At 35.3% G+C, this 72,089-nt stretch overlaps 6 protein-coding genes and 1 non-coding gene across 14 annotated transcripts in view; 3 read left to right on the forward strand and 4 right to left on the reverse strand.

The window, feature by feature from the left end:
- The window catches only part of LOC145007145 (uncharacterized), a 1,283-nt gene extending 20 nt beyond the window's left edge, over positions 1–1,263 (reverse strand). The window contains exons 1-4 of the mRNA XM_078966132.1: positions 1,010–1,263; positions 783–900; positions 337–685; positions 1–81 (exon numbers count right to left, since the gene is read on the reverse strand). The exon at positions 1–81 is cut by the window's left edge and continues 20 nt beyond it. Coding sequence (XP_078822258.1) covers positions 1–81; positions 337–685; positions 783–900; positions 1,010–1,263 — 802 coding nt within the window. The remainder of the gene's footprint in view (positions 82–336; positions 686–782; positions 901–1,009) is intronic.
- A 25,295-nt stretch (positions 1,264–26,558) lies between these two features.
- LOC145037653 (uncharacterized) lies at positions 26,559–28,267 on the reverse strand. Of its 6 annotated transcripts, none has more exons than XM_078986384.1 (7): positions 28,106–28,267; positions 27,894–27,981; positions 27,590–27,674; positions 27,398–27,523; positions 27,242–27,312; positions 27,106–27,165; positions 26,559–27,014 (listed from the first exon to the last, which is right to left on the reverse strand). In XM_078986384.1, exons 3-7 carry the CDS (start codon positions 27,654–27,656, stop codon positions 26,679–26,681), a joined length of 660 nt encoding a protein of 219 aa, XP_078842510.1. In that variant the 5' UTR covers positions 27,657–27,674; positions 27,894–27,981; positions 28,106–28,267; the 3' UTR covers positions 26,559–26,678. The 6 variants fall into 6 exon arrangements, with proteins under 6 accessions (XP_078842510.1, XP_078842489.1, XP_078842501.1 ...); XM_078986363.1 differs by having other exon boundaries at positions 27,590–27,713; XM_078986375.1 differs by having other exon boundaries at positions 27,894–27,999.
- A 3,285-nt stretch (positions 28,268–31,552) lies between these two features.
- On the reverse strand, positions 31,553–35,275 carry LOC145037687 (Tetratricopeptide repeat (TPR)-like superfamily protein). The gene is made up of 2 exons (XM_078986395.1): positions 32,137–35,275; positions 31,553–32,026 (listed from the first exon to the last, which is right to left on the reverse strand). The coding sequence occupies exons 1-2, from the start codon at positions 35,188–35,190 to the stop codon at positions 31,982–31,984; spliced, it is 3,099 nt and encodes a 1,032-aa protein (XP_078842521.1). The 5' UTR covers positions 35,191–35,275; the 3' UTR covers positions 31,553–31,981.
- A 5,021-nt stretch (positions 35,276–40,296) lies between these two features.
- LOC145037695 (CMP-sialic acid transporter 3-like) lies at positions 40,297–43,467 on the forward strand. 3 transcript variants are annotated; one of them, XM_078986413.1, is made up of 13 exons: positions 40,297–41,107; positions 41,205–41,321; positions 41,404–41,538; positions 41,615–41,659; positions 41,754–41,813; positions 41,890–42,012; positions 42,094–42,171; positions 42,250–42,319; positions 42,418–42,525; positions 42,610–42,743; positions 42,831–42,904; positions 42,992–43,040; positions 43,143–43,467. In XM_078986413.1, exons 1-13 carry the CDS (start codon positions 40,940–40,942, stop codon positions 43,191–43,193), a joined length of 1,212 nt encoding a protein of 403 aa, XP_078842539.1. In that variant the 5' UTR covers positions 40,297–40,939; the 3' UTR covers positions 43,194–43,467. The 3 variants fall into 3 exon arrangements, with proteins under 3 accessions (XP_078842539.1, XP_078842543.1, XP_078842531.1); XM_078986417.1 differs by having other exon boundaries at positions 42,457–42,525; XM_078986405.1 differs by having other exon boundaries at positions 42,094–42,319.
- Positions 43,468–44,816: 1,349 nt separating this feature from the next.
- On the forward strand, positions 44,817–47,005 carry LOC144998709 (RNA-binding (RRM/RBD/RNP motifs) family protein). Its single transcript, XM_078958452.1, has 8 exons — positions 44,817–44,996; positions 45,073–45,173; positions 45,667–45,718; positions 45,801–45,871; positions 45,998–46,088; positions 46,158–46,233; positions 46,312–46,390; positions 46,455–47,005. Exons 1-8 carry the CDS (start codon positions 44,828–44,830, stop codon positions 46,803–46,805), a joined length of 990 nt encoding a protein of 329 aa, XP_078814578.1. The 5' UTR covers positions 44,817–44,827; the 3' UTR covers positions 46,806–47,005.
- Positions 47,006–58,398: 11,393 nt separating this feature from the next.
- LOC145027981 (small nucleolar RNA R71) lies at positions 58,399–58,505 on the forward strand. The gene has a single exon (XR_013675741.1). It is a non-coding gene; the product is annotated as a small nucleolar RNA R71 (small nucleolar RNA).
- A 12,752-nt stretch (positions 58,506–71,257) lies between these two features.
- LOC145037718 (uncharacterized) overlaps positions 71,258–72,089 on the reverse strand; it is a 974-nt gene continuing 142 nt past the window's right edge. The window contains exons 1-2 of the mRNA XM_078986427.1: positions 71,731–72,089; positions 71,258–71,593 (exon numbers count right to left, since the gene is read on the reverse strand). The exon at positions 71,731–72,089 is cut by the window's right edge and continues 142 nt beyond it. Of these exons, the coding sequence (XP_078842553.1) occupies positions 71,514–71,593; positions 71,731–72,089 (439 nt within the window). The 3' untranslated portion in view covers positions 71,258–71,513. The remainder of the gene's footprint in view (positions 71,594–71,730) is intronic.

A 72,089-nucleotide genomic window follows, 5' to 3' on the forward strand; every position in this document is an offset into this window, starting at 1 on the left:
GGTTGTCACTCATTTTCTGTATGATTGCATAATCATGATAAAGACCAACCATTGTAGTTTTATCTTTAGTCAACGAAGTAACTGATATAAGGTTTAGTTCAAACCGTGGAACAAATAGAAGATCATGAAGTACCAAACTATGAGTTAGTTGAATACTGCCCATCATATGTACTTGAATAAGCATCTAATTTGGCAATTTCACTATGGTATTATAAATATTTTGTTTGTTAACAAAAAGATTATGATCATTGCATATGTGTGTTGTTGCTCCTGAGTCTATAATCCATATATTGGATGTATAATTGCCAAAACTAGAGTTTAAGATGTAATGAGTACCTGCTTTAAAATCATAGGATGTAGTGACAACATTTAAAGAAGCGAGTTTTCCAGATAACATAGCAATGAGTTGCTGACATTGTGCATCAGTTAGACCTGTAACAACATCATTGAAGCCATATACATTTCCATGTGAATCAGAATTGGTAACAGGGACAGAAACAGAATTCGTCCTATTCTCATTGTTGTTTGTGAACTTGAAACCTGGTGGAAAATCATGCAACCAGTAACATTTCTCATGTGTATGTCCAGTCTTCTTACAATGTGTACAAATTATCTGATTCTTCCCGTAGCCTCTTTTTTTGATTGTTGATATAGGTTCTTGTTTTGTTGTTATCAGAGTATGAATCTATGACATTGAAAGCCATAGTTGATTGAAAACTTTGATTAGAACTTATGCTCCTCGGCCTTTCATTTTGGATGATTAACAAAAAGATTCGATTAACTTTTGGAATTGGATCCATTAAAAGAATTTGACCACGAATTTGAGTGAAATCATCATTCAACCCCATCAGAAAAGCCATAGTCTGCTCAACTTCTTTTGCTCCACCACAGGTACATAAACTACATGTGCAATGAACATCATAATTTGCTAATTCTTCCCATAAGACTTTAAGTTTGGTAAAGTATACACTTACAAAATCATTTACTTGTGTGACATTCATTATCTCACATTTGATATGAAAAATCCTTAGACCATTGCTCTGTTGAAACCTTTCCTTCAACTCTTTCCAGAATGTCTTTAGTGGTTTTGAGGTAAATCACTGAAGCAGTGATTTCCTTGGAAATAGAGTTCAATATCCATGAATTCACGATATTATTACTTCGATTCCATGACTTAAAACGATCAACGTCAGTTGAAAGTAGTTGAGGAATGGTTCCTTCAATGAAATCAATCTTATTCTTCACAGAAAGAGCAATAGTCATCGCTCTACTCCATGCTCCATAATTCTTTCCGGTAAGAATTTGTGAGACTAAGACAGTTCCGCAACTGTTCGAGTGATGAAGGAAATATGGATCATTGCTAGAACTGATTGAATCTGAGTTTTAACTGCTAGATTGAGTTGATGTTGACATATCAATGAAACAAGCAAAAAAAAAAAAACAGAGCAAAAAAATTGAGAATCAAGAACAAATGGAACAACAATCTGATCAAATAGATGAAAATGAATAACTATCAGAATGAAGATTGATTTGAACGAAGGACTGATACAAGAAATCAGAAGAAATTGATTGATGTGGAATGAAGAACATGTTTTCAAGAGTCGAGATTTAAAAACGCAAAAAAAAAAAAAAAATGCTCTGATACCATAATAAAGTTTTAGAAATGATAATTGTGATTCATGAAGAAAGAAATCTTCGATTAAAATGATCAAAACAAGCTTACATGGTTTATATACACTATTACAATGCACCGACTGTGCTAACATCCATCTAACAAGTTTCTAACAGAATAACCAGTTAATCACTTAATGTAACTAACGGAACGAGTCTGAAACAAACGTGTTTAACTCATAGCCATGTTACATTTATTTAACTCTCTTTCTCTCTCTACCTTTTTCTACCTCTTAACAAGTTATGACATTGGAACACCACCCCCTCTTCTTGTTGCTTCTTGTCATAACACCACTTTATGTTGCACACACCGTAAGCTCTTAGTGAGAGTTAAGGGATGAGACAAGCTCATGCATGTGTTAGGTGGGTCGATGACGGTAGACATCATTCTTTTTGTTTCCAAGTATTCGTTTTATGTTTATCAGTTCTTTTATTGTTGTTGGAACGAATGATAATTGTATTAAATCTTGGGCTTAAAACTATTAGAGTGCCTAAAAACTTTTAAGGACATACCAATCAAGATCTTCAATATTCAAGTTAGTTTTAATTTTCTATCTTGTCTTTTAATTTTTCCGATAACGGAACATTTTCTTATACATTTCTTATAATAGAGGTCACGAATGTTCAATTTGATTTCAGAATGAAACCTTGTAATAAAGAAATGATAATTGAATTTATTATTTGTGACAACGTTTAATCCTCAAAATTAAATTGTCCGCTTGTTCGCACTGGTACTAAAGATTGGATCTTTAATCATCATTATTAATTATTCAACTGTTTGTTCGATATCTTGATGCTTCGATAATTAGTTTACAATATTAATTATCGGATTGTGCTATTATCGTGTGTGAAATCGATCATTGACAAGTTAAAACCCATCTTTTAACAAAAGAAAATGTCACTGTCCTAGCAACATGTGCCTTTCCTTAGACCTAAACGGCAATTGAAACCGTCATAAACCTAGAGCAACAACTTTAACAAGAGGGGAATTTTAAAAAAATTATTGACTTGGAAGTATATATTTATATTTAGTTGGTGTAAAGAAATAACTTTAATATCCACACGTTGTAAAGTTTGAAAGAAAACGTTCTTCTTAATGGTTAAAGATGTTATTATGTCTTAAGCATAATCAGCTTGGCTGGCAAAATGTTGAACATGGGAGACCTTCATCAACACCACTGAACTTCTTCTTCTCAACATACCTAAGGTTGGGTTATTAGGTTATTACAGTTTATAAATGCATAATCTTATAAATAGTCTTTAATATTATGTATCTATTAAAAAGTATTGATTTCGGTAGAATTTCAATTTTATATATTTCTAATTATAGACTTCAAATAAGATCATTTTAATAATTATATTGTCTTTATTCAACTACACATTTAAATATTTACTTCATTTGCGTGGTGGTTGACATATTCTTTTATGTCCAATAAAAGTCTGAATTTTATTAAGAAACGAAAAATTACAAACAGTCAACACCAAGAACCCATCCATGTACCATCAACAAACCGATAATCATCCGTACAACTTTTGTAAGTTTCAAATGCAAACAATCTTGAGAATCGATAATTTAAAGAACTTCAACCAACCTAAAAGCTAGTAATCAAACCATCACAAAGTTTTTTACAAAATAATAATGCCAACAGATGGATTGCTTTTGATCGAAAGAGAATAAAAGAACAAATCACATTAGTCCAAATTCCTTGATTTTTTTTATTCTTTACACAATACATCCAAATTCCTTGATTTTTTCAGCAGACCCATAGTCATCATAGATAGAGAGTTAGGTGCTGTTTGTTTTTTGGAAAAAACCTCTTCAAACCTCTTACTGCTGCGCGGCGCAGCACACGCGCAACACTTTTCATTTCGCAGCTGTTTGTTTTTTAGAAGTCTTTTGAGTCAAAAACCTTTGCGCAGACTCTGTTTGGCGCAGCACTTGTAGTGCCTCTTCTAACCTCTTCCAACATCTTCTTCTTCTTTTTTTATTGTTGAAATTTTGATTATATGTTATTAAAATTTTATTTTACATTTTTTTTTCCGTTTTTTTTCGTTTATTCTTATTGAATTTTTTTTTTTATATTCAATAATGATAATTTCTTGATGAAATATCATTATTTTTTACTAAAATATCTTTATTTTTTGTTGAAATATCATTCTTTTTTACTGAAATATCATTAATTTTTACTAAAATGTTATACATTATTAAATTTTACGTATTAAAAAGTTATTTTCGATTTATAAAATTAGTTTAATTTAAATTTTTAATATCTGCAGCAGTATACAGATGTTAAAATAACAAACACGCTTCTTATTATAGTCTGCAGCCGTTTGGTCCACCTCTTCTACTGCAGAGGGTTGCAGAGGTGGTCCGCAGACTTCATGAATTTTTGTTTCAGAAAATCAAACAAAGAGTGCATCAAAAAAAAAAAAAAAAAAGGTACGGAATCTTGAGTAACTAAATTTATATGACAATCTAACCTTAAACGTCACTTTTTCAACATTATTAAGAAACAAGCTTGGATTGATGAAAAATCAAAATGGAAGTCCCCTGCGAGTTCCCATAATATCAATTCCAACAAAATTAATGAATAATTCGTGTTTTCATATAAATAACCTCCTACTTTTATTAAATAATGAAATTTGTCATTTTAGTATACTTAAATATCATTAAATGAACATTAAATGTGACACATATCTTCATTTAATTGAGTAGGAAGATTTGTAGGAACAAATAGTAGAAAAATATTTAATTTCTCTTGATTTATTTATGGCTTCCATTTAGAATCCTTTCAATTTCAGTATGTGTGCTTAAGTTTTATAAATCAAGAACTATAGGAAAAGTAACTGAGATCATCTAACTATCTAACTATAGAAAATATGTGTGGGTTACTTTCCTATATAAATATCTCTTATCTCTCTTCTAATAAATAACTTATAAACCTGCCACTTGTACATTTTCTAAACCTATTGAATGCCACGTGTCCATTGTTCCAGACCATCTACTTTCATTTTCCCGCTCAAAGTTTTCCCATCAATCAAATCCTTTTCCAAGACATAAAAAATTGGACTTGATAAGAGTTTCCGACTGTCGCACGAGAAATCAACTATGTAATCACCGAAATTTTGTGATTTGATTAAGATCTCATGATTTTAGGAGGCGAAATTTATTGCTTAATGTCAATATTTATACTATTTGAACTCCATCGCAACGTTTTTTACTTCTGTTTTCTATCTCTTCATCATTTGCTTCTTCTCCCACATTAAATCATGTTTGCTATCGGAACCAGGGTAACCCTAACGTTGATCCAGATAAGGTTTTTGAACTTTGTTTAGATCTGCAAATTACTTTAATAATCTGAAAGTTAGGGTTTTATTGGTTATCCGTTCCAATTTTAATGATTTTTTTGTATTTTTTAATTTTGCATTGATCTTGAGCTGAAAAACATGAGATTAAGATCATGGTTTATTAAACTGTATATCTAGATGGTGTTGCACTCGCTTATCAATAGATGGTGTTTCACTCGCTTATCAATAGATGGTGTTTCACTCGCTTATCAACAAGAGTCAATTCTATCTTACAGAAAGAAGGCATTCTTAAATCCACTTTCCTTGCCAACAAATAATAAATTTATTTGATTCTGATTTTGTGTTGTTCTAAGTTCAGATTTATTTTTTGGTTTTGCTTGAATTTGATTAACATAGTAGATGAGTTGTTAAGTTGAGCCAAATCTAATGGGAGATATGTAGTCGAGGGCAACTAGTCTTTACAAGTTAGGCTCATTTATGTATTTAATTATTTTGCAATTAAGTTCAAAAAGAAAATTTTAGGAATTTGTTTTATGTATGGATATGAGCATAGGCTATTATGATTAGGATGTGGTCTTTGATATGCTCTTAGTTGGATATAAAGCATGTTATATTAAATCTTTTATCTTTGTTCATAATATATTATTATTACCTCAAGAATATTAGGATTAAAACCCTTTTATCGTATTGCAAGCCCTTTATACCTTTCAGTCCAAAGGTGAGTGAGGCTGCAAATGGTAAGTTGGATCTGAATCACGCTTAGGCTGAAAGGAGTGGGATTCGCTACCTCATTTGTTACACTCGCTAGAAGGCATTGAACACCGCCCCTAGCGCTTGCTAGGGGGTCGCTAATGTAACAACCTGTTCTGAAAGTATTCATTTATGGATTTCAGAGGCCAAGGCTAGGGGTGTTTTGGTCTTTCATGGGTTTGGAGTTTTATTCGAGAAGTTTTGGGCCGGGGTGTGTCGCTAGAAGCGTAGGGCTTCTCGCCACCTTTTCGTGGATATAAAGTTCGTCGGAAACGGACTTAGGACGAGGGAGTTATAGCATTTTGAAGTTGTTAACATTTATGGTCCCTTAATGGAAAAGTTGGCAAGGTAGTCCCTTGCATGCATGAAGTGCATGCGTGTGTTTAGCTGGGTACACCCATCCTGAGGTTGGGTTACGCCCAGCGTACAAAGGGAAATGGTTGCGAGTGCCTTAGGCGTACGCCTAGCGTACAGGAAGTACGCCCAGAAACCCTAATTTTAAGGTGAGCCACTATATAAAGAACATAATGGTTCAAACCCTAGCCTCCTTATCAGCCTCCCCAACCTTAGAGAAACCAACGCCTCAACCCTTCATTTTGTGAAATCTTGACCTTGGGAAGCTCATCTTGGTGGTTTTAAGCTTGGAAGAGGAAAGAATAAGTTATCAAAGAAGGACTTGGGAAGTTGGAGCTTATAGATATGGAATAGCATCTGTGACATCCCCATTTTCACAGCCAGAAAAGACCGATTTTGTTTATGCTTTATAAAAATTAGAGTACCTCTTTTAATAAAAATGTTGTGGAATTTGTTCCCAGTAAAACATGATAAATACGTTATCAAAGCATTTCCGAAGAAAAGTATTTTTAATTCGTTTTAAAACATTTGGGATGTCATCGTCAATACGAAAACATAAGCATAAACAGAACTTACATTTATTTACACTAGTGATCTACATCTCTTTAATCTCTCAGTGTAATATGACTTCATCTCAACACCTATAATATAAATAAATTGAGTGGGTCAGGTTGGGAAACCTGGTGAGTACATATGGTTTACAACCAACAATAATATAATTATTATGTTTAAACAATCAAACAATCGACCCAATTATCCATCCCCATTATCTTCTTTACTCTTAAGGATCTATCCTAAGAGTTATCTATCCCGCATTCGTTCATTTTGATGTCCTTTGCTTCCAGAGTTATAGGACTGGCACTAAATCCATAGCTGCCAATGCTCGTTCGTAAAGCACTAATTCCATAGCTGTTGGGTACTAAATCCATAGCTAACAGTGTTTATCTAATAGGTACTAAGTCCATAGCTACCAATTCCTAACAGGTACTAAGTCCATAACTACCAGTTTTTGCCCAATAGGCACTAAGTCCATAGCTGTCGATGTTATTTGTTAGGCACTAAGTCTATAGCTGCCAATGTTTACTCACATCATCTTTTATCTCTCATCATTCATCTATCCATCTCATATCCAACATACTTGTATATTTAAAATACGTATACAGTTCAAAGCATTCAAAACATGTATAAAAAAACATTCATCCAGCATAGACAGCAAGTATTCAGATAATATGCACACATAGCACGTAGTTTATATAAAATACTTCATATCTATGTGTAAGATGAAAGTACCTATGTACTTGCAACATGTAATTTATATTAAATACTTCATATCTATGTGTAAGATGAAAGTAACTATGCACTCACAACACGTAATTTATATTAAATACTTCATATCTATGTGTAAGATGAAAGTAACTATGTACTCACAACACGTAATTTATATTAAATACTTCATATCTATGTGTAAGATGAAAGTAACTATGCACTCACAACACGTAATTTATATTAAATACTTCATATCTATGTGTAAGATGAAAATAACTATGCACTCACCTGAGAAGGTGGTGACTCGATATTCGGACAACGTTTCGTTTACTTTAAAATAATTTCCTTCGATGAAACCTAGTATTATTACCACTAGATTTTAGTCTAATATTTACCGTAACTAATTATTATTATTATTATTATTATTATTATTATTATTATTATTATTATTATTATTATTATTACATAAGCGTTTAAACAATACTTTCGAACCACTATGTACAGACAGGGGCCATACATAAAACACCGGAGGGCATGACCATTTTGGCGTATAGCACTTCTGAAATCCAACAACCCTATGTGGCCCTTTAAACTAGATTCTCCGTACTGCGAGTAGTTAAAAAGATATTATAACGACGCTTATATAAGTCATAATAATAGCTCAAATATTTATTATAAATTTATAATAACAATACTAATTTTAAATATAAACTATATTTAAAATAGGGTAATCATAACTTACTTACAAGAGGATTTTAGCTAGGAGTCGGGCGCTGCAGGGGAAGAACTTCGTCGTTGAATCTTTCTAAGAAATATTCGTGTAGCGCTTCAACGCTCACCTTACTATACTAAAACTACAGAAAGAGAAGTCGAATCACGAGGGACCGAAATGCTCGGTGGATAAGGAGAGAAAGACTCTTAAATCAAGAGAATGGTGCAAGAAATATGAGAGCCCAAGGCTCTTATTTATACTAATTAAATTTTCAAAAACTACCATCCATAATTACTTAATGACCTTTTAGTTATATAAACAACTAAACACCCCTTTATAATACTATTTTAAATAGATTTAACGATATTTGTACTAAACTAATGTCGAAAGAACTCAACATTAGTCTTATAATGACCGCATCATCGATACCTTTCTAATGATATATACATATGTATATATATGTGTATGTATATATGATTTATACTTTATTTTAATACATAAATATGCTATTATAATTTGTAACTCGTTCATACGAATTCCGTTTTTGACATTATTTATATCCACGCGTTGGTGGAGACGTACTTTACAACTTTCGTTTAGACTCCGTTGGCTAATTTTGACTTTATTTTTAAAGTTATATTTTTAACAGGCCGGGACAGGATTGGTCCGTTAAAATCTCATAACTTCTTCATCCGATGTCCATTTTCGTCTGTATTTTTATCTTTACGCTACTAATAACGAGATCTTTGATTCTCATTTAGGTTGTGTCGGCTAAAAACCTCTCGATCTAATATTCAAATTTCGGGTTGTACACTGCTAATCCGAAACTTCGAAAAATCACAACTTCCTCATACGAAGTCAGATTTCGGCGTTCTTTTTATGGATGCATTCGGTTTAACGTATTCTACTATTTTTGTTTATATCGCTAAGGCTAAATCTCGCTCTATCGTAAATTCACTATTTACGTTTTCACTATTTACGTTTATATGTATGAAAACCTTGTAACATATACTACAACTTGGTTAAGATTATTTATTCTTAATAATAATTTGCCAAAAAGTCATTTTCGATCCTTATTGCCTGTAAATGGACTAGCCCGGATCTATGGGTGTTATAATTATCTCCCCCTTAGAATGATTACGTCTCGGTATCATCAATGAAACAGGGCTCGTACAATGACTCCATACGTCATCTCTTCATCCTTGGTAATAATTACAACTTCTATGTTTCTTCGAGTCTATCTCGTAGACTTATTGACTGCAAGCAGTACTCGATCGTGCATCTGCTTTCTATCTCAGGTTAGACTCCAAATTATGACCTACCATCATGTGATGCACGTTTAGACTCAGGTCTCTTATAGTTATATTCCAAAACAGACTATACCTTCCTTCATGTTCTAATGTGATATAATCACATTTTAAAAGTTAGCATTTCTAGCTACAAGCAACTTTTCGTGATACCTCTACTGATCGCTTTTTATTCCAATCTTTTGTCTTAAGTCGGATGCTACATCGAACTTGATTTTCTAAACCACATAGCATACTCAGTGTAGTTGGACTCAATTCTATATGACCATTAGGGTCAGAATATCAACAATCTTTTTAGTCATTACCGAAACGATGGTAACGACATACTTGAATAAAACGGTATCAATTTCTAGCTTCTTGGTAACCTTGTGACTTTCCGTGATCCAAGTGTGAGTTATGTGCTTCCTGTAGTATATGCATCTACTACCTTTCACACCTACTCATACTCATCCCAAGTATTGTCTCGCAGTCCCCAAGTCCTAAAATCACGAAACAATTTAACACATACGAGTGTGTCCAAATAATCATAAAAATTTCCCTATACTAGAACTACTTCCATGCATATCTTCAATCATCAATTCTGCTTCAGCTCGGTTGGTGATGGACATTCCAGAAGATAGGAAAACTTTAGGAATTACATCATGATGGGTTTTGTACATAAGAACATTCCTAAGGGCGCATACAAACCCTAATGCTTGGATCTAGGTTTCTCTATTAAACATGCTTTGAACCTAAGACTTCTAATGACCTATTAGGTGTAAGAACAACACAAAAATCAGATCTAGAAACATACCTTTGATTATCTTGTTTGATCTTGTTGTCTTAGAGCTCTAGAGTCACAATTGTCACTCCTCTAATGGCTTACAAACACCAACTAGCAAAGAGGATGATTTGAGAGAGAGGAGAGAGGTGGAATTCGGCCAGGGGTTCTCTACCTTAGATCATGTGTCGAATTCTCTATCCCATAGGGTCTATTTATACTTGTAGACTCCTTAAGGGTTACAACTTAAACCCTAGTTGGATAACTTAGACTTTAAGTTAATCCATATCCTTACCTTAGATATCCTTTGGACGATTTTAAGGCTTATCCTAGCCCTAGAAATCGTCCACCCTATCTCCCATAAGGATTTACAATCTAAAGTGTAACTATCAAACAATTGACAGTTTATACCCTCTTATTTAATTAATCTCTTTAAGTCACCAAATTAATACTAATTAATCTATGACTTATATTAATCAAATAACTATATTATTATTCCTTATATTATTCTCATAATACATTAATAATATATATTCTCTCATAATAAATCATCCTACCAAGTTGCTATGGTGAAGGCAACCCAAAAGGACCATGCACAATCGGGTCAAATACTTGCCTAATATAGTTGCAGCCTTAGACACTATTCCAACACATCAATCGTTCTATCATCCCGCCAATCAAATGTGTACATTCAAGTGTACCCTACTTCTATAGACGTACTGCTATTTTATCAGACGTATTCTAAAGGCAAGATACCTCTCTTATGATATCTTTCGATAGGTATCATTTATTATCGTAAGCCATCTTATTTCCTCTGTTTTCTCAGTCTATCATGGTTTGCATCACTTCCTGAACTTCTGCCATTGTGATAGGTTCGAATGCAGGTGCAACGACCGATGTATGACCCATCACATTCTTAGGCTCAGGTTGTTATCTTCTTCTTGTTTTGTACACCCAAGCAAACTTTTGGTGTACTGAGATGAGATTTAAGATAGGAAATATTTTATTTACGATATACGTATAAATCTCCTTGTCATACCGAAACGTTACATGCTAGTTCTAATATCGTAATCATACGCTTAGAATCCTGAACACATAAGTTTTCCAAATCCGGTCGGCAATAGACCATAGATCCGAACAAATAGCAGCATATAAGGCATCTTGATAGCTATAACATAAATCATTTAGCATATAAAACATTTTAGGCATCTTTCCTAAAAGAAACTAGTGCTCGTGTCTAAATTATAGCAGACACTCATCTCACAATCATCACTTAGCATTCTAAGTTTAAGTCTAGAAATTTCCTACAAATTCCTAGTTCGCTTAAACTAATGCTCTGATACCAACTGTGACATCCCCATTTTCACAGCCAGAAAAGACCGATTTTATTTATGCTTTATAAAAATCAGAGTACCTCTTTTAATAAAAATGTTGCGGAATTTATTCCCAGTAAAACATGATAAATACGTTATCAAATCATTTCCGAAGAAAAGTATCTTTAATTCATTTTGAAACATTTGGGATGTCATCGTCAATACAGAAACATAAGCATAAACAGAACTTACATTTATTTACACTAGTGATCTACATCTCTTTAATCTCTCAGTGTGATATGACTTCATCTCAACACCTGTAATATAAATAAACTGAGTGGGTCAGGTTGGGAAACCTGGTGAGTACATAGGGTTTTCAACCCATAATAATATAATTATTATGTTTAAACAATCAAACAATCGACCCAATTACCCATCCCCATTATCTTCTTTACTATTAAGGATCTATCCTAAGAGTCATCTATCCTGCATTCGTTCATTTCGAAGTCCTTTGCTTCCAGAGTTATAGGACTGGCACTAAATCCATAGCTGTCAATGCTCGTTCGTAAAGCACTAATTCCATAGCTATTGGGTACTAAATCCATAGCTACCAATGTTTATCTAATAGGTACTAAGTCCATAGCTACCAATTCCTAACAGGTACTAAGTCCATAGCTACCAGTGTTTGTCCAATAGGTACTAAGTCCATAGTTGCCGATGTTATTTGTTAGGCACTAAGTCTATAGCTGCCAATGTTTACTCACATCATCTTTTATCTCTCATCATTCATCTATCCATCTCATATCCAACATACTTGTATATTTAAAATACGTATACAGTTCAAATCATTCAAAACATGTATAAAAAAACGTTCATCCAGCATAGACAACAAGTATTCAGATAGTATGCACACATAGCATGTAGTTTATATAAAATACTCCATATCTATGTGTAAGATGAAAGTAACTATGCACTCACAACACGTAATTTATATTAAATACTTCATATCTATGTGTAAGATGAAAGTAACTATGCACTCACAACACGTAATTTATATTAAATACTTCATATCTATGTGTAAGATGAAAGTAACTATGCACTCACAACACGTAATTTATATTAAATACTTCATATCTATGTGTAAGATGAAAGTAACTATGCACTCACCTGAGAAGGTGGTGACTCGGTACTCGGACAACGCTTCGTTTACTTTAAAATAATTTTCTTCGATGAAACCTAGTATTATTACCACTAGATTTTAGTCTAATATTTACCGTGACTAATTATTAGTCTTATTATTATTATTATATAAGCGTTTAAAAAATACTTTCCAACCACTATCTACAGACAGTGGCCAGACATAATACACCGAAGGGCATGACCATTTTGGCGTATAGCACTTCTGAAATCCAACAACCCTATGCGGCCCTTTAAACCAGATTCCCGTACCGCGAGTAGTTAAAAAGGTATTATAACGACGCTTATATAAGTCATAGTAATAGCTCAAATATTTATTATAAATTTATAATAACAATACTAATTTTAAATATAAACTATATTTAAAATATGATAAGCATAACTTACTTACAAGGGAATTTTAGCTAGGAGTCGGGCGCTGCAAGGGCAGAACTTAGTCGTTGAATCTTTCTAAGAAAGATTCGTGCAGCTAGCGCTTCAGCGCTCACCTTACTATACTAAAACTACAGAAAGAAAAGTCAAATCACGAGGGACCGAAATGCTCGGGGGATAAGGAGAGAAAGACTCTTGAATCAAGAGAATGGTATAAGAGATATGAGAGCCCAAAGCTCTTATTTATACTAATTAAATTTTCAAAAACTACCCTCCATAATTACTTATTGACATTTTAGTTATATAAACAACTAAACACCCCTTTATAATACTATTTTAAATAGATTTAACGATATTTGTACTAAACTAATATCAAAAGAACTCAACATTAGTCTTATAATGACCGCATCGTCGATACCTTTCTAATGATATATACATATGTATATATATGTGTGTACGTATATATGATTTATACTTTATTTTAATACGTAAATATACTATTATAATTTGTAACGCGTTCATACGAACTCCGTTTTTGACGTTATTTATATCCTCGCGTAGGTGGAGACGTACTTTACAACTTTCGTTTAGACTCCGTCGGCTAATTTTGACTTTATTTTTAAAGTTATATTTTTAACAGGCCGGGACAGGATTGGTCCGTTAAAATCTCATAACTTCTTCATCCGATGTCCATTTTCGTCTTTGTTTTTATAGTTACACTACTAATAACGAGATCTTTGATTCTCATTTAGGTTGTGTCGACTAAAAACCTCTCGATCTAACATTTGAATTTCGGACTGTACACTGCTAATCTGAAACTTCGAAAAATCATGACTTCCTCATACGAAGTTAGATTTGGGCGTTCTTTTTATGGACGCTTTCGGTTTAACGTATTCTACGATTTTCGTTTAGATCGCTAAGGCTAAATCTCGCTCTATTGTAAATTCACTATTTACGTTTGCCGGTATCGTGCCGGTTCCGTCGCGAAACTTCGACATTCTTTATATGTACGGAAACCTTGTAACATATACTACAACTTGATTAAGATTATTTATTCTAAATAATATTTTGCCAAAAAGTCATTTTCGACACTTGTTGCCTCTAAATTGACTAGCCTGGATCTACGGGCATTACAACATCATCATTTGGAACTCTTTGGAGGTATAAAATTCATAAATGTACTTAAGAATGCTTAGATCTAGCGTAGTGTGGTTTTGGGGTTATTTTGGTCCCAAGAATGGACCTTTTGGTGCAACTTCGTTTTTGAGCTTGGGGTTGCCACCCTCAGAGCTAAAAGTATCCCATAAGTAGTAAAGTTTCAATCTTGATGGTCCTAATGAGTTCATGCATGATATTTAGCCCTTGTTATGGAAGTATGTTGTCACCTTTTGAGTTTGGGGTTATTTGGTGGGTTACAAGTCACCAAGTTAGTGACTTTATGGATTAAGACATAGAAAAGGACCTGGACCTGAGTTGGTAGCCTCTGGAGTGGAGTATTAAGCACTTAATGGGAAAGTGTCTTAACAGGGGCAGTACGCCAAACGTACATTCAGCTACGCCCAACGTACGCACCATTTTCCTAGTACGTTTAGCGTACGTGAGTGTATGCCCCGCGTACTCTAGCAGTTTGGGCTTCGAGTTATTGGGCCTCGATTTGGGCCATGCTTTGGACCTTAGGCCTTAGTGGGCCAGTAGAAGTCAGATGATATGGGCCAGGGAATATATTTTAGGCTTAGGGTAAGGCGCATTAAGGGATTGGGCCCAATGTAGCAAATTGGGCCATTAGTGGGCTACTAGTGGGCTTGGGAAGCTTACTTAGTATTGGGCCTTGGTTTTGGGCATTAGAGATGGACCAAGTTGGACTAGGGGTAGAATGGTCATTTTACTCTAAGATGGATTAATGTATTGGACTAAGTGATATTTGGTGTTGGTAGCTCGGGGAGCCGAAGGAGCAGCAGTTCGGGAATTGGTAGATAGCAGCTAGAGGGATATCAACAAGGTTTCAGCAGTGCAAGGTGAGTCTCCTTATTGTGTGAATGGGTCTACAGCCACAATGCTGATCCATTGTGGGTTGCCAACGATCCCACAGTACGAGTCTCCCTCAGCTCGTATCTTGAATACTCCTGAGCCCACAGTACGAGTCTCCTTCAGCTCGTACCTGGAATGCTCCTGAGCCCACAGTACGAGTTTGACATGCCCCACCTGGCCCTCAGATCGTATATGGAATGCTCCCGGGTTTGTTGGTTACCGCACAGAGCAGTATCACCTCAACTAGAGTTGGAAAGTCTCGACCCAACCCGTAACCTGACACTGAGCCAACCCAAAAATAGATGGGTTTGGGGTTGAGATTTTTGACCCGCCAACCCACCAACCCGTATATATATATATATATATTACATTTAAAAAATGGTATATTTAATTATTAATGAAATTTGATTTCCATACGTATTAGTATGTGACTAATCTGCATTTACGACTCGTTAATCAGAAAAAGAAAAAAAATACATGTCGTTATTTTCTCGAGTCATGAACGAAGAACACATCCACTTTCTATGAATGTTTTCATTTATTCATTTTTATTTGGATGTTATTGACTTAATGAATTTATGTTGAAAACCCTTTAATCATTTTATGAATTTATGTTGATTATTTATTAAGCAGGTTTATATGGGTTTATATGGGTTGGGTTTGACCCATTAACTTGTGAACCTGCGATCCCATATACTTAAACGAGTCATATGGATTGGTTTGGGTTGAGGTTTCCAACCCACCAACCCGTGACCCACCAACCCATCAACCCATATATTATATGGGTTGGGTTAAGTTTATATTTTCTAACCCGCCAACCCGTGACCCACCAACCCGAACCAAACCCAATTTCCAAGTCTAACCTCAACCCATCCCACATAATATGTCGACATATAACACAACTAATGCGCATACAAATAATCACATAATCAACACAGGTAGTCCAACAGATCTACCTAACTAGCATAGAAACTAGCATGCAACACTAACTCATACTCAACGTACTACCAACTGCTAGGATGTCATATCCAATGGGCCGGCCTTGGTGCCTTAGACTGTAACACCCCAATTCTCAGGTATTGTTTAAATAAGGTTTTTGGTTTAGGCCCTACTCGATGAGTTGGTTGGCCTACTCGTCGAGTAGCAGCGGAGTGGTATTGCGAGTTAAGTGGCCTACTCGACGAGTCCATAGTGGGACTCGTCGAGTAGGAGCTGGCAGATGAAAACCTAAATACCGGGGTCTGCACCTGTATTTAAAGGAGCCTCAACCTCCTTTGGCCTCTTTACAGTCTTTGAGAGCTCCTTAAACCCTAATATGCGTGTGTGTGTGCCCATTGTGTGTTTGAAGCTTGAAAAGAGGATCTTTGGAGGGAGAAGGCTTATAGGATAAGGTGATTGGAGCAAGTAGAGTGTGCGAAACAACACTTATCTTAGTTATCATCTTCTGGAGGTAACCAAATCGCCTTTTCCTTGTGAATCTCTTACATTGATTGAGTTTTAGGGTTTTTGTGAGATATTAAGTTGGAAAGATGAGCTATGGGCTAGATCTGAGGTTGTAACTTCAGATCTGGACCCTCCTTGGATTCTAGAAGCATAAAGTTATAGTTTTGGTCATGATTGAGGTCCCTCTTGAGCATGAAGCTCCATTAAGAACTTAATATGGGCATTTCGAGCCTTTATAGCCATGCATACACGTAAAGTTTGCAACTTTACGTGATAAGCATGCCCTAGAAGCTTGGATCTGTGATTTGGAGTCGCTGCATGGCTCAAATGAAGTCTGTATAGGAAAAGGACTAAATGGACTAGGCGAGTCGCAAGGTTGACTCGGCGAGTCACATGAAGATGGTCGTGAACTTGACGAGTGGGATGAACGACTCGGCGAGTCCGATGAAGATTACCGTAAGACTTGACGAGTTGAAGAACAACTCGATGAGTCGGATGAGTTTTCCCTAGGATATGTATGCATTTGTATCTGTAGAGTTGCAAGGAGGGAACTCGACGGGTGACCTTAAAGGTTGGGCAAGAATCGAAGGAACTCGATGAGTCACCTCGATGACTCGGCGAGTTGGAATGTGCTTCAAGGAACTCGGCGAGTTGGGGGTCAAATTAGAGCCCATTTAAGAGTTCTAAGCCCAAGATAGTCAAATTGGAAGCTTATTGGCCTATTGGGCCCAATAAGGAAATCCTAGTCCATAATGGACTTAAACCGGGATTTCTAGGGTTTCCAATTCTTTGTTGACTATTTGCAGTGCTTGTATGAAGTGTTTGATTGAAATTCTATTGTTATTGAATAAGCATCCTACATGCTTTCACATTGTTGGTTCACATTTGTTATCATTGTTCAATGTTTACAAGGCATCAAAATTCCTAATTATGACATCATCCCCCCGTTAGAGGGAATTTAGTCCCGAAATTCTTTTGAAAGCTAGATTTGAGAATGCTAGAATAGATGAGGGTACTTCTGCTTCATTTGATCTTCGCGTTCCCATGTGAATTCTGGCCCGCATTTCGCGTTCCACTGTACCTTCACAATCGGAATGCGACTTTGCTTGGTACACTTCACCTCCCTGTCCATGATTTCGACTGATTCCTCCACGAATAGGAGATTCTCGTTGATTTCAATTTCGTCAAGGGGAATGACGAGAGTTTCATCGAATAAAAACTTCTTTAGGTTGGAAACATGGAACACGGGGTGTACGCTACTGAGCTCAACAGGTAGCTTGTAACGCACGTAGATCTGGGCTAGTCAATTTAGAGACGATAAGCATAAAAAATGATGTAACGACGTAAATTTTAAAACCAAATTTTCATTTTCGCAAACATCAAAACATCGAGCAATATTTTAAATTCCAATGTAAACAATATTGTCACGACTGAATACATCACAAAGATCATAAAAATAGTTTTCCCCGAGTATGTGTACGATTACGCCGGCGCCTTCCCACGGTCCTCGCTAGTACCTGAAACACATAACACAACAATTGTAAGCATAAATGCTTAGTGAGTTCCCCAAAATACAACCTACGCACATACGCCTTTACAGGCCCTGACCTTCCGGTCCGTGTGTCTCAGGGGACTTCCGTCCCGACTGGGTAAACCTTCCGGTCCTACCCACGTCAACCTTACGGTCCATATTACAACGCCTTCCGACCCATAACATAATGTCTTCCGGCCCATATCAAGTATATCATACATGGAACATATAACGATTAACTTACCACACATAATGCATAAATCTCATATCATATTCGACCTTCCGGTCACACAGTCAAACCCTTCCGGGTACAGTATAGTGAGAAGACTCACCTCGTATATCTCGATAACTCGCGAATCCTGGAAAATCACTCGTGCTCGATCCCCCGAGCTATAATCCTCCTATAACATCATATATCTCTAATTAATACCTTTACCACTAAGGTTGATTACCCCTATCAAGTCAACACTGGTCAAATCTGGTCAACTTTGGTCAACGGTCAATTTGACCGGACTCGGTGAGTGCACTATAGCGACTTGGCGAGTCTAAGCGTTTTCACCAACTGTCTAGGATTCTCTTTTGACACGTCGAGTACTCCCCTGACTTGACGAGTTCCACTTGGTCATGAATCGTGGGGCCACCACGACTCAACTCGCCGAGTCACAAGAACAACTCGGCGAGTTCCAGCTCGACTCAGTCCACCTGTCAACCCTCTCTAACTCTCCATGACTCACTGAGTCAACCATAACTCGACAGGACCACTCACTGAGTGGTTAAGGACAAACTTCATGCTACTCGCCGAGTCTGTTCTTCAGACTCGGCGAGTCCATGCCATGCATCAACTCAATCTTGCTTCTGAGGTCAGATCCGCTCCATACACTCATAGATCTGGCCCTCCTAAGCTCATTCATCACGTAAAGTCACAGTCTTGGCTACCATGCAACACCCACAAGGATCTTTTTGGAGAAATGGCCTCTCAGATGGCAACCCTAGTCTCCAACCCAAAAGGAAGGACATAAAGCATAGCATTTGGGACTTTCTGGACCTGCTAAGGTCCAGATCTAGGTACCATATCTCCATGGGACCTCTCACACTTCAATTACAAAGCAAACAAGGCAAGAAGAAACCCTAGATTTGACCATATCAACAAAAACACGGAAATAAGCTCTGAAAGATACCTCAAGTAGCTTCCCTTAGCGAAATGGAAGTGATTCCTAGCTCCCAACTCTTCTAGCTTGACTTTCCCCCTTCCTTTCTTGCAAATACACACAAATTTGGTGAACAATGGCCTCTCATCTCACTCACAGGAACCCTTAGCTGCTTTGGTGCTCTCAAGGATCAAGGTAGCCGCAATGAAGGGCCATAAGGTCCTTTAAATAGAGCTTAGGACTGGGAAATTAGGGTTTCATTAAACAGCGTAGACACGCCGAGTCCATTCCTTGGACTCGCTGAGTCCAGGCGCGAACCTACATCCAACACCGCGATCCTACTCGGCGAGTTTGAGCTCCAACTCGCCGAGTCCCCTCACAAAACACCAAAAATTATATGAATAAAAGATACCTGGAAATCCGGGTTGTTACAAATGACTTTTTGATGGAACTCCAAAATCCGAGTTATAATGAAGAAGTTATGACCTGTCGAAGTTTCGCGACAGAACCGACACGACCTAGCGCGAACCAGCACGACGTAAATAGTGAATTTAAGGTAGATAGATATCTATCCTTAGTGATCTAAACGAGAGTCGAAGATGTCTTCAATAGTAGTCCAACGATAAAAAGACAAACGAAAACGAAGTTCAGATGAAGGACTTATGAATTTCGAACAGAGTTTTCCTGTCCCGGTCTACTAAAGATAATATATAAGTTATATACTTATAATATATTAAAAATAAATTCAAAATTAGCCAATGGAGTCTAAATGTGAGTTGTAGAGCATAATCTCACCTACACGTCGATATAAAGAACGTCGAAAACGGAGTTCGTATGCGAAAGTTATGAATTTCTGAAGTTCGGGGCGCGAACCCCAAAGCTGTGTCAGAGACCACGACGTGGCAAGTCTTCTGACACCTCCGGGAGTCCCCCAGATGCAACTTGAGATGACGCATGCAGTGACGACCAAGCCCACGACATGGCAAAAGGTGTCACGATGTGGCAAGGGCAGATTTTGCCCTATAAATAGATTTGAAGGGCCAGCCGAGTTTGCTTGCTCATTCTCTCATCTCTCACCCATATTACCTCGATTTACGTGCAAAGAAGTACCCCCAAAGCCCCGGTATCAACCTCGAGACCTGAAGTAAGTCCCGAAGCCCGAAGATCCCGAGAAGAAAAGAGTTTCCGAGTCGAAGCTCTGCCCGCGAGAAACCCGGTGTGTGAAGTGATCACGGTTTCACCGAAGAATACTACTTCTACAAGACGTAGTGTTGTCCAATCATCTTCTAATCAAGTAAGTGTGTGGTCACTTTCTTCTAACACATAAATATTAAGTATTTGCTATGAAATACGTGTTATGTGTATAATATATTGTTGTTTATTTGAGATGATTGTGGAATGGATGAATTATATAAGTTTTAATGAGTTAAACTATATATGTATTTTGTATCTAAAAATATGTTGGGTAGAACATGAGTAGATGAGGTTGTTGGTAGGTGATAAAATATGGGTTGGACCATGAAATAAAAGGATAAAGAGATAAACTTGTTTTAGATCTGGATGTATGGATCAGATCAGGAGGTTAGTTTTAGATCAGAGAGTATGGACCAGATCAGGAGGTTAGTTTTAGATCCGAGAGTATGGATCAGATCAAAAAGTTAGTTTTAGATCCGAGAGTAGGGATCAGATCAAGAGGTTAATTTTAGATACGGGAGTACGGATTATGTATTTTTGAATTACGTGTTCATTCGATAAGGTATCATGTGTATAGTCCCTTTTAGGAACGTGATTTACGAGAATTGATTAAAGTATGAAATATACATATGTATGTGAAGTATTTGTTATTGTCCGAAATACGTGTTAGATATATTTGATGATATACAACGTACGATCATATATGGTTCAATATGTGCTAAGATGTATATATATATATATATATATATATATATATATATATATATATATATATATATGATATTATTACTTAAAACTTTGTGTTAAGTATACACTAGTTAGCTTTTTCCTAAATGGAGATAGTATCGGAAATTGATTATAAGTATTGTAGGTTTACCTAGTGATGGGTTAAGACTTAAATGGGATTTTTAGTTCAATTAAGTTTGGACATTGGGTAGCCTCTTATTAAGAGTACGTGTGTTGTAAGATTGATGATCGGTGGAGTACGTCCTACGTATAGAAGTACATTTTATGTACGAAGTCCTTTTCAAAGCTTTGTGTCTTGGGTGCTGCTTGTGCCAGGGTACTATTATATTCTCGGGTACGAGTCTTTCGCATACTAGAGTACTATAATGTGCCAGAAGTACTATCATGTACAAAGTCTTTTTGATAATTTTGTGTGTCGGTTACGGGAGCGTACGGGAGTACTCTAGTAGTATTTCCCCATACTTTTATTTTGAGAGAGCTTTGGAGTCAGTGTTTCTTTTATGAAGTGATCGACCGAGCTTCATATGTCAGCGTTTTCTTTCACGAAGCAATTAAGGGAACTTCGTAGACTACCTAATAAAGTGTGTCGGTAACAGACCACTGCTAGGTATGTTTTGTGTTATATTGCTGGATAGGGTGCGTCTGGGGGTGAAATACCTCATGTATTCAGGCCACTGCTCGGCAAAGTTCGATGTTGGGATAGGTAGAGTCCTCATGATAGTCAGATCACGCCTAGGCATTGTTATCTAGATAACTACCCCTGACTTAAAATGTCTTGTGGTTCTTTCTTTTACGAACGAAGGTTCGTGGTGAAACTTATTCTATTCCCCTCAATTGATGTCTTTATTGATCCTCGTTTGCTGCCAGGGAATTTCCGAAGCAGCTTCGTCAGTTTGTGGTTCATATCGATTCCTTAGGCTAGATCTCATAAGATCATTGTATAGGGTCAGTATGTGTGGATCGACGGGATGGGATATATGGTTTTAGAAATATAATTTATATGTATTTATAATATTAGTAGTTTTGTAGGATCGAGATATACTTTATTATCACGTTGTTTGAACTAAGAGCTTTCATACTCTGTGTTCCTTAGGTAATTGGGTTCACCAGGGATATTCGAACTAAGTGTTCGTTAGATATCTGAACTTAGTGTTCATCAGGAATATTTGAACTAAGTGTTCATTAAGTGTTTATGAACTAGGTGTTCATTAGGTATTATTAGAACTAAGTGTTCATTAGGTGTTCTTGAACTAGGTGTTCATTAATTATTGTGAATTGCGTGTTCACCAGAGGTGATCTAAGAACCATGGCAGCACTAGACTTTGTGCCAATTCCTTAGGGCAATCCTTAGGAATTAATGAGAGAATGGTAATCGGTTCTTAGGGTAAATGTTTACTAAATAAATGGAGATAAAGGGGGTGGGTAATTGGATTGATTATTTGATAATTAAATATAATTATTATATTATTGTGGGTTGAAAACCCTATATGCTCACCAGGCTCCCAAGTCTGACCCTCTCAGTTTTCTTTGTATTACAGGTTATGGCACGAGAGCATAAGTTGGCTGACATAACGAGAGATTTTGGATTATAGGCTAGTAGTTATGAATAACTGTTTTAAGATCTATTTTGTTCTGTTTATGCTTATGTGTCTGTATCGGAACATGACATCCCGAGATTTTGTTATATAATGAAAATACATTTCTTTAAAGAAATGTTGTGATAAACTCTTATCATATTTTGTTTTGGGAACAAATTCTGCAACTGTTTTCTTTAAAAGATTACTCTGATTTTAAAAACAAAGCATAAACAAATCGGTCTTTTCTGGCCGTGAAATTGGGGATGTCACATAGCTGCAGTCTGTACGCTACCGGACCAATTCGGGCAAGAATCTTGAAAGGTCCAATGTATCGTGGATTCAATTTTCCCCGTTTTCCAAAACGAATAACCCCTTTCCAGGGAGAAACTTTTAACAACACTCGATCCCCGACCTGAAACTCCAAGGGCTTTCGCCGTTTATCAGCGTAGCTCTTCTTTCAATCGCGTGATGCTTGTAGTCGAGCTCTGATTTGAACTATCTTTATCGTGGTTTCACATATGATCTCCGTTCCTGTTAACGTCTTGTCTAATGCTAGTTCCCCCGCTAGTTGGGTGTCGCCTACCTCAGCCCAACACAACGGTGATCTACACTTACATCCATTCAGTGCCTCGAAAGGAGCAACTTTGATGCTCGAATGGTAACTGTTGTTGTATGAGAATTCAACTAAGGGTAAGTGGGTATCCCAAGACTTCCCAAAGTCTATCACACATGTGCGAAGCATGTCTTCAAGCGTCTGAATGGTTTGTTCGCTTTGACCATCTGTTTGTGGGTGATAAGCAATGCTCATGTCGAGATGGGTTCCCAGTGCTTTATGAAGTGATTGCCAAAAACATGAAGTGGATCTACTATCTCTATCTAAGATGATAGACACTGGCACTCCGTGAAGTCTCACGATTTCTCGAATGTATATTCTTGTCAATCTCTCCATCTTGTAGGATTCTTTTATTGGCAGGAAATGAGCGGATTTCATCAGTCTGTCGACTATTACCCATATAGTGTCCAATCCATCTGACGACTTGGGTAGCTTGGTCACAAAATCCATAGTAATCCTTTCCCATTAAGGTTAGTCCATGCCTAATTTCCATTCCAATGTCATCAATCAAAAGGTCAACAAACCACTTCCATGTTTCTTTACTTTCCATTGCGACTACAACCCAAGCAATAGGGTATATATGGTTGTTTTCATCTCTACCTACAATAGAAAGCAACTGACCTCTACATATGCCCTTTAAGAAGCAACCATCTAGTCCAATTACCCTCCTACAACCTTCAATCCATCCATCCTTTAAACCCTTTAAACAGACATAAAACTTTGAGAAGTAAGTGGTTCCATCAGGCATAACATCTACATCCATCTTCATTGTTGATCCAAGGTTAGTCATTTTTATCTCTTCTCCATACTCCATGTTTTAGCATAATGTTCTTGAAATGCATACTTCCTAGAATTTATGTACTGTCCAACACTTGCAATCAAATTAAATTTCTTGTTGACTTTAGCTTTCAGTTTCCTTATACTCATCTTTGTTTATGAAGTATCTGGTTCATGAAATGATTTCCTATCCATTTATAGGTAACAATGGACCCAAATTTGAAGAATCTTGAGCAATTATGGTTATCATTTAAAGATTTAATCTGGAATGACTTTTCAGAGGACATCCAGGTTACCCACAACCTAAAGGGACAACCTTTATTCTGCTTATTCTTCTTACCTTTACAACACTTTACCAATAACCTTTGACGATCACTTTTTTTACACCATAAATCATACCCATTCTTGACTGCATAGTTGGTGAGACATCGCTTCAATTCTAATGGGTCAGAAAACTTAATACCTACAACTGACACCATTTGATCCCATTCTTGGTTCTCATCATGGACAGGGAACACAACATCATCATCACTTATATGACCTAAAAAGTTTGTTCAAAAATGTGTCCGTAACAGTTTTGTCAAAAGTATAAACCTCTTCATCACATTCATGTTTACATTTCATACTATTAGAAATTTGAAATTTCTGAGTCCTTGTCATCTTCTTCATCCAAGTCATACACATTATCATTTGCTAACATCTCGTTATTAGCCTAATCAAGAATTGGTTCGTATTGGTGGTCAATGTACACATCCAACTCACTCCTAAGAGTATAAATAGATTCCACAAACTCCTAGTAATCAGCATCACTATCGATTCTTTTAATACCCTTAACCAAACTTTCCTTTATAATACAATAGTAAACATTATCATAGCCTCCTTTGGTTAAGCCACAAAAGAAATTCTCTATACTAAAATCCACATCACAAACAATTATTTTTACGGGGTCTAAGTATACCAACGACTTTGGCATAAATATTCCCTTGTAATGAAAATCTACAGCTACATACATACATGTAGATGATTGGGATGCCATGTTACAGTCGACTTCAACTCGTACGTTCAATTCCAAACCCTATTCTTCGATTTGTTGTATCGATTTCTCACAAAGCAGTAATCGCGATGTGTTTTTAGAGCAAAGCAACCTGACGCACCCTAGTTAAATGAGAAAAGGGTGTATTGGCCACGTAAGAATCCACGTAATGCTTTTTAAGTGAGCTAAATCGATGTAAGTGGCTAAAACAGGTGATAGTCGGTAATAATGGTTATTTGTGAACAAACGAAATAAGTTAGTTGGGAAAATGAGTACAAAAATTATTAACTGAATGTGAACATGCTAAAAAGATGATTACCTTGAGTCAATTTCTTTATATATATATATATATATATATATATATATATATATATATATATATATATATATATATATATATATATTCTAAGCCCCCCCCCCCCCCCCCCCCCCCCCCCCCCCCCCTTTTTTTTTTCTTAAAAACGTTCTTAGACCATTCCCACTGGTGACTAATTGTCTTTGGTTGGCTATAAATAAAAATGAAAAAGGTATCCAAAAAACAATAATATGACCGACGACGGCTTTGGTGCTTGGTTGACTTATTTCCAATATTTCCATTATTGCCATCTTTATTAATTACCAAACAAGTTTTATAAATCACAAATATGTTTTATTTTGTTGAAAAAAATACATTTAAATTTATAACTTATTTTACTCTACATACAAATAGAGACTAATAATGATGCATTTTTTTTAATATTCATTTTTAGGTTGGTCTAAGTTGTTAATAGAACAAAAGTTTGGGTTTAATTTGGTTGTATAGATAAAAAGAAAGAAATTAATATTTTAATAAATAATTAGGCTGGTTTTGGTTGTGAAGGAGATGACCAAGGTTTGCGACATGGGCCCAAAAGTGGTTTGATATGAGCACAAAACTTTAAAGACATCAGTTTAATTTGTGAGGTGACCGAATAAAAACAAAAAATAAATCATCATTTATTATTTATATTTTTTTTCAATCATGTCATATTTTTAGAAGAAACATTACCTGACATCAAAATATAACTAAATAAAAATAACTATTTGCTTATTTTAGAAATATAGAAAATGATAAAAAATTCTGAAGTTATAATATTATGTGACGGTTAAACTTATTTTGGAAAATTTTATTTTAAAGTTTTGACAATTAAACTTACATTATATATTCTTTGTAAATACATTTGTTTTATTCTATATATTAAATTAAATAAGTTAACTAATAAAACATCCTGAATGGTTTGAAACCCATTGATAATGCTTATCAATTTCAAATAGAAAAAGTTACACAGCCTAAATTTTTTAGAATCCTAAGATTGCTAACTATATATTTAGTAGCTATTATGTTAAAAAAAACTAGACTGATAAAAGCACATTCAATAACAAACATTTACTTTTTAAAGATGGATAAAAGATTGTTTACAAGTGAACTCAACCTGTCTCAAAACACAAAATATAAATATATTAAATATATTTAAATCCAAACAAATATTTCATTCATATGCTACAAGCAACATTCAACCAACAAATTACACTTTCTTGCCTTTATTCTGAATTTTGACTATGAAAGCTCAACGATCTTTGGTCGTTTACTTTTTTTGTCATTTTCAGATGTTGTGTTTTTTGGCTTTTTATCATTAAGAGTTTTGGATTTTGACTTTTTAGTTTCATTATTGTCATCGTCTTCGGAATCACTACAACTGTTGTCATCATCATCACCGCTATCTTCCGATTCCGATTCCGATTCCGATTCTGATTCCGATTCCGATTCCGATTCCGATTCCGATTCGGTACTACTAGCATCAAGGGAGATGACTGGTTGATTACCAAGAATAGCAGATTCAGCTGCAGCAACAGCTTCTGGGGTGTGAAGATCCGCAACACCAAGCATTAGATCCTGTGAGATTAAAGGAATGGAATCTGTCAAAGGAATGGAATGTGAAGAGTAAAGAATGGTTTTTGGTTTTTAGTTTTTACTTTTTACATACCATTTCAATGTATTCTGATTCATCCCCTGTGAGTGCCTCAATATCATAGTTTTTGGAACTCTGTATACAAAAAGTAGACATTTAGTAAGATTTCTAATCACAGAAAAGGAAAGTTTCATAATTCATAGTTTCATACCATAGCATCTAGCTGCAACTTCTTGTTTGACTCTGCCATGACTCCTAAAAAGTCCTTCAACTTTCCCATAACTGAAACAAAAGATAAGAAGATCATGAAGATAAAAATATTAAGTATATATAAAGTATAAACACACGGAAGGATGAAGAGTATAACCTTGGCTAGGTGGAGGAGCTGCAATGGTGGGCTTGGAATTAGGAGGTGCATTCGCTTTAGTTTTTGCAGCTTCTATCTTCTTCAACAGATCATCATCATCTCTTTTGCAAACAAGAAGCGCTGACTCTGCAAATAAATTGTTAGAATGTTGGTTCTTAATAAGCAAATTAAGTTGATATTATGGAAACATACCTTTAGAAGAGGAATTTTTAGTGTCGTTTTCCAAGTCGAGAAGAGCTTGACTGCTGTTACGCCCCATGCTCACTCCCCAAAACGACTACAAGTAGCAGTGTGCGTGTGTTAGAGCTAACTTGACCTAACATATATGAAGAAAAGCAGCCCACAATCAACCATTCGATGATTTTTCGAGTTGCAAAACCATAAATTGCTAAAACGGCAAAACAGAAAGCTAATATATGAAGAGTTTCTAGTCTTCTAGACATCCCAATCGGGAACAGAAAGCTATATGAGGTTGGAAGTGCATTAAATCGCAAACCTAAAAACAGCGAAGGGGTCTGGATGAAAGCGAACCAGAGGGATGAATAAGCCACACTGCAAACCTGTAGTTGTGAGGAGCTAGGACTCTGTCCGATTTGATAAACCTTGAACTCAATGATTTCGATTTCAACAGAAAGCAGGGAAAAAGAAAAGGAAGAACGAAAGCAGGGAAAAAAAAGGATAAACAAAAGCAGAAATTGAAGAACGAACCTGTAGTTGTGGGGTGTTACGTCTCTGTCCGGTGGCTTGACAGGGGCGATGGAATACTGCGGCGGGCAGGGGAGAGCTTGAGGAGCCGACGACGTGAGAAGGGAGGCGTCCGTGTGTTTGCGACTTTGCGTCCTATTTGTTAGAATAAGGTTTATTGGGCAATTCCTAAATATGGCAAAATAAGGGGTTCCACGGTATTTTAAACAATTTTTTTTTATCCAAACATTAATCTTCTTTAATAAATAAAGATTTTTTTTTTCTACATAATATCATATTATAATTTATTTTATCCTATGTAATTTTGTAGTTATTTTAAATTAATGTTTATTCAACTGTTATTTTATAGTTTTTTCATTTTATTAAATTCTAGATAGTATTTAAATGCAATAATAAATATATATCAATTTCATTAATAAACTTTCCTTCAAATTTCAAAATTACTAAACTAAAGATTCATTAATTAATTAATTTATTTATTTAAATTATTTGTTTAAATTTAAAAGAGAAAAAAAAACACACTTTATTTTTTATAATTCAAAGTTTTCCCACTTATCTTATAAATTCATACTTCTCAAATGTTTAGAATTTTGTATTTAGTTTTTCTTTAAAATCAACCTATGTAATACATGGATCTCACACCTAGTTTTAGTTTATACATTATGGATAAAAAGAGATAAGAGTCGGATGAAAGCAAGAGATGTTAAATGGTGAAAGAGAAAGAGGCCATAACAAAGTATAAAGGGTTTTTGTGTTGGATAACAGGGTAATAGCAATGTTTTAAAACCTGGTTTCTAATAGGGTAAAAGTAATGTTTTAAAACCTAGTTTTTAGTTGATCCAGTATGACAACCTATCTCGGGTCAATTAGTTCATCTTGCACAAACACAACATAAGCTAGTCTTATTTCAGCGAGAGAGAAAAAAAAACACTAAGAGAGTATGAGAAATTAGCTATGAGAAACCACTTGGGTTGTGGTGACTTGGTAAGGTATGTGGAAGATATGGTGGATAACCTATTGATCCATGTTCAAATCCTGGCACCACTCAGCCCTTGTGGCCATGGAGGTTCGCCTGCAGTGACTCCAGGGCATGAGACAAAGCTTTATGTTTGCAGCGGGGGATTAGTCAGTGCGCAAAAGCTGGTCCGGAAACCCTCGTTAGGGAAGTTCCCTTTCCAAAAAAAAAATTAGCTATGAGAAGTCATTAATTGGACTCGAAATTAACAAGAAAACCGGTGTATGGGAATGAAGATTAAACATTTATTGGGTCTATGAACTCTAAATTGGTGTGGGAAAAATCGAAATCAGCAAAAATCCAGCGGTGAACTAATCAAGATTGAAGATGAAGCCGGTGTCTAATGAAGTTGAGATTGTCTTTTGTTTCAAATCGGTTTTGGTGGCCAAGTCAAGAGTCCAGTTTTGAAGCCCAAGCCCCCAAGTCCAATTTTTTGGTTTATACCCACCGGGATTTTAGTGGTTATTGTTCACTGGTTCAAAAGAGTTCTTGAGAAACCCGGCCAATTCATTATTAGTCATGAATAGGCAAAAAAAAAAATCGGTCATAACTCTTCACAGGTTACACTCAAACCGGTTCGACCGCTGAGCTTTAAAACATTGGGTAAAAGGGTTTTTGTGTCAACGTCTTTTTTTTCTATTAAAATCATTTACACTCATGTGGGGGTCATTGACAAGCTTTGAATGGATTTAAATATTTGGTAAAAAAACTCTAGAATCAAATAAAATGTTTTGTTCGAGTATACGAGTTTAAAGTTTTTATTTTAAAGAAAAGATTATCTATATTCCAAAAACTATTTCAACTAAACAAAAGTTCTTTACTTTCCTATCACATTTCAAAGTCCCCGTTCATTTTTTGCACTAGTCATTACAAATGGCATCGTACTTACTCAACATTCTTCTCAATAAATTAGTAAACTACCATTCCCTTGAACAAATTTTATACGATCGCAACCCCTCCTACCAACTTCTACAAGTACACAATTGTCGTTGTTATTGCCTACTTCCTTCCACTCCCATTAACAAACTTCAACCCTGCTCTACACGTGTATCTCCCAGCAATCCCCAAACCATCGGGGCTATAAATGATATAATGTTATTGTCAAGAAAATAATCATCTCGTGACATGTGATTTTTGATGAAACAAAATTCTCTTTTCCATCAACTAATCCCCCTTCAATGAATCCTATAGTTTTCTCACCCAAAACCATTTCCGTTTTACCCTTACACTACTCAAACAACCCCTTCATCACCTCCTATTACTAGTTCGCTTTCATCCCAACAATTTGGCCCATTGAAAGCCCAAACAACCCCCAATTTATCACCACCCGAATAGCCCAACCCAATCCACAACTCCTAATATCCCGACATAAAGTCACTATCATTCATACCCGTAGCATGTCTGAAATTTCTAAACTAGAAACATTGTTCAATCTTAATACTTCCACTTCTAATTCTCATCTTCCTCTAAATTCTACAAGGGCCCTTTTTCTGATCCTCGTTGAAAAAATGTCATGACCCACGAATTTATTGCTTTAATTGAAAATAAACCATGGGCCTTGTCCCACGAACATTGGGCATGCAAGTTATGCATTCCATGAGGATTTTTTGCCATAAAATGAAATCCGATGACACTTTTGAATGTTGCAAAGCACGATTTGTTGGCAATGGTCACTCACAACAAACTCAACAAACTGGGATTGATTCTAATAAAACGTTTAGTTTTGTTGTTAAACCAACAACTATATGAATTGTCCTTAGCTTTGTTGTGTCCAAATCTTGTTTAATTCAACAACTTGATGTCAAAAATGTGATCCTCCTAAGTAATCTTAGTGAAATGCTTCACATGCATCAACCCTTGGGCTTTTGGGACTTTGTTCATTTGAATTATGTTTTTTTGTTGAAAAATTCTCTATACAGTCTAAAACAAGCTCCAAAGTGCTTAGTTGCAATGTTTTTAGGACTATGTATCAACCATTAGTTTCGTTCCTAGCAAATACGACAATTCCTTATTCATTTATCGGTGTGGTGCCAACTTTTGCTTATCTACTTTTATTTTGTTGATAGTAATATTTCAACGTCTTCTCATAAGCTTCGACAATCCTTCATGGCTCTTCTTGCTATAGAATTCGCGATGAAAGACCTTATACTATAAATTTGACTATCAACTACCAAATTTTAAACTCATTAATTTCAAAGATGAACAAAATTGATACAAATTGGAAGTCAGTTCTTCATCATCATCATCACAAACACCGCAACCACAATCACCGCCAAACAAGTCAACAAACCATTGATTATTGTATAGACCCTTATTGTCTAGATTAGTGGTTTCTTGCGATTTGGGGTGGTGGGTGATATTTTTAATTTTTAATTATTAGTATATATAAATAGCTAAAAAGAAAATTTAAAAAAAAAAAAAAGGACAATATGACCTTGCAACAAACCAATAAAGGCCAATTTCCGCATAACTGAAACAATATTACAAGTAATATTTGAGTCGCTTTGAGGGATTTCCACTATGAAAGCTCAACAATCTTGGGTCGCTTTCTTTTTTGGTCATTTTCATTTTTCTGTTTATCATTTAGAGACTTGGATTTTTGCCTTCATACCCTTATTAGTTTCTTAATCCCCTGAATCACTGCTATCTTTCAATTCCGATTGTGATTCCAATTCCGATTCCGAATCTGATTCCGACCAAGAATGGCAGATTCAGCTGCAATATTCACCAACAAAGTCTCAGCAGCAGCAGACATAGTGTGAAAGTTTCAATTCCAATGTGGGCCCCTTCTGCCAAGCTACCTAGCAGACCACTGTGTATCTGCTTTACATCTCACATGATCCTTCTAGGACAATGTGGGCCACCTACTTTTCTTCCTTTTTGTCATCATAAGGAAGCCACTGAATATCCTGTTCACAGAAAGATAATTTTTTTTAAAAGAAACATGGATAAAATAGTAACGAAATATAAAAATATGTATCCGTGTGAAATGTCTAAAATACCCCTATTAAGCGCATACCATGTAACATAGGCTCTGCGAAAGTTGAATTGCATCCTCCCACTTGTTAGCTTTCACAAGACCTTTAACAAGGTTAACAAAAACACTCAATTCGGGAACACCACCTCTACCAATCATATCTCCATATAACTCAAAAGCTTTCTCAACCCTATTTGAAACCGAAAGACTCTCAATCAAAGAAGAATACAAATCTTTATCCATAAAGGAAGATAACTCACTCATCTCTTTAACCAATTCCAAAGCCAATTCCATTTTTCCAGCCTTTCTATACCCATCAACCAAAAGTTTATAAACCGGAATAACCGGAATGGAATCATACTCACTTACACCCTCCAAAACCCCAAGATTCATCAAAAACTCCCAATTAAACCCTTCAATAACCTTACTATAACTCTCCATATGCATGGGCCAATACGTCATTTTCATCTCCTCCAAGAGCCCTAGAGCTTCATCCAACAACCCAAAAGCACAACAATGGTGGATTAAAACACTATACGTGACATAATTAGGCGCACAACTTTTCATCCCCATTTCTTTAAAAATTTCAAGACTTTTTTCCACTTTCCCAATTTTTCCAAATCCATCTATCATTGAGGTGTAAGTTACAACATTCGGTTTACACCCTTTTGTCTCCATCATCTCCATGAGTTTATAAGCTTCGTCTGTCTTTCCAACTTTACATAATCCATCTACCATTGTTGTGTAGATTATAACATTAGGAGGACATGAATTTTCAAGCATTTTGGATAAAATCCGTGTAGCAAGATCCAATTTTTTGTCTTTAAACATCTTATCAATCATTGATCCATAAGTAAAGACATTTGGATTGTACCCTTGTTCACACATTCTTGAATAAACTTCTTCTGCTTCTTCTAACTTTCCGTTTTTTAGTAACCCATCAATAAGTCCATCATACACGATATTATTAGGCTCACAACCTTCAAAAGTCATCACATTTATAAGTTCACGTGCTTCTTTGACTTTATTTGCTTTACACAACCCATCCACCAAAGCTCCATATGTCACAACATTTGGCTCCAAAGTTTCGATCTTTTCACCTCTAAAGTGAAAACCCACATCAGAATTTTCTTTTTCTTTAACATTTGGCTCCAAAGTTTTAATCTTTTCAACTCTAAACTGAAAACCCACATCAGAATTTTCTTTTTCTTTAATACCCTTCATTCTTGAGTAAATTTGCAACGCCTTTTCAACTTTACCAGCTTTACAATGACCATCTATTAGAGCTGTGATTGTGACAATGTTTGGAGAACAATCACATGACACCATCATTTCAAATAACTCATTGGCATCTGATATCTTTTTAGCTTTAAGATATGCATGTATAAGAACTGTATATGTTACCACATTTGGAGAACAACCATTTGTAATCATTTCATCAAACCATTTTCGACCCTGAGGAATTAACCCCGCTTTACAAAAACTATCAATCAAAATCGTGTAAGTATGAACATTTGGAACAACCCCATTCTTTTTCATTTCTTTAAACAACCAAAACGCCTTCTCTAATTTGGAAGCATTACACAAAAAACTAATTACATTCGAATACGTACTTTCATCAGGTACAAAACCTTTGGTCATCATTTCACGAATCACATTATAAGCTTTCTCAAATTTCCCAACCTCACAAAGGCATCGAGCATAATTGCTAACATTAACTTTATTCAACACAAAACCACATTCAAGCATTTGACCATAAGCCATTTCAGCTAATTCTAACCTATCTACACTTGGGATCTCACTTGTTCCACAAATTGAACCAATAAATATGTTAAAGATTACAAGATTAGGTCGAACACCGTATTTTCCCGTTTCTTTAAGCAACTTATGTGCATAAGCAAAGTCTCCTGATTTACAATAAGCATGAACAAGAGAATTATATATTTTAGGACTCGGGTAACACCCTTCAGCAATCATCATGCTAAGAACTCGCTTACATCTTCCCAATTTTCCTTTATTCAAACACCCACAAAGCAAAGTCCTATATGTTAACACATTAGGGATGCAAGAATCACATCTCATTCGGTTTAGAAACTCCATAGCCTCTTCGAATGAAGAACCTTCACATAACCCACCTATCATTCTAGTGTATAATGTAGTATCAGGAGCAAACTTTTCCTTATCTATCATATCAAGAGCCTCCCTCCATTTTCCAAATTTACATAAAGAATATGCAAAAGAACCTAATGTATGTGGATCCATTTTATAACCAGCATCAGCCATTTCACTGTAAACAAGATTAGCAGAATCCAGTTTATTTGCCTCAAGAAATACTTGAATTAAAGCATTGTAGGTCACTCTAGAAGGTTTGTGACCAAAATCTTTAAGCCTGGCTAGCTCTTCAAGTGCTGAATTCCATGAACCGTTTTGACAGTACTTACGGATCAATACATTAAGGAGTTTTCCAAGCACTTCTTTATCGTCATCATCTCTAATTTCCCTAAGAAAATGATCGGGTATTCTATCAGCATTGTTACATCCTATTATGTCTAATAAAGCTTCGTAAACAGGTAATGTGTGATTATACCCAATTTGTCTACCTACCCATATGAAAAACTTCACAGCTAATTCAGCATTTTGAAGTAATTTTAACACATCAATCACAAGCGATTCACTCAGTTTCTCTCTGAACTTACTAAGAAATTTATGGTTTTTATCACCGAAATCCCTGTTATTATCTCTAATTGCTTTACAAATAATATGCGCGTCTGAATACTTACGGGATTCGAACTTTTCCACAGACAACGAACGCTGCAAAATTGCAACTTCTTCTTCCAAATTGACCGAAACTCCAGAATCCTTGTGAGGATGCGAACTGATTTCTGGGGGATTGAAATTTGAATCGATCAATCCCTCCAATTGATCAGGAGAGGAAGTGCTGATGGATTTGTTGAAGGTGTTATAAACTGAACTTTGGCGGGAAACCTTCGATGAAGTGGGATTTGCTATTAGAGAAATTAAACGAGCAAATGAGGAAAACCGTTGCTTTGATTGATGGAGGTTAATCTTTACCCAGTTTCTGCTCATTCTAAGCATTTGAAATTTTGAACTCTAGGGATTTAGGGTTTATAACGATGCCTTGTCATTTACACCGGAAGTTTTTCCCCATTTTAGTCCTAAAAATATTCCTGTTAAACGTATGAAATAATTTCAAGACAAAGTTACATAAATGGTCCCGATGGTTTGATAAAATAGATATATAGTGCTGTTTCAAGAAAATAGACAAACTCAGTCCTTATGATTTGTTGATATTACATAAATGGCCCTTCCAATACACGGCATCAAAAAAAATATTTTTATGTTTTTGCAAAATGACATTTTACCATTTTTTTCTTTTTCATATTTCATATATTTATTATTAATTACTTCTTAAACTGTAGGGACCATCTATGTAACTTATATTTCATTTACTAATTTTGTGATATATTTATTTCCATCGAATCCGCCAACAAAGAAATCTAGGGTTTTTTTCCTCCGTGTGTTCTCTTCTTCGAATATCATAGATTGTTTTTCTATTGCAGATAAATGTCGTCGTTATGTTAGAGACCTCGTACGTTGATTCAAGCTATGATATCCTAATGTCCACTTAAGGAAAATAAATTTCAGTCCATATTTTCTGATATCACCATGAAAACTTAGGTTCTTTTATTGTTTTCCTTATATGTGATCCTTTTTTCTCCTTGTTTTTAGAAGGATTTTCATCTTATGTTTACATGTATGTTTTCTTGTGTGTAGGAGGTCGTTTTTTTAGTTTGAATCACCAGTCACCACATTTCCACTATCCATTGTAATTGAATCTTGTTCTTTGCCTATCCCAACTTCCCCTCCCCCCCCCCCCCCCCCCCACACACACACATACCAATCGACGTCAGTTGAACTCGTAATGATATCAAAACTGATTTTAGGTCTTTCAAATTAAGTAGGAGTGTCAAGGATGATTCAAGAACATCTCATGGTTATGGAAATTTCAAAGGTTCGGGTAGCAGCTTTTCTGGTGGCGACACCGGTTCAGGCGATGGAGGAAATGGATTTGGCGTTGGTCCTAGTAAAACTCCAAACAAGAACTAAAGATGAATGTGTAACTTAGAATAAAGATGGTTTATCACCATTAATGCTCAAAGGGATTTATTTTATTTTCCCAACTCCGACAACAGATCTTCAAACATGGTTGATTATTTTTTTCAAGTTCTTATGATAAATTACATAAATGGTATTGCAGTTTAGGAAGTAATAATAAAACTATAACAGCCCAAAAACCACAATAAAAGTTTTCATTTAAAAAACCATCACATAAGAACAATGTCAAATCATCAGAGTACAATATCAAAAAGTACAGAAAATAGTGAGGAGAGAATGATGTGCCATCATGCCAAACCCTTCCCCTTAATACCGGAAGTACCTAAAACCAAAAATATAAATTGTAAGCAAAAACTTAGTGAGTTTCCACAAGTACCACAAACTAAACATAAATAAGTTAGTGTTATGGTCCAAACCATAATCTTACAAGTAATTTCCTGCCGAGGGCCAAATCTCGGTCTTCCATACAGTTGTCATGTGTCAGATCCTGGTCTTTCATACAGTTGCCAGGGGCCATATCCTGGTCTTTCATACAATTGCAAGGGGTCAAATCCTGGTCTTTCATACACATATCACAAATATAGCTAGCATCCTATATATCACAGATAATGGACTGGCCTTGGTGCCTTCGACCCATTGGTACAGTGAGAAAACTCGCCTTAGTCCACTGATAAATAACTAAATGATTGGCTACCAAACCGAAAGATCCCACACTAAACACAAACAAATCATCCTAATCAAGCTATAAACCATAATCGTGGGTCGAAATCCTAAATCCAGACCCCTAAGATAAAACCCTTCCTATAATGGGCCTAACCAAACTTGGCCCAATAACACAATAACGGACCCTAAGGCCCAACTCGTGCAACTTAAGGCCCATTAACGAAATCCTAAGGCCCACCCATGCATCAAATAGTCCAAGGCTCACAACCTAACTAAGGTCCAAAAGTCCAAAGCCCAACTAAAGACTAAAAGCCCAAGGAAAGCCTCTGCGAGGCGTATGCTGGGCGTATGCGTTGTACGCTTGGCGTACTTAACTACCCACCAATATGCATAGTGTACCCCTTGGTACGTGTAACGCCCGTAGATCAGGAATAATCAATTTAGAGACAATAAGCGTCAAAAAAAATGACTTTTTGATAGAAGATTATTTAGGATGAATAAACCTAACTAAGTTGTAGTATATGTTACAAGGCTTCCGTGCATATAAAGAACGCCAAAATCCGAGTTATAACGAAGAAGTTATGACTTGTTAAAGTTTCGCGACAGGACCGGCACAACGTTGAATGACGTAAAAAGTGAATTTACGTTAGAGTGATATTTAGCCTTAGCGATCTAAACGAGAATCGAAGATCTCGTTGTTAGTAGCGAAACGACGAAAAGTTAGGCAAGAATGGACGTCGGACGAAGAAGTTATGAATTTATAACGAAATTTTATATCCCGACCTATTAAAAATAAATAATAAAAATAAAAGTCAAAATTAGCCGACGGAGTCTAAACGAAAGTCGAAGAGCGTAGTCTCACCTACGCGTGGATATAAAGAACATCGAAAACGGAGTTTGTATGAAGAAGATATGAATTTTCGAAGTTTATTAATTAATTAATAATTAAATTTAATTATTAAATCCCGGTATTATCCGAAGGCGAGTCATCGGACTCATCCGAAGTACGCCCCGCGTACGAGTGTACGCCCCGCGTGCAGCGAAACATGACGACCTTCGCACTCGAATTCTTCAGATGACGCATGCAGTGACGAATTCGGACGCGTACGCCCTGCGTACTCCGAGACTCCTGCCTCTTATAAATAGGATGTGAGGGCAACTGGTTCTTTTGTTCATTTTCTCTCTTCTCTCTCCCGTTTTACATCGATTTGCTTGCCAGAAATACCCCGAAGCCCCGGTATTATTCTCGAGCCCCGAAGCAAGTCCCAAGATCCCGAGAAGTGCGGTTCCCGAGCCGAAGCTCTGCCCGCGAGAAGTTCGATTTTTGTGGAGATCTTCCAGATCTACCGAAGAATACTACTTCTGCAAGTCGTAGTGCTGTCCGATCATCTTCTGATCAAGTGAGTGTATACTACCTTTCATAAACACGATAATAATACAAGTATGGTTTGAGTGTGTTAAGTTTATTGTTGTTTATATGTGTGAGTGTATACTACCTTTCATAAACACGATAATAATACAAGTATGGTTTGAGTGTATTAAGTTTATTGTTGTTTATATGTGTGAGTGTGTAGTTACTTTCTTCTAAAAACCGGAACCGGTGTTCAGAACCGGAACCACTTTTATGACCAGAACCGGTTTTTGTGAAACATTTAAAAGATGCATATCTCATTCGTTTCAACTCCGATTGACATGCGGTTTTTTCCAACATGTAGTTTAGAGTTTGTACATGACTTTAGACTATAAATTTGTCATTTTTAGTTTTATATTCATTGACTTACTATCTCCCAAAGTGGAGATATCAAAGTTGGAAGTTTTTAGTTTTTCAGTTTTTTTTGTATTCGGTGAAAGTTTTAAAACATGCATATCTAATTCGTTTGAATTCGGATTGACATGTGACTTTTTCCAACTTGTAGTTTACAGTTTGTACATGAGTTTAGACTATAATTTTGTCATTTTGGTTTAACATTCAATGATTTATGGTCCTCTGAAGTCGGGATATCAAAACTAAATTTTTTTCAATTTTTCAGCTATTTGTTTTGGTACTTTGTATTATGTGAAAATGTTAACACATGCATATCTCATTCATTTAAAGTCGGATTGACATGTGGTTTTTTTCCGGAATGTATTTTAGAGTTTGTACATGCTTTTAGACTATAATTTTGTTAATTTTGGTTTCACATTCAATGAGTTACAGTCCCCCAAATTCGGGATATCAATATGAAAATTTTCAAAGTTCAACCCACTAAGTAGTAAGTAATTACCAAAAAATTCCGGTTTTTCCGGTTCTAAACCCACTTTATCCGGTTCTAACCTACCCACTTTGATGTTTCCGGGTTTTTCGGTTCTAGACCCACTTTACCCGGAATCGAACCGGAACCGGTTCCTATATACCGGTCCGGTTTCCGGTTCTACAAAATCCCGTTAACTGGTTCCGAGTTTTCCGGGTCCGGATCCATCCGGTTCGGGTTTGGACCCACTTTCATCCCTAGTGTGGACCCAATTCTTTCATTTTTCATTTTTAGTTAATAAATTATTAAAGAAAATATAAAAAATACAAAAAAGGAAATAAGAAGGGCAAAACAGTTTTTTCAAGTCCTTCATGGACTAAAATCAAACGAAATTCTTGATTTTGGACCTGTCATGAAAGTTGAAAACTTTTTGGATCCTATCCAAAGTTTCAGACTGTATTTTAGAGTTTGTACATGCTTTTAGACTATAATTTTGTTAATTTTGGTTTCACATTCAATGAGTTACAGTCCCCCAAATTCGGGATATCAATATGAAAATTTTCAAAGTTCAACCCACTAAGTAGTAAGTAATTACCAAAAAATTCTGGTTTTTCCGGGTTTTTGGTTATAAACCCACTTTATCCGGTTCCAACCTACCCACTTTGATGTTTCCGGGTTTTTCGGTTTTAGACCCACTTTACCCGGAACCATATCCGGAATCGAACCGGAACTGGATCCTATATACCGGTCCGGTTCTACAAAATCCCGTTAACTGGTTCCGAATTTTCCGGGTCCGGATCCATCCGATCCGGGTTTGGACCCACTTTCATCCCTAGTGTGGACCCAATTCTTTCATTTTTCATTTTTAGTTAATAAATTATTAAAGAAAATATAAAAAAATACAAAAATGGAAATAAGAAGGGCAAACCAGTTTTTTCAAGTCCTTCATGAACTAAAATCAAAAGAAATTCTTGATTTTGGACCTTCATGAAAGTTGAAAACTTTTTGGATCATATCTAAAGTTTTTTGAATACCACGTGATCAAATGTATAGTTTTGTCAAAATAAAATAATAAGTTTTTTTTTTTTTTTTTTTTTTTTTAATTTAATCCAAAAAAACTGTTTTATAATACTAAATCTTTTTTTTTTCTTACATATTCCTGTCGAGACCTACGATGCATGCTAAAATCATGGTGTTGTAAACTCAAAGCAAAAGACGGAACACAAGTGTTGGCATTGTGGTGGGAGAGAAGAAAGCACAACAATTCGAAGCAACCGGATCCCAATTCTCTTGATTTTTCATAATTCAGCCCCATTAGACCCCTTGCGCAATCCATCTGCATAGTCTTCTTCGTTCTCTGGAGAACTTAGGGAACTGGATTATGTATTTTTCTCCTAAATTCCAGCGTTTAAGGTACAATTCATTTGATTCATTTCAGGCGTCCCCAGTTGCAATCCGGCAACCCGATCAGTCAGATCTAAGGGTATCCATGCCTCCTCGATGTCCCTTATGTCGCGAGATCATAAAATTGAGGTCCTTTTAATGTTTCACGATTGAATTTATTTGATTTATCGTGCGATGAAACTCAAATTCGCTATAAGGTTGCATGATCCGAGCTGCGGAGTGCGAAATTGAAGTTTACCTAATCGTAGGAAATTTTGGTTTTAAGAGGTTATGCAGTTACATAAATGTATCCATTGTGCACAACAAGCGTACACGTCTCCGATTGAGGATTTTGAGTAATTGATCCATCCATGGTGATTTGGTTTGAAATTTAGAGGAAAAGGACATAAAAGTTAGGGAGATTCAGTATTATGAAAAACGGGATGATAGAGATACAGTGCAGCGTCTGTCATTCCAAATTGGTGTCCACGAAGGCTGTCTCAAGGGCTTATGATAGACACCGGAGCAAGATCTCCAAGAAACACAGAGCACTCAATGTTCTCTTGGTTGTTGGTGACTGTATGTTAGTTGGTTTACAGGTGAGTTCTCTTCATATGATGATCTATATCCCATATCTTGAAGTAGCATAAACTAATCACTGTATCACTCTTTCATCATTTCATCTTCTTGTTATAGCCAATATTGGTGTATATCTCCAAGGTGGATGGGAAGTTCAAGTTTAGCCCCATCAGTGTCAACTTCTTGACTGAAATAGCAAAGGTTATTTTTGCATTGGTTATGCTTCTAATCCAGGTAAATTGCTCCTTTTCATTGATTTTCCTCCTGAAAAAACCTTTTTATAGAACACAAATTGCTGAATATTGTTGATTTTCAGGCTAGAAATCAGAAGATAGGAGAAAAACCACTTCTTTCATTCTCCACTTTTGTACAATCAGCCCGCAACAACATGCTTCTTGCTGTTCCAGCACTTCTTTATGCTATCAATAACTACTTAAAGTTCATCATGCAGGTTTTTTTTATATGTTTGAAATAATAGCAATAATCAACAACTTTATATCCAGATAACCTAAAATTTTCTTTTGTAGCTCTATTTCAATCCAGCAACTGTAAAGATGCTGAGCAATCTAAAGGTAATTGCTACTCTAAACATATCTTTAACACTCTATATCCATTCATTGTTTCTCTTGTTTGATTCTTTCATGTTTCATCAACTGAAATTTGCAGGTTTTGGTAATTGCAATTTTGTTGAAGATAATAATGAAGCGCCAATTTTCCATTATTCAGGTTTGTTAAGAGATTCAACTTACATATATATCAGAAAACATATGATATTAGTTTTTAGTACAAATGTTTTTTTTAGTGGGAGGCTCTTGCTCTATTGCTTATTGGAATCAGCATAAATCAAATGCAAGCTTTACCTGAAGGAAGTAGTAGAATGGGTGTGCCACTTGAAATGGGTGCATATATCTACACATTCATTTTTGTAAGTTGTATTTTTTTTTAGCATTATTTATCTAATTATATACATCTACAAAAACATTAATTAATTTAAGATATGTTATAGGTGACTGTTCCTTCTTTGGCTTCTGTCTTCAATGAATATGCACTGAAAAGTCAATATGACACAAGCATATACCTTCAGGTGATTTCAATATTATATCAGTTAAAATTTCTTTATATTTTGTGTTGTAATTTTATACCCTTTATTGTTGGATTACAGAATTTGTTTTTGTATGGATATGGTGCTATATTCAATTTTCTTGGGATACTTGGAACAGCTGTTATCAAAGGTAATTTAAGAAAATTAGTAAAGGGTAATTTAGTCTTTGAACAACAAAAGAATGGGAGTGAAAGCTTATGCAAAAAAATTAATTTATTATTTTTTTAGGCCCTGAAAGCTTTGATATTTTGCATGGACATTCAAAAGCTACAATGCTTTTGATTATAAACAATGCAGGGCAAGGAATTTTATCCTCATTTTTCTTCAAATATGCAGGTAAAGTAAAATAAATAAATTATATTTCTAGCAAAAAAACCCAAAATATAATTTATTTATTTATTTTTTGTTTGTGTGATGCAGATACAATTTTAAAAAAATATTCATCAACTGTTGCTACAATCTTCACAGGCTTTGCATCTGCTGCTTTGTTTGGTCATACTTTGACTATAAATTTCATGCTTGGAATTTCTATTGTTTTCATTTCAATGCACCAGGTATGTGGATTCCGATGGAATTGGAATTGGAGATTCCATTCCTTTCAAAAACATTCTACCAACTTTTGCTTCTTTTTCTACATTCAGTTCTTTTCCCCTATTTCAAAAGTTAAGGAAGAAACCAGAGTGATGGAATTGGAACCTGTTAAAACCGACAACAGGTACTATTAAGTTAATAATATTTATAAATTATATTTAATTTAATCTTATATATTGATTTATGAGAACTTATAAATAATCTGTGACAGGTCAAGAGACTTGAATTTCATTAATATGACAGCAGGTGCTAACGAGGAGGTGAAGATGCTTTTTTTTTTTTTTTTTTTTTTTAAATAAATAATTTTGAGTGCTTATATATAAAATCTGTAGCACTTGTTTTACTTTTTTTATTTTTTTCAGGCTAGTCATCGTGTAGATTCTGATGCAAGACAACCACTTCTTCCTACTTAAGTCAACAGTTGACTTTTGAAATGAAAGAAGATAATTCGAATAAAAATATGAGTTATTTGGTTTATGAGGTTTAATGTAATTTGGTTAGTAGATTATTGATGATATAACTTATAAGTATAAGTTGTGTTTTTGAAGGTGAAAAAGAGATTAGATAAAGAAGAGAAGAGAATATAAAAATTGGATGTGTTTTTGGAATATGATACCATTATTACATATATACACGTGTTATTATTTTGTATTGATTAGCACATTAAGTATATACAATAATTTTCAATTCTCGATGAGATCATGATCTTTGTGATGTATAGGTTATACATTCATAGAACATATCAGAAAGATGATCACTAGTGTTCATTTTAACTGTGATTATAAGTTTTATAACTAATTTTTATAATTGTTTTTGTGGACATATATTGGGGGGTTAGTCTTGTGGTTATCAATAATATAAAGTCAGGTTATGTGAAGAAGCATCTGGTGTTTGACCTAAACATAAGGACTTGTGTATGTCGAAGTTGGCAGTTGACTTATTGGTCCTCTTAACGGTATTTCTATGTGGCCAATTGTTGACTATCACAACTTTTGCCAAAAAAAGAAGATTGTCCATTAGACCATCAAGACTAGGATACAAAACCACTCGTCTTTTGAAGATGAATATAGATCATTTATTTTAGAGCATTTATAAACCATTTAAGATGACATATCATCAAAAATCACTATAGACGGTTGTATCGGTTTTTTTAGATGATCTGAAAAAGTTCAATGGTAAATAACATACAAAACTAAATGTGTACAATTACAAAAGTTCTTTACCTTACAATTTAGGGAAATAGACTTACCATGGTAATTACTTTTTCGTTTTGTTCATATTTAGGTAACTTTTTTTTGGTATACATTTATGTAATGAACTTGTTGGCAGTGTTCACATATACTATTATGACCGACTGTAGCAAGTTACAACCGGTCATAATGGTTATACGTGAACACTTCTGATAAGTCTGTTACCTAGATGTGTATAAAAAAAGAAGTTATCCAAATGTGAACAAACTGAAAATGTAATTACCTTGGTAAGTCTATTTCACATATGTAAACACTTCCAACAAATTCATTATCTAGATACACAAAAAAAGTTATCCAAATATGAAAGAAACAAAAAAATAATTACCCCGATAAATCTATTTCCCTACAATTTATGACCCTTTTACATACTAATAACATGCTTCAAATTTGTTATTCATAATAACATACTTATTCTTTTACCAATAATATCAAACATATAAAATCTTAAACTTGCAAACATTTAAAAAATTTAAAAAGTTTGAGGTTGTATATGGTTAATTCCATGATCATCAAAATCGTAATCCTGATTGTATGATGCTACGATCCTATGTATAAAAAACGAGTCATATAGTATTTTGGATAGGGTCGTCTAGATCCTACCTTTCATTTTTTTTTTTGAAAGTTTTTATAATTTTTGAATATTGGTTTGTGACTTAGTAATATTTTAAAGTTTTTATAATTTTTGAAAAAAAATTAAATATTTAAAATATTTTTTATATTTAAAAAGAGCCTTGGTTAAATATAAAAAGCATAAATATAAGTAAAATTAGGTTGCTATTCCCGCGATTTGCCCAAAAATGAACACGATGAACAGAAACAAGAACAACACTAACAGCAGCAAATTGAACTCCGTCTTCTACGCACAGACCTATCATCCAATCCAAGCCGGTAGCATCGATGGCACCGACATTCTTCCTCACGATAACGCCGTCTACAGAGCTCTCCTGTGTTCTTCCGCCGGCCTCTGTATGCATCTTCCTCTTTTACTTGAAATTTCATCCTTAAATCTCCTTCTTTCACTCAACTCCTTAATCTCTCGCAGATGATCCGTTCGGTGATCCAAATGTCATCGGTGAAGATCCTTATTGCACCCTTTTCGTCGGCCACCTCTCTCAATTCACCACCGAAGATACTCTTCGCAAGGTTTGATTTTGCCCTAGCTGTTATCACTCAATCCAAAATTCATCATGTAGTAGGTGTAGGTTACACAATCGCAAAACCTGGCTTATGAAATGTGCTTGTTTATCAATGATTTCTGATGACCTACCTTGTTGACAACTGTTCTGTTCATTTTCGTTGTTGGAAACTGAATTCCATAAGCAGAAAAATAGTTAGAAACAAAATCTTATCCTATCAGTCAATTAAAATATACACTGCCTGATCAGAGAACAAACATCCTATTAGAAACAATCACACAGAGAACAAGATAATAAGAACCAAATTTAACTTTATCTGTACATAAGAACAAGATAATAAGAACCAAATTTAAGTGTCATTCATACTGTCCAAATCCGTTGTTAGTAGAAGGATGAATCTCCATGCTTCAAATGATCTTCCCCAATCTTGTTATTCATGTGAGATTTTGATACACCTGAGCGTATTGAATATATATATATATATTTTTTTTCTTTTATAGGCTATGAGCAAATATGGCACAGTGAAGAACTTGCGATTGGTCAGACATATTGGTAACACATACAAATTTTAATTAAGTGCCATGTAAGCTTCATAAGAGTTGCATATGTGATGATATTAGCTTCTTGTTTACAGTTACAGGTGCCTCTCAAGGTTATGCTTTTGTTGAATTCGAAAGTGAAAGAGAAATGCAAAGAGCATATGAGGTAACAATTAACATACTCATTGGATTCTGATTCATTACTTAAAACACAATACCACAAATAAACCTACAAAACAAAGGAATAAAATCCGCAATTGAAAGATCTTTTTTCTCATTTTTTCATGTGCAGAAGGCGCATCATTCAGTTATTGATGATTCTGAAATCATAGTTGATTATAACAGGCAGCAACTAATGCCAGGGTGGATTCCAAGAAGATTAGGTCAGTAGTAATGAGTTCAATTCTTGCTGCCCGAATTTAATATGATAATTTTAGTTCCTATTCTCTCAGGAGGAGGTCTTGGAGGTAAGAAAGAATCCGGGCAGCTTCGATTTGGGGGTAGAGAAAGACCTTTTCGTGCTCCATTGTATGCAATTCTCAACTATAACCTAATTGGTTGATAACTATAATAGTAATTCATTTCTTTATTTTTTTGTGCATAAAGGCGTCCGATTCCATTGGATGATTTGAAGAGGCTTGGGATTCCACCTCCCCCTGAAGGTCATTACATGTCAAGATTTGAGGTAATGTTTTTCTCAATGTTGCAATTATATGAAAACATTATGTGATGATGATTGGAATTTGAAGGTTCCATCACCACCTCGAAAGAAAAGAACAAGTGTAGATAGAGATAGGGAAGAGAGGCATAGAAAAAGTTATGAGAGAAGAAGATCGAGTAGTAGGGATCACATATATGAGGAAACCAAAGAGGGATATGGATCCAAGAAGAGGAGTAACTATAGCCATGAACATGAAAGAAGATCTAGTAGTAGAAACTATGAGTATGATGAAAGAGATTCACATAAACATGATAGATCATCAACATCAACATCAACATCAATAGGTTATGATCATCATCATCATCGATCTGATAAAAGGCGTTCTCGTTCTGGTGATAGGGAACACCGGTCCCACAAGCGCCATAGACACAACGAGTAAGTTTTTTCTTTGAAAATGGAAGTTATGATTATATGTGTTGATTCTTAATGTTGCTAATTACAAGACTACGTTAACAAATGCTTATTATTATTAACTAGAAATTGCCTCTCTGTGTTTCGGGGGGAACGCAGACTATGTTTTGTTTATTATGTTCTAGTCACACAAAAGGAAAGTGCTACTATTCATCATTTTATTATTTATATTTCTGAGGGGACCAAACTTGTCGACATATGAAAGTCTAGGGATTAAACCTGCAAACATGACAATATACAAAAGTTAAAGAGGGTACAAATTGCCACTGTAAAAATTTGTGGGGGGTAAAAGTGACATTTTACAAATTAAAGGGGGGGGGGTGGAAAATGTCATTCTACAAAGTAAGGAGGTGGAACGTGTCATTCTATAAAGTAAGGGGTGGAAATTGTCAATGTACAAAAGTCAAGGGACCAAATCTCCCAAAATAAGAAATTTTATGGCAAATAAGAAAGTAGATTTGTAGAGAAATTATGAAATAAGAAATTTTTGTGGTCAAATTAAGAAAACATAAAAATATACTATTCATAAGGAAGTTGGTTTTTATTATATATAATAGGGATAATAAATTAAGAGAGTAAGGTACTTTAACTTTTGATTATTAAATTATTTTTCGTTCTTTATTAACCATTGAACTTGTTGAAACGTATACATTATATCAGTATGACTGGAAATAGTGGGTTTTGCCGGTTTTCGATGTTGTTTTTGGCCAAACATTAGTTTTCTAGTCATCTTCTCCGGTCAAACTTGATTTTCCGACGTTATTTCCGACGACATCTCCGATTGATCAGCGGCCAAAAACACGAAAATACTTAGATTTGTGTGTTTTTTCCTTAGGATGTGATTATGTTTTCTGATGTTTTTGCTCACCAATCTTTTGAACTCAGAAATCATGTTCATCCCTTCGACCCAAAAATTCTTCAATCCAGAAATCATTCAACCACTTCAACCTAGAAAATGAGTTTCAGAGTCGAGCTAGATAAAATCATCAATCAAGTTTTGAAGAACATATCCATGGTAGATTTGAAATCCATTTTCCAAAAAGAACAAACTCATCATTTTTTGAAGATCATAAATCAAGTTTTGAAGAACACATCCATTACAGATCTGAAATACATTTTCCAAGAATAAACAAACTCATCGTTTTTTGAAAAAACCCATATCTAAAATCCATTTTTGAGAAGGAAGTTTTAAAGAACTCAAGTTTGTTCATCAGAAATCCAAAAATCCCAAAGCTCGAGTTTTTGTATGAACTCCATTTCATATTTGAGTTCGTGTGTGTGTGTGTGTGTTTAGATTTGAGTTATGAGTTTATAAATCGAAACAAAATATGCCATAAATCGAAATGAACCCAGAAGTATGTTTTCTGAACATGAACCCAAATCTACATATGTGTATGATTTTGTTTTTTTTTTTTCTAGATCTGCAATGGATGATTTGCTTGGGGATGTTTTTAGAATTTTGGGGTTTTATTTTTCAAAAAACCGAAGTTTTGCTTAAGAAATTCTATCAAATTTTCTTAAGAACACCGTAACCAGAAGTTGAAGTTGATGAACAATGATATGATATGATATGTATGTATGTATGTATGTATGTATGTATGTATGTATCTGTGTTCATCACAAATCTGTGATTTGATGTACGTTTTGGAGTTCATGAAAAAAGAGGAGAGAATAGACTGGAGTTCTTGACTATTTTGGGTATTCATAGAGTTGTCGTCGGAAATAACACCAGAAAATCGAGTTTGACCGGAAAACTCATGTTTAGCCGGAAACAACGCCGCAAAACCGGCAAAACCAACTATCACCGGTTGTACTGGTATAATGTACACATTTCAACAATTCAAAAGTTAATAAATCACGAAAAATAATTTAGTGACGAAATGTATCCAAAAGTTGAAATAATTTATCCCTATATAATAATAATAAATTTCGGTACAAATCGTAAACACATTATAGCATTTGAACCTTTAGTGAAAGTGATCAATTAAACATATATGTAAAATGAAATAATTTTATTATTTTAATATTGTTAATTTGTTTTCCGGTTTTATATATAAAAAACCAAAGCGAGCCAAAAAAAAATTAGTTTTTTTTTGTTCTATTTGATTTTTTGCTTTCCTCTATCTTTTCTATTTCGTTGCATACTCAAAACTAATAACGGGGGCATTATTCCCCACTTTCCCAAAAGTGTTTAGTACTTCTTGCAGCAACAATATGTGCACGTAACCTTTAAAAAGTTATAGGGCCCGATATGAATAAAATTATTTGGTTATCCGTAGAATACAAGCAAGATTTTCCATTCTTTTGACGTGTTATTATTCGTTTGTTCAAAACACTTACTTTTAGATGTTAAAGAAAGTGAATTGTTGAAGATGGAGGTGACCTACATCGATCAAATCATTAAAAACGACTAACACAATGATTAAAAGATGGCTTTGCCAATTTTAGGGGATCAACTTTTTGAGTTTAAGTTATACAAGTTAGTGAGAAACCCATCATTCTTACGTAAATACAAAAGTTTATAACGGAAAATTCACTTCTATTTTACCCTAATTCATATACAGCTCTATCCCTTGGACCCCGTAAGGAGCTGCCGCCACTTGGACCCTGTTCCCAAGGGCTTTGCCCCTAGATCCCTGTTAGTTAAGGAGCTTCATTCCTAAATAACAGTATTTGTAGTAAAAGGTTTACAATAAAAGAGAGCAGAATCCTTTCTCCACTAGTAAAGATGATTATAATCAAGTTAGTCTTGAGCATTGTGGCTATAAAAAATTTGTATCCGAAGACAAGGCAACTTTCTTACAAGATAATATCGATGAATACATCTATTTGTCACACCCTAAGGGATTTAGATAGCTTGAAAAGATAATTGTTGTGCAAATTAAAGAAACGTCTTTATGGATTGAAACAAACATCAAGATAACAATATTTGAAGTTTGACATGTTTACCTTTGAGAAATGAATAAACAAGATGTAAATGAGCCATTGTTTCTACCTAAAGAAATTTAGTTCTTATATAAATTGTTTTTATACATTTGTACTGGACCATAAATGAAGAAAACCATACATGAAGAAAATAAATAGATTAAAGATGTATTTTTATCTAGATTTTAAGATGAAATATTTTGGTCATGCGAGACAAATACTTACAAAATATGCATATCATAGATAGAGTATGATGTACTCTAAAATTATCATATGATCATAGTTACATTACAAAAGTTTTAGAGAAATTTAGTATGAAAGATGAAAAAGTCGAAATTACAACTTTGGAAAGTCATCTAAAACTTACAAACAAATAATCACCAGCGAAATATGAAGACAAAGAGGTTGTTAGAAATCTGCGTTGATTTCTGTTGGTGCTTTGGGATTAAAGGCACTTTTCTGAGATCGTGTTTAATATATCCAAATCAACGTATTTGGGTGGTACTCTCAAATCTTTAATTGGATAATATTTAAAAGTTTGAGAACAAGAAAAAAGAATGAGAAGTATTTTTTTGTACATTATGTTCTTCAATGTGTTGTACCATCATCTATGAAGAGTTCGACTAAAAATTTGCTTAAATATGTCACAATTTTGAAAACCGTCACAAGACAGTTCCGCCGTTCAAAAAATTGATATAAAACGGACATTTAACCACAAGATAAAACCACAACCGACGGGTGTCCACCAACAGTCAAACCTGACATAGAACAGATATAACACATAACAACATGTGTTCTGACGCGAGCTTGTTGTGATGCATTGTTGCGATCAATGTTGTAAAAATCGGCCTACTCGGCTAAGTTCTCGGAATCGGCCCTCCACCGAGACGAGTTTTGTTAACTCGGCAAAAAAACTCGGATTAAGTCAATCTCGGTACAAAATCGATCAACCTCGATAAAAAATCAGTCAATATCTCTCTAACTCGGGCCTACTTAGTCTTACTCGAGCATACTTGGTCAAACTCGGCCAACTCGGTCTAACTCGGTCAAACTTGGTCAAAGGGTCAAAATTGTTATAAAAAGAGAAAAAAATCAAGAATTTCAAGATTATTATGTATTATTCACTTAATGATTTATTATTTAACACACACATGTGATTATATATATATATATATATATATATATATATATATATATATATATATATATATATATATATATATATATATATTCAGTAATTATCAACGAATAAAGACAATTGTGTGTATTTCAGGTTTTATGTATTAACATGTATTTAATTTTGTTATATATTTCAATCAAATTATAATTTTAACTTATGATTTTGACATATAAAATTTTCTTAAAAATATTTCTATACGAATTACCGAATCCAAGTACTCCCCGAGTACTCGCTACTCGGTAGTCGGCCGAGCAGGTACCGAGTAGTGAGTTCTGCAACCTTGGTTGCGATGTGTGCTCGTTGTGAGACATTCCGATATGGGTCGTTCCAGTGCGATCACAAGTGAACAGTAACATGCAATCCAATTTGAATGTTCCGATTGCGATCGATCGCAAGTGAACAGTAACCCCTTTCGTTACGATATCAGTCCCAATTATGAACTTAGTTTCGGTCCGAGACCAACTTCATTCCGAAATCATTTTCGGTCTTATACCAACTTCATTCCGAGATCAAATTTCGAGATCAATTTCGGTCCAATATCAGTTCCATTCCGAAATCAATTTTCCACGGGTGTCCACCAACAGTCAAACCTGACACAAAATAGTTGTTTTAACCATTGGATATAACACAAAACAACACGAGCTTGTTGTGATGCATTGTTGCGATGCGTGCTCATTGCGACACATTCCGATATGGGTCATTCCGATGTGATCACAAGTGAATAGTAACATGAAATCCGATGCGAATGTTTTGATCCCTTGCGTTCCAACGAGTAGCAATCGATCGCAAGTGAACAGTAACCACTTTCGTTACGATATTAGTTCCAGTTACGAACTCAGTTACGGTCCGAGACCAACTTCATTCTGAAATCATTTTCCGTCTGGTACCAACTTCATTCTGAGATCAATTTCGGTCCAATATCAGTTCCATTCCAAAATCAATTTGCCCTTAAAATAAATTTTTATAAACTTAAACAAGTGTGTACTCCACACCTTCCTTACTTGTTTAATATTCATCAAGATTGATTTTGGTCAATAAGTCAATCCATTACACTTAAATACACTTAGTGAAACAATTCACCAACAAACCTCCCCCATTTAAGTGTAATCTCAATTAACTTAAAAACAAAACACAACAACAACAAACAAATGCATAAATGAAATGTCGTGATGATTGAATTTCACCTTAGTATATTATTCATTCCAAATATTCGAATAAAAGGGTGTCACTAAGGATTTCATCATTTCTATTCAAGTAAATACATAAAGATAATTTACACAACAGTTTACATTCTCATAATTTCTAACTTGACACTATATTTTACTAGTTTGTTTCCCATCCTTCAATAAGCATATCAAAGTCAAGTCCCAACTTTCTGAAGCAGCTAAACTTCATGCTTATATAGGTAGTTCTTTTGTTCTTTCACCTGAAAAATGCAATTTTTCAAAGAACTATTAACTTGAATTACTGAACATATACCTTGGGATGATAATGATAATGTGTTCCAATCTTTAAATATCAAGATTCCACATTGAATTCAACATCTAATATTACATTATATAGGAATTGGGTATCTCAATATAAAAGATTTTAAGTGTACTTTTAACCCATCTTTACAACCGCCTTGTGCACAAGATCTCTAGCTAACCCTTTGGTTAAATGATCGGCTAAATTCAACTGAGTTCTAACAAACTCCACAAATATCACACCAGTCATGATGAGATCACAAACCATGCTATGTCTAACACCTAAATGTCTATACTTCCCATTGTACACTTGACTATAAGCCTTAGCTAAGGTTGCATCACTATCACATCTGATAGAAATGGTAGATATCGGTTTGGGAGATAATGGAATTTCATAAATCAAATTCCTTAGCCAATCGACTTCTTTACATGCATCAGATAAAGCTACAAACTTAGATTCCATGGTTGAGTTGGTAATAAATGTTTGTTTCTTGGATGCGCAAGAAATGGCTCTTCCTCCAAGAAGAAACACCCAACCACTTGGAGAGGAGTGATCCTCTAAGTTGTTAATCCATCTAGCATCAGAATATCCTTCCATAACATAAGGATATCCACTATAAGTTAAACCATAGTTTATGGTCCCTTCCAAATACTTAAATACTCTACTCACGGCTTGCCAATGATGTGAACTAGAATCACTAGTATATCTACTAAGCCTTCCCACATCATATTCTATATCAACCCTAGTGTTAATCATAGCATACATCAGACAACTAATAGCCATTGAGTATTCAAGTTGAGACACTAGAGATCTTTTATTTGGTAGAAGCTTAATACTAGAATCTATAGGAGTGCTAACGAGAGAACACTTCTGAAAGTTAAACTTTTTCAAAATCTTCTCAATGTAATGATATTGAGAAATTGAAATCCAATTGTTTCCTTGTTTAATTCTTATACCAAGAATTATCTCTGTCTCCCCCAACTCTTTTATATCAAAACTAGATGATAAAAATTTCTTGGTTTTTATAACTTCTTCCAAATCAGTACCAAAAATCAACATATCATCCACATATAAACAAATCATAACTCCTTTACCACAAGTATCGAATTTTCTATACACACACTTGTCATCTTGGTTTAATGAAAAACCATTAAGCAAGGCAACATCATCAAACTTTTGATGTCATTGTTTTGGTGCTTGTTTCAAACAACATAATGATTTCTTCAACTTGTACACTTTGTGTTCATTTCCTGGCATTACAAACCCTTTAGGCTGTTTCATATAAATTTCTTCATCCGGAACTCCACCTGCCTCTCGGGAGGCACACCCAGCGTCTTCTCGGGAAAAACATCAGGTGACTCGCACACTATCGGAACCTCTACGATAGAACTCAGCCTCTCTGTGGTAACCCGTGTATCTATCACATACGCCAAAAAGCCCATACAACCCTGTTGTAGACTCTGTCTTGCTCTGGCAGTAGAACAGAAAGCTGATCCCGATCTTGTACCCTCGACATACACCGTAAGCACTCCCCCGTTAGGGTCTCGTATAGTCACTAACTGACACTCATAGTCAATCATAGCTCCAAATCGACTCAACCAGTCCATGACCACTATGACACAGACATCACCCATCACGATCGGTACCAGGTCTACCGAAAAGACAACACCAAAGACCTCTAGTACACACCCCCAGATCACATCAGTAGCAAAAACCGTATGCTTGTCGGCTATAGAAACTCTCAGAGATCGACACAATGCCTCACGTCGGATACTGATGTGACGACTAAAAGTTAAAGACATGAAGGATCGACTCGCACCCGAGTTAAATAACACCAAAGCAGGTACATAACTCACAAGAAAAGTGCCCACACACAGCATAATATAAGCACAACATATCTCAAAAAATATAATAAAGTATACGTACTGGCCACGATGTCGGGTGCTACGCGGACCTTCTCAGCTGAAAGGCTCTCCCACGAACCCTCAGTGTCTCGACCATTGTTGGATGACTCTCAGTAGCTCGTATAGCAGCAGGTGCAGATCCTTGTGCTGATCCATGAAGAAGATGGGGGCACTCGGCCTTCCGATGGCTGGTCTGGTGGCAGTGAAAGCAGACTGCAAACCCCTTGGGGATATCCTTCACTATATTCCCCTCTTTTTCACATTTGTACCAAATCCCCGCTCAACACGATCCCTCGTGACTCTTGCCGTACTTACCACAAGTGTGGCTCTTCTAGCCCCCAATCCTCATATTAGCAGGCTTAGCCTGCTTCGTCGACGGCTGTGACAATGCTGGTCTCCTGTCCCTCCCCTGGGACTCCTCCTCCTCTCTCGTCTGTAACTTTAGCTCAATCTTTCTGTGCATGGAATTGGTCTGAAGGTCAACCAATATCTGGTATGATGAGTTCGCCACGAACTAGCGTATATCCCTCCTCAGTATGCTCAGATAACGACTCACACATGCCTTCTCAGTAGACACGTGCTCAGGGCAGAACAACACCCTTTCATGGAACATCCGTGTAATCTCAGTCACCAACTCTCTCTTCTGCTTGAGAGACATAAACTGTTGGGCCAAACGTTCCCTTTCCACAGGGGGAACATACTCATCTCGGAATAACTGGGTGAACCTCTCCCATGTCACTGCAACATGATCTGCAGGAGTAAAACTGGTAGTCACAAACTTCCTCCAGTCCTTCGCCCCAGCACGAACCTGGTTCAACGCAAACCGAACCCTTAAATGATCAGGACATGAACATGTGTAAAAAACCCCTCGATATCATAGATCCATCTCATCGCTGCAATCGGATCCCGAGTCCCATCAAACTCTGGTGGCTTCGTGTTGCTGAACTCCCGAAACAACAACGAGTCACCTCTTTGTGTCCTAGCAGCGACGACAGTAGCAGCAGCAACAACCTCGGTAATAACAGCGTACCCCTCATCAAATGTCTCGATCAGGGTGGTCTTGATAGACCCAAACATCTTCGGAATCGCCTCTCGTATGGTTGCAGCCATCTCATCATGAATCATTTTGCGAATCTCATTATTGCTAGTCTCACTACTCCCTGGGTTGCAGCGTGCACCCACCATGATGTCTCTGAAACACAACATAAAATCATCAGACACTCGCTCGAGTAGACTCACACTCGATCACTCTCCCCTACTTGATCCTTAGCATCCTAAAGATTCTTACTTGGGTTGCTTACAGATCCGATGCTTTCAGTAGTACAGGCCCAATACTACCTTCCACACCAACCTGTAGTCACCACAAGTCCTCATCCTAAGATCCCGATTCACAATTACTCTATTTCTCACAAATAACACACTACTTTCTCGGTAGACCCCTCATAAACTCATCTAGATATCTCCTAGATTATCTCTCGATTCAGAACTCTCTCTCTAGGTGATTCCTGCTAAATACTCTTACTCAGCACATACTCAAAGCACATAATAGATAGCGACAACTCCTAGGCTAAGGCATCACACATCAGGAAACTCTAGTCCTAAAATATGAAATACCTAGCCTATCCTCTATCATGCATAACCGATATCTCATAAGTATCTCATAACACAAAAGTAAGGGTATTTTCGGAAATCACCGTTCGGTCTCTGGCTGATTGTACACACTGCTCCAACTCGTTTATCTTAAACTCTTTCTCAGTTTAGAAAAATTATTTCTTTTGAAATTTTTTCTCAAATCCTCAGTTTGAGTCCAAACACACTCGGAGGTGCATCCGAATCCCTCAAACCAAGGCACTGATACCAACTTGTAACACCGTAAATTTTAAAACAAAATTTCATTTTAAAACACAATAAAACTCATGTACGTTTTCTCAAAAACCACAAGTATCTCAAATGTCAAAAAATCCACAAGTAAAAATCACAATGCCATAATCATAAAAGTAATCTCGCTCTAGTGTGTAATATCAAGCAGGTGTCTTCCCGTGATCTTGAGAGGTACCTGAAACACATAACACATAACACGGTAAACACGAAGCTTAGTGATTTCCCTAAAATACTACACACTACTCATTAGCCACTTGAGTCTATAACTCAATAAGACCCTCTGGTCAATATGTCTCAGTGGGATCCTCTGGTCCCACAACTCGGGTGGACCCTCCGGTCCTAACTCAGTAGCTCAGAATAATACAAAACACAAATCAAAAAGACATAATGTAGACTCAAATCTTCAACAAATCGGGATTTTTCGTATGTACCAATCGAGTCAAAAGGTACGACTCAGCGAGTTAGTGAGTTTCCAATACTTTTAAGGCTTTCTTGATAATCAGCTTCCTCGATCAACCTCTCTATCTCCTCCAGATCTCCTTTGGCATCATAATTCTCTTCCAAAGATAGTAAGAATTGACTTGGATTGATTTCATGCAAGCACACAAGCTCTTTTTCTAACAATTCATCCTCCAAAACTATTGAGGAAACTTTATCTTCTCTTGATTCTATGTGCTTATCCTTTTCCTCAGCTTTTAAAAATCACTGAATCATCCCCACCCTTAATGTTAGCGTAGATAAACACATATCTACAAAGGCACAAACGGTATTCAAGAACGGTCGCCCAAGAATGATTAGTATTTTAAGGTCCTCGTCCATGTCTAATATTATGATATCAACAGGAAATACTAGTTTATCAACTTTGATAAGAAGATCTTCACACACTCCCATTGGATGTATTATCGTTTTGTCGGCTAAATGGATTTTCATATGAATAGGCTTTAGGACCGGAAGGTTTAACTTTTGGAAGAAGGAATATCGCAGAATATTAATACTTTCCCCTGAATCAGTCAATGCTCATGTGGTCATTATGTTCCCAAATTGACAAGGTATAGTGATGCTTCCCGGATCGCCCCTCTTTTCTGGCAGTTCATTCAACATTATTTCAACAACTTCTTCCATATTTCTTCTAGTTGTAAAGAGGTTTTTAAGAAAACTTGCATATTTTGGTGTTTGAACTATTGTTTCAACAAATGGAATATTCACTTGGAGTGCCTTTATGTGCTCTATAAACCTTCTATATTCTTGAATCTACTCATCAGGTATGGCTCGATTCGGAAATGGAAAAGGGGGCTGGTAAGATTTCAAAAGAAAGCTACTTGTGTCATCAGGTCTTGGACTCGTAGAATCCTTATTAGCGACTCGGCGAGTCGAGTCGGGTTTACTCGATTCCCAACTATTTACCTCTTCTATTTGCACCTTATTGGGATTCTTCTGGACAGGGGTCAGAGGAGTGAAAATTGTTTCAGAATCTGTTGTTATTGCCTTCATATGCGCCATTCTGGGATTCTGTTCGGTATTGCTAGGAAGTTCATTCGTTGCTCTTTGGTTGATTTGTTGTGCAAGCTGACCTAGATGTTTTTCAACGTTATGAATGGATGCTTGTTGATTCCGAAGCATAGTTTGTTGATCCATCATCATAGATTGGTGCTCTCTAAGCATATTTCGTTGCTCCTTCATTTCAGCGTCAGTATCATTGTGCCTTTTCTCGGACGCGACTACAAATCCCCTTTCTTTTTTGCTTATACTTCTCCTCCTTTGCCTTTTTGTACTCATCATAAGGTAGCCATTCTTTCTTGGGTTTCCGCCAATTGTCATCATACCTATCACCACTTGAATAACACACTTGCACCTTCCGGTTCCCGTTCTCGTCAAGATCACAATATTTAGTGAGGTGAAGTCCTATACAGTTTTCACAACCCACCCTAATGGCATGGATGGATTGGTCCATCTTAGTCATTCTTCGATCCAAATTCTCTAACTTAGCCATCATTGCTGCCATGCTATCATTAACTAAGTTCACCACCCCTCGACTTAGTTCATGCCTTGGGTGATGATATTCTCTAGAGTGCTTAGAGAATTCTTCAATTAGTTCTTTGATCACCGGGGGTGGCTTCTTTGTGAGAGGTCCTTGCGAATCAAGGAGCTGCCTAGTTGTTACATTGACTCCATCATAGAAAATGGAGACTTCTTGTTGACTGTTTAAATCATGATGTGGGCAGTTCCTTAGTAGGCCCTTGTATCTCTCCTAAGCCTCATAAAGTGACTCTCCAGCTTGTTGTTAAAAGTTAGCTATGGCTTTCTTCAACTTGGCTATCTTTGAAGGAGGGAAAAATTGGTCTATAAATTCTTCTTTCATTTTAGCCCATGTAGTGATAGATCCTAGAGGGAATGATTTCAGCCAATCTTTCGCAACTCGCTTGAATGTGACTGGAAGCATACGAAGCAAAACAGTATCGTGAGGTACATTTGGAAGATTAAAGTATTCGGTTACATCGTTGACCTCATCCAAATGTTTGTATGCGTCTTCGTGATCTTTCCCGTAGAAGGGGATTTCCTTAAGTTGAGCAAGTATGTGGCCTTTTAGTTCGAAAGTGGCAGTGGCGCCAAAAACTTGATGTGTGTGAAACTAACTAGTTTTATCGTACTTTTTAATTATGATTTTGACACACAAAAGGCAGTGGACCTGTTAATTGGTGGTATAAATTAGCAAGCAAGGTATCGAACGCAGGGAACGGAAATCAATCTAACTACTAAAATTATCTAAAAGAAATAGTAAAATAGAAGGGGTTTCTCTAGTTTTGCAAGACTAGAAACTTAACTAAACCTTAACTAACACGTAACTAAGCAACTAACAGCTAAGTAATCAAAAATTAACCAAATTCAATAGTAAAAGAGACTTCTGTTTAGGTTTGAATCATTTGATCCTATGGTTGATTTTATGGTAAATGTGTCGGATTAACTTTTCATTGGCTACCGATTAAGGTGATTAGGTTCACATTCGCTGTTACTAATCCTTAGAAAACAGATTAATTCAAGCAGTGGCCAGTTATCTAGATTAATAAGTTCCCTAGTTTATTAATTCGGGCTTAGTAAGACTTGTAATGGTTAATTAAGTTGGTTGTTCAATTAACCTCTTGTTGATGGTTCTACACACAAGCTCACACATTAATTTATCTATTTTTCTAGTTAGCCCTAGTTTCATGTTCGCTATTCCTAGGCATATAACTATGTTTTCAGATAAATCATATGATTTAGCAATTAAGACATGTTCATGCAACTTAATATGCTGTACAATTAACTGAAAATAGTTGTAGTTAACACATAAGGTTCTTTAACAAGATTAACAAAACAAAATCACCAAATTAAATTAATCCAAACCATAAAATCAATCCATATTTACAAAATCATCTACCCTAAACAGAAGACAAACATTTTAGTTCATAATTGTAGTAAAAACAAACTCAAAAATGAAATTCATAAGTCTAAACATGATTCAATCAAAAGATTAACTAAGAATGAACTAGGAATTGCCTTAACCCTTCTCAAAATCGATCGTAGGGTTGATTCTTCACTTCCCAGAGCTTCCACCGTGTTCTCAATCGCAACTCAGCATCCTAGGGTTCTCCAAGAGCCTTTGGTCTCAGTCTTAAAGTCCCTATTTATAGTTTTATGGAAACAGAGTTGACTCGTTGAGTCAAGGTACCGACATGTCGAGTCCCTCATTAAAAGTCTGTGTACGGCAAGGACTTATATAGCTTCACGAACCTTTGATCCGACTCACAGAGTCAGGCGTCGACTCGTCAAGTTCTTCTTGTTTTCGACATTTTTCTTCTTTATTTCAACTCCCGAACTTCCGATTGCCTCTCCTGCTTCCTTTTGCTCCCGAGCATATCTTTTGGACTGAAAATATAACTTAAACACAATTAAGTACATTTTGTCCATAAACTGCAAATAATTAGCCAATAAAAAATTAAAATCTATACTAAATATATAGCTAAATATGCAAATATCAGCGAGAAACCTGATTTTTGAGAAAATATCCCGGTTTCATCAAAGAATATTGTTTTAAAGGACGAAGTGTTGTCCAATCGTCATCTTATCAAGTGAGTGTATAGTCTCTTTCATCTAACACATAGATATGAAGTATTTGTTATAAAATACGTGCTACGTGTTTATATATTAATTGTTTATTTCAGATGGGTGTTAAATGAATGTTTTATACAAGTTTTAAACTATATATGTATTTTTATCTAAAAAAATGTTGGATAAAATATGGGTAGATAGTTAATGTGTGATGAAATAAAATGATGAGATGCCTCGATGTTATTGTGATCCAGTCATCTAATGGAGTATGGATGATGACCATAGACTTTTCTAGACATTACAGTGGAACGCTGGCAGGCTCGCAACCTGTAGGTGTTATTGAACTTGGGTGTTCATTTGTTGTACTCCATCCCCCATATGGTTGCCTTATTTGACATAAATCGATAGGAAACCCCAAAGCAGTGTTGTCGCCCCGATGAAAATCCTTAGGCTAGGTCCCTTGTGATAGTTGTTTTAGGGACGTAAAGTGAGGATAACATGTATGGGTAATCGGGTTATTGTTAATTGATGAAATTAATATAATTATTTATTGTGGGTTGAAAACCCTATATGCTCACCAGGCTCCCAAGCCTGACCCACTCAGTTTTTCTTTGTATTACAGGTAGTGGCACAAGAGCATAAGCTGGATGACTTGACATGAGATTTTGGATTATAGACCAGTCGTTGTAAATAAATGTTGTAAGGTCTATATTGTACTGTTTATGATTTTGGTCTATATCAAACATGATATCCTAAGTTTTTTTAATGAAAAATACATTTCTTTAAGAAATGCTTTGATAAAATTTTATCATATTTTGTTTTGGGAACAAATTTCGCAACAATTTTCTTTAAAAGATTACTCTAATTTTAAAACAAAGCATAAACAAATCGGTTTTTTCTAGCCGTGAAAATAGGAGATGTCACAAAAAATTAAAAATCGAAAAGTAAAAAAGGAAATTTAATTATCCCAATAAGTAGAAAAAAAAGGAATCGACTTCCCGATTAAGAAACCGGTCTCCCCTAATAAGATTACCATTAGGTCCGAATTTTGAGAATGAAATTCCTAAAACAAGGGGGAATGTAATGATTGGGAATTTCCCGTCACCAATTGTCACTAAAGATTAGCATCAACCGATGATAATGATAGAAGTTTTCATATTGAAAGAAAACATGATCAGTTAAAAGATAACAAAATAGTAAAAAATAAGTGACCAAAAAGTTATATTAATTTTTACGATAGTTAGTGTATTTGGAAAGTATAGAACAAAGTGATCCCACAGATATAAGCGCTTCAAAAATCTAACTCCGATTGGAGAAGTTATGGTTTTATAAAAGATAAAAACCAACCACATTAATAATGCTATTAACGTCATATATTATATAGAGATCGGTTGAGTTTCTGCTAACATCACTAAAATGAAAATCATAGTAACTCATAAGATAAGGACTTTAAAAAGAAAAAGCTCAAAAACGAAGTTCGTATGAAGGATATATGATTTTTAGAAAAGTATAAAATACAGGTAAAAAATGAAAGTCAGAATTTGACAACGTGGCCTTAAGGAAAGCTGTAGTACTAGTAGAGAGCTACACAAATATATAAAGAGGATAAGAAACGAGATTCATATAAGGAAGATATGATTTTTTTATAAAAGATTTAGTGGTGCACGTCAATTGCGCGTCATGTACGTCGCGCACACCTGAAACCCAAATTCATCGAAGTTTAGGGAGACGCGGATCATCAGAAGCGTGACACGTGGCAAGCTCTGGATGGAGCCATGAAGCGAGTGGACGTCGTGCATGAAGTGCACTGCATGCACAACCACTACCAATAAATGTGCTCACTTTTTTATTTTCTCATCCCAATTTAACACTCTTCCAAAAACTCTCTCTATACCTCTCAAACTGTTTCAGAGATCTACTTGATGGTGCGAAGCTTCGGATGCTTCAGAATACGCTACTAGAGTGAGTTCATGACCCCTATTTTACAATTTTAAATGTTTTACAGGGGGGAATACATGCTTATAAAAGGGTTTTATCAAAATATATTTATATCTATAAATATCAAATCATTTTATAAAGCTTAAATCATTAGGATAATGTACCTATAGATACTATGCCTAGTTGTAAGCTATGATATTATGCCTAACAGACATGATGCACAATAGTCTAGGAAGAGATAATACTCAGATGTTATAATTGCCAAATTCTTAGGATAATGTAGTACTTAGAAGTTATTCTAGTCAAATATAGGGATATGCAATGTGCCTAGTTGTTACTCTACCCAAATATCCTGTTTAAATAAACATAATTAGTGTGTGTGTGTGTATATATATATATATATATATATATATATATATGAATACTTATATATACAAAATAATTATGAGATCAAAAGATAAAAGATAAATACCTAAGGTCAACGCGTTTGTGAGCTGTTATATTCATCCAAAGTCCTTGATTAAATTTGGCATTCCCCGAATACCTATAATCATTAATCTTGTGAGAGCTAGAAAGATATATATATATATATATATATATATATATATATATATATATATATATATATATATGGGGTATGACAATACCCCCTGCGATTGCTAGCTATAATCCTGACAGGATAACTTTCTTATTGTTTACTATTCGATGTCCGATGAAGTGTCGTGGTTGGGCATATTATTAGTCAAACAGCGTCGATTATGTGGTTCATCGTAATACATTAGATCACCTTAGAGTTCAGAAGACCAATTGGGACGCCTTCGAATGGTAGATAAAATACGTTAGAAATGATAGATATCCTAGAGGTAATAAGAGAGGATCGATAGATATCCTAGAGATGATAAGATAGGATCGATATGTGACACCCCCAAAATCTCGGCCAGAAAAGACCGATTTTCATTTATGCTTTTAAATATTTTCAGAGTAAATCCTTTTGATTTGAAAGAGTTGCGGAATTTGTTCCCAAAAACAAAACATGATAAAACAATGTTTACCGAAGCATTTCATAAAAGAAATGTATTTTCATTATAATCAAAACTCGGGGTGCCATGTTCCGATACAGACCAATAAGCATAAACGAATACATTACAAGTCATATAACAAATATAAACATATGTAGACTTGTAAACAAAACATCTTGATGGTTCATCCATCTTACGCCCTTGCGCCACTTCCTGTAATACAAATAAAACTGAGTGGGTCAGGCTTGGGAGCCTGGTGAGCATATAGGGTTTTCAACCCACAATAAATAATTAAATTAATTATTATCAACCAACAATAACCCAGTTAACCATTCCCGTTATTCTCACTTTACGTCCCTAAAATAACTAACACTAGGGACCTGATCTAAGAATATTTTCATCGGGGTGACAACACATGCTGCAGGGTTTCCTCAGCAATATAAGTCAAATAAGGCAACCATGAGGGGGATGGAATACAGCGAATGAACACCCAAGTTCATTAACACCTACAGATTATGAGCCTGCTAGCGTTCCACATGACTATCTAGAAAAGTCTGTGGTCGTCATCTAAATTCCGCTAGATGACTGGATCAAACAACAACGAGGCCTCTCATCTGTTTATTACACACCAACTATCTACCCATGTTCTACCCAACATATTAGTAGATAAAAACATACATTTTATACATATTTTCAAAACCTGTATAGCATGCTTGATCAAAACATTTTCCATATAACAGATGAGGCACACGCACATAACACGTATTTCATATAGAAAAATAATCATATTTGTAAGATAGAAGAAAGTGAATATACATTCACACACATAACAACAAAATATACACATAGCACGTATCTCGTATAAAATACTTCATAGTTATACGTTATGAGAAAGTAACAACGCATTCACACGTATAAACGACAATAAACTTAATACCCTCGAACCATACTTGTATTATTATTGCGTTTATGAAAGGTAGTATACACTCACTTGATCAGAAGATGATCGGACAGCACTACGGCTTGCAGAAGTCGTAATCCTCAGCAGATCTGGAAGATCTCTACGAAAATCGAACTTCTCGCGGGCAGAGCTTCGGCTCGGAAACCGCACTTCTCGGGATCTTCGGGATCTCGGGACTCGCTTCGGGACTCGGGAATATTACCGGGGCTTCGGGATGGCTTCGGGGGTAAAAACGCAGAGCTTCGGCACAAAAACGAGAGGAAATTAGCAAATAAACCCGGACCCCTCGCATCCTATTTATAGGAGGCTGGAAGCCTCTCGTACGCGGGGCATACATGCGTACGCGGGGCGTACGTGCCTCAGAAACGTAAGCGCATGCGTCATCCGAAGTGTCGACACTCTTCGGAGTACGCGGGGCGTACTCACTTACGCGGCGCGTAAGTCGGATCAGACCTGTGACTCGCCTTCGGATAATGCTTCCGAATTTTGATTTAAAAATAAATACAAATTAATTAATAAACTTCGGAAATTCATATCTTCTTCATACGAACTCCGTTTTCGACGTTCTTTATATCCACGGAAAGGTGCGACTACGCTCTACAACTTTCGTTTAGACTCCGTCGGCTAATTTTGACTTTATTTTTATTATTTATTTTTAATAGGCCGGGACAGAAAATTTCGTTATAAATTCATAACTTCTTCGTCCGACGTTCGTTCTCGCCTAACTTTTTATCGTTTTGATACTAACAACGAGATCTTCGATTCTCGTTTAGATCACTAAGGCTAAATATCGCTTTAACGTAAATTTCACTTTTTACGTTATTCAGTGTTGCCGGTTCTGTCGCGAAACTTCGACAGGTCATAACTTCCTCGTTATAACTCGGATTTCGGCATTCTTTATATATTCGGAAACCTTGTTTCAACTACTACAACATTATCTAAAGATATCAAGTTTATTTTACACTTAATTTTTGACGCTTATTTTTATTCTTAATTAATCAAACCACATAATTAAGCAATTAAGCACAAATCACATAATACTCAAATAATACAATCTTATTATTTCAAGACGGGTTACAAAGGTTAACCTAGACCATTACATTGCTAAAAATGGCAAGCCCAGAAACACAGGCGTTACACGATATATATCCTAGAGATAATAAGATAGGATTAATAGATATCGTAGAGATAATAAGATTGGATCGGTAGATGTCCCAAGACATAATAAGAAAGGATCATTAGATATTATGTAAAGATAGTAAATTAGGATTAATAAATATATCATAAAAGATAGTAAGCTAGGGTTGATGAAATACATTAGGAAAGATTTTTCTAGTACAAAAAGGATTCTTAAATCAATTCAACCAAAAAAAAGTCAAAAACTATAAAAATTTGTGCACTCACCAACATCATGTTAACGTTTTTCAAAATTGCATGTGTTCTTAGGATGGAGTAGAGATCAAGTCAAGGAAGGATTATCAGCATGAAGACTTGTAGTTTTTTGCCTAGATAGGTAATTATGAATTGCACTTTGTGATCTAGGAAATCTTTATACCATTACCACTCGGCAATTTCTGCCATTGGTCGAGGAGGGTGTGAGACTTTCTTATCAGCCTCTTTCTAGATAAGATATTGAAGATTGGGGCATATTTACCATCAACTTTTGTTGTTGTTGGAGGGGCATCGTTGGTTCCGTCTACATGATCAACAAGCTGTTGCAAAGACAAGGGTGGGAGGACCTGATTTCGCCTAAGCAAGTAATTGGAGGAGTTGAGCTTCACCGTGAGAAGGTGAAGAATAGTAGCTAGAGGAAAAGAAGTTTCTGATGATCTGCCGGTCATTGAAAGAAAAATAAGAGATGATTTTACGGTTGGGATTGTTTAGAAGGCTGATACCATATAAGAGATATAGATATTTCCCTTAAAAAATTTATTGTATGTTAATGGTATATATATTACACATAACAGATTGTAACTAACTAACCATACAAATATTGATTCAAAACTTAAATCAAGTCTAATCTAATTCTATTGAATTATCTCTAATAATCACATAACTAATAATTCATGTTATGTTATCATCAAGAAAGATCCTAGGTATAAAAAAATCTAACAAATATGATTACTAAGGTGATGACAATAACAACTTGAAGATTTTCATAATGTAAACCATTTGTTTAGTTGATTGATGAGAAGGCAGAGGACTAGGTTTACGAGATTTTGTAGTTTCGATTACAAGATTGACATGGTTTGGAAGGTAGTAGTTTGGTGATAATCCTTTAAGTGGGAGATTATTGACTTTTTAGAGTCTGATGGTTACTTAAGGGACGTGTTCTTCGAGGCAATGGTCGAGAATTATGCATGTCTCTAGTTCGTCTGAATTTCTCTCTATATGTGATCTTGTGTGCTTGAAAACCATATTACAAAAATCAATACCAAACCTTTATAATTCAACTGTAACGTAACATGATTACCTTAATCCTATGAACCACGTAAATTTGTGTGTTCCTTTTATTTCTTTTCATCTTAAAAATGATTTTTGCATGTGTATGAATCATAAACCTAAAGAGGTATTTCCTTATAAGCTAGACAATTTGTTGAACACTTGGAATGAAAAAAAATAACAAACTCTACCAATCAAAATAGTATCCAAAATGCACTCTAATAAAACCTAAATGCTTCACTACGACTTGTTAGGGACATTTCAAAATGATAACTATGAAGTTATCTAAAGCTTTCCGATATGATGAATAATTCTACCTCCTCAGATCCAAAACATTTGGTCCTTAAAATCAATTGCAACCTCAATACTAATAGGAAAAAAATAAGACAAAAAAGAAAAACAATATCTAAAACAACACGAAGCACTAAAAAGCATTAATCACAACAAATATATACATGTGAATATAGTATAGTTCATCAAAATGGAAATTAGCAAAACGGAAGAAATCAAATTCCTTCAAGAAATATCCATTCAATTTATCTAAGAAAAGTACACAACTTGTTTTATTCTGATGGACCGAACTATCACATTCTTCTCATATTCCATCGTACCAAACATTACCTTAGTTTTTCCATTTTAGTATTGTCAATTAACAAATACTACATGATACTATGGATAAATGTCCATGTAGTTGCTGCCATATAATTGTGGTGATGGCTATAGTTTCCATTACCACCCCGTGGAAAAGAAAAAATGTAGAAAATTAATGGTAGACATGAAAAGTTCTTATTGATTTAACAGTCGAGATCAACTATATGATAAAGGTGGAGCTATAAATACTAAATATGGCTCTAGAAAAATGCTTAATCACTGTAAGAATTCGTCTGGTTAACATGAAAGAAGGCTAAACATCTATGAGTATCAATATGATGAAAATGAATACAACACCATGCAGAGCTACAAGAGATTCACGTAGACGTGGCAAAACATTCACCCATTGTGGTCATTAATATGATGCAGGAGCCAACTCCTGCATGCATACTCTCAATCTATCCTCACACTTCCTTCTTTGTTGTTATCTCCTCTTAGCCTTATCTGTCATCATTCACCCTTCATACCTTAGCTATTAGTTGCCTCCTTTACACATGTATGAACCAACACAATCTCTTTCCATTAGGTTTTAGGTCGACACCACTCCCAACATATATTTTTAATACATCTTGTATTTTTTTTTCAAACAAAGTTCTACCCAGATGTCTACTGTATTATCCGTATTTCTGTAACTTCCATTATCTCCTTATTATCTCATTTTTGCAACATCCATCAATTCTCTTATGATCATTCTTAATCCACCAATATTTTGATGTATACAACATAGGTAGCGTAATTTGTACCTGTAAAATTTTCCCTAAAGTTTCAACAACACCTTGTTTTCGCACAAAAGTCTTATGCCCACCTCGACTCTAACCATCCTACATATTTGCGTTACTGGTGGGTCCTCAAAACCCCAACATTTATTAATAATAAATGTCAAGCACTTCAAACTCTCATTTGGTTAGATTATTTTCTCCATGAGACAATCGTCTATAATAGGGGTGACAACTGATGACACGATATGAGAAAAATACATGACACGAGACAAAATTTAGACGAAACTGAAATTCAATTTTGTGTTCGTGTCTAATGTAAAAAAATATGACGTCATTTTGTGTCGTGTCGTGTTTATGTTTAAAATCAGATATGAAATTGACATGATTTAACATTTGTTTGTCATGTTTGTCGTGTTATGTATGATTAAATATTAATCAAATAAACTAATTGTTATTTTATGTTATCTCTATCATGTCAAGTCATGTTTGTCGTTTTTTAATTGGTTCGTTTTCGTGTTAGTTAAAAAAATTAAAAAAACACGACACTGTGTCGTATCGTGTTCATTAGGGATGAGATTTTAAACTAGAAAACCGGAGAAAAACCAAAATCAGAACAGAACCGAAATTGGAATAACTGGTATATGATTATCTAATCCGGGTATTGGGTTTATAAAGTAGCCTTATATGAGTTTCCATTTATTCCGGATTGTAGAACCGGATTTATAGGAGAGAATAAGAACCGATTTAATGAACCTAAACCGGGTTTAAATTGGGGGTAAACCAGAATTTGAAGGGTTAATCGCTATATCCTATCTACTAATAATGCCGTAATAAATAAAAAAAAACCTCGCTTCTCTTATGCGATCACACACGACTACTAAAAAAAAATTTCTTTTCTCTTCTATGTGATCCACACATGACTTGGTCCCCATTCTTTGATTAACTTTTTTCCAATTAATTATAGTAACTATTTCCAATTTTTCTTGTTTTAAAAACCTATTACCTTTTAATTATTGGATAAGAAAGTTGACACTTATTTTGCAAAATGAGACTTTGCATTAGTTATCTTTTATTATAACATATTACTTGTTTTTTTGTTCTAACTTGGATAAGAGCGTTTACATTTATTTTACAAAATGAGACTTTTCATTAATTTGATTCTCCAAATTTCCGGATTTTCAATTTCATTTTTGGGGTTCGAGCTATTTTTGAGTCTAACAGAAGAATGTTGTTCCAATTATCAATTTCCATTTCCAACCTATTTTATACCAATTTTACCCGATTTGATACCCAAAATCGGTTCCCGTATACGGGTCTGATTCTTATAATCCGTCAATTCCAGTTTTCAGGTCCGGATAAACTAGTTTGGGTTTAGACTCACTTTCATCCCTTACGTTCGTGTTACACAAAACTTTATCATGTCATGTTATGTTAGACAAAAATAAGACACAATAGTCTGATTTGCCACCCCTAATCTATAGTAACCTAATTATTATGTTTTTTCCTTTCATCTTTATCAATAGTAACCAAACTTTATAATAGAAAGACAAATTGCAAAAATGATCCATGCGGTATGTATTTTTTCTGAGTTTTCATCCAAACCTCAACTTTTTTTTACCTTCGTGGTCTTTTTAATCATGTTTTTATGTGGAAATGGTCCTTCCGAAAATTAAAATAACTATTATACCATTTTATTTTTATTTTTATATTTTTTAATATTTATTTTGATATTTTAATAATTAAAACAATAGAAGAGGGCCCACACACACGCGCGCGCACACACACACACACACACACACACACTCTCTCCGATGAAATCATTAACTAAGCTTTTGTATTCAGTTCTTTCCATATGCAAATTCATATGGAGAAATAGACACATTACTACCATCTGCTCAAATCTTACTTCCATAACTCACCCACTCCTTCATATCATCCTAGATCAGTTTAAGAATTTCGTTCAAAGGTGTCATCGACTCTGATTCTCCGTATCCCTTGATCTGTATCATTAAGTAAACTTTTTCATTAGGTTCTGTATGTGATTTCTTGTTCAAGAATAAGGAACAAATTCGATTATGTCCTATCAATTTGGAACCCTAAACCCATTTCTTCGATGTGTATGTATTCGAGAATCTGGAACAAAATCGATGTTGACTCACAAATCTAGAACAAATTGATTTTGACCCACACCCAAACCATTGTCTTTCTCTACCTCTTCCCGTGTTTCTTTTGTGAGGCCATCAACACCCAATTGGCTTCTTAAATGGGAAAAAGGATTGTGGATGAAAAAGATGGGTGAAATAACTCACAGTAAAATCGATTTTAGATTCGAAATTGTTTTCATATTGCATTTGGGTTACAAAGTTTTGAATCTTGAGAGATCAACGGTGGTTGAATCTTGACAGATTTGAAATCGATTTCATCCCTTGATGTCTTCAACTTCTCAATCGATTTCTTCTGTTGTTCTTGAAGAGCAAACCCAGAAAATAGATTGTTTATGTGTGTGTTAAAGTGCAAACCCAAAAAACCAAGTGTGTGATTCAAATTTTATATGTGTGTGTATGTGTTGAATAACAAACCGGAATATGAACAACATTCATACATCTTCATCTTCGTCTAGGTTTCCATCTGAAGATGTGAATTGATTTCCAAAAAAAGAAAAATAGATCGTACCCAAAAATATTAACCCAGATAAATCGTTTTCTAAATTTTATGGGTGTATGTGTTGAAGAAGTTGGTTGTGTATTTTCATAAAGGATTATGTATGAGAGAGAGAGAGAGAGAGAGAGAGAGAGAGAGAGAGAGAGAGAGAGAGAGAGAGAGAGAGAGAGAGAGAGAGAGAGAGAGAGAGAGAGAGAGAGAGATTTATTGTTTTAATTATTAAAATATTAAAAATAGATATTAAAAATATATAAAAATAAAAATAAAAAAGTATAGAATGACCATATAAACATAACCAAAATGACTTCCAAACTAAAAAAATCAAAATTCAAACAAAAATAAATAATAATAATAATAATAATAATAATAATAATAAAAAAATACATAGAACCATTAATTTTTGCAATTATGTTTAACAGAAATTAGAATCAAGCCTTCGGCTCATCCATCATCTATGACTATGTCTCCATGATTGAACATGATATCATGCATGATTGGACATGGTATCATAACTTCGGGTATGTTTTCTCATAATAATATCAACATTCTATTTTTAGTTTTTTCCAGATAAATGTAGACCACAAAATAAAACGGACAATAACATTTCGTATATTATTATGACACGAGTTTTATTCATTAAATTTACAAGATATACTTATGTACGACACCAATCCACCCCTTAGACTTTTCTTTTTGTTCAGATAACAATTTACATGTAAACAAACTCATCAAAACTCCTTCTTCAGATCAGGCTTAATCATTTCGATAATTCATTCAGAATCATCGTCTCAAACCCTATTCCAAAATGTAAGTTGATATTTATCATTTTCTATGGCTTCATTTCAGCTGCATAATCTCACTGTACATGCAACTGCTTGTGCCCAAAATTTCAATCTTGCTTTAACATCCTCAGGATCATCACCTGCAGATACGTTTTAATTAGATTCCAGAATCAAACACAAATCGAATTACAAATTGTGAATAAAATCACTTGATTGAAGTAGACATCAATGCAAATTTCAATCAATTCTAATTTGGGTACCGTTTCAAAATACTCACCAGGACTAGAAATCTTCCAATTAGATTTGGCAACTGAAGGCGGCGACGATGAATAATTCACCGTCGACGTAGACTCCGGCGACTTCTGCTGGTCGTCGAGAAACTTCTGGCTCATTGAATAGCACAATTCCAGCGCCGGCAAGGTGTTGCAGAGCTCCGGAATTTCATCGTAACTAAAACCAAATCCTAAATCCAAACACCCTTTAAGTTCTTCAAGATCTTCATCTGTTAAACTCCTAGCCCTAACAAGCTCTTCTTCATCAGACGTTTCTACATACCCTTCAAGAAAAACTTGATTCTTCTTTCTTTTGATTTGGGTTTTCGGCCATACATCCTCGTTCTTGAAGAACCCAGATCTG

The sequence above is a fragment of the Lactuca saligna genome, chromosome 1 (genome assembly GCF_052625555.1).
Source record: "Lactuca saligna cultivar CGN05327 chromosome 1, ASM5262555v1, whole genome shotgun sequence".
NCBI classification, from domain to species: Eukaryota; Viridiplantae; Streptophyta; class Magnoliopsida; order Asterales; family Asteraceae; genus Lactuca; species Lactuca saligna.

Excerpts from the sequence above, each read along its gene's own strand:
- LOC145037687 (XM_078986395.1), bottom strand. The coding sequence starts at position 35,190 with ATGCTTAGAATGAGCAGAAACTGGGTAAAGATTAACCTCCATCAATCA. Across the intron at positions 32,027-32,136 it reads CGCAGAGCCTATGTTACATG|GATATTCAGTGGCTTCCTTA; the intron begins GTATGCGCTTAA and ends TTCTGTGAACAG.
- LOC144998709 (XM_078958452.1), top strand. The coding sequence starts at position 44,828 with ATGAACACGATGAACAGAAACAAGAACAACACTAACAGCAGCAAATTG. Across the intron at positions 45,719-45,800 it reads GCGATTGGTCAGACATATTG|TTACAGGTGCCTCTCAAGGT; the intron begins GTAACACATACA and ends TCTTGTTTACAG. Across the intron at positions 46,089-46,157 it reads GTGGATTCCAAGAAGATTAG|GAGGAGGTCTTGGAGGTAAG; the intron begins GTCAGTAGTAAT and ends CTATTCTCTCAG.
- LOC145037653 (XM_078986370.1), bottom strand. The coding sequence starts at position 27,656 with ATGGGGCGTAACAGCAGTCAAGCTCTTCTCGACTTGGAAAACGACACT. Across the intron at positions 27,166-27,241 it reads AGTTGCAGCTAGATGCTATG|AGTTCCAAAAACTATGATAT; the intron begins GTATGAAACTAT and ends TTTTGTATACAG. Across the intron at positions 27,015-27,105 it reads AATCAGAATACATTGAAATG|GATCTAATGCTTGGTGTTGC; the intron begins GTATGTAAAAAG and ends TTAATCTCACAG.
- LOC145037695 (XM_078986405.1), top strand. The coding sequence starts at position 40,940 with ATGAAAAACGGGATGATAGAGATACAGTGCAGCGTCTGTCATTCCAAA. Across the intron at positions 42,526-42,609 it reads ATTTTTCTTCAAATATGCAG|ATACAATTTTAAAAAAATAT; the intron begins GTAAAGTAAAAT and ends TGTGTGATGCAG. Across the intron at positions 42,905-42,991 it reads CCTGTTAAAACCGACAACAG|GTCAAGAGACTTGAATTTCA; the intron begins GTACTATTAAGT and ends AATCTGTGACAG.